Here is a 70,314-nt window from a genome sequence, read left to right on the forward strand (position 1 = left end):
GTATAATCAGGAGGAATAAATCTATTGCGCATGGCACGCTTTAGTCTAGGCCATGATTCAGGTTCTAAGCCACTAGAAACTAGACCATTCCACCAAATAATAGCATAATTCGTGAACTCACAAGTGGCTAGTCTAACTCTATGCATTTCAGGAACCATATGAGAACTATACTTTTGATCAACCGTCATTTCCCAATTCAAATAAGCATCAGCATCATATGCACCATCAAAAGGAGGCATTGAAAACTTAATCTTAGAATAAGGATCATCGCGACCGTTGCGATTAACATTATTACCTCCATTACCTTGACGACGTTGTTGTTGGCCACGACGTAATTGTTCAGCATGAGGATGTTGCTCAGCACGCGCATCTTGCCCAACAAAAACCTCACCATCTTCTTGGTCACCATTATTAGTATCATCATCATCATCATGTGAATGGTCATCATCCTGTGGTGGCTGTCGCAACTCAAGGTCGTTGACTCGCGTGACGAGGTTAGCAATGCTTGTTCTAATGTCTGTCAATAGCCTAGTATGATCCTGCAAGGCTTTGTTGAGATCTTCCTTGGACACACAATCCTTAAAATCCGACGGAGAGCCATCACCTGACATGGTTAGTAGAAAACAAAGGACAACAAATATTATCCCTATCAACTACTAGGTTGTGGAAGGTGGAATCACACACACTCAAGCGTCTTACCACGCTCTTACAAATGTTCTTATCAACGCAGCAAGGAGGAACAACCGTGGAAGCGTGGGATGATTGCAAGAGTGAACATGTTCGGATCAAAGGAGGTGGAGCTTGGAAGGCACAATATGGTAGCAAGGATTAGCAATAACTGTAATCAGATGAGCAAAGTTAAATAAGTGTCCAAAGTATGAATCACAGTTGCTGGTCTATCACGTGTCCCTAGTCCTAGCACAACAGCTGAAACAAAGCTAAAAAGGATGATCAGAGAAAGACACAGCAAATAGTACAATGATCTGGGTGTTCTCTATGTGCTCCTCTTTTTTGTCTTTTAGCACTAGTAGGAATCACGAATTTTTTTTTCGTATTTTTTTGATTTTTTTTTCTGAACTAGGAGCACACAAGTAACAACCACAGAAATTTTTAGCTCAAACGGATGCAAAATGTGGCCTATAGAAAATCAAGCACGTTCTCTGAAAAGCGTGCGGAAACTTCGCGGCTCGAATACTCAATGTTCCGAGCCGAATTTGGGAAAAAAATTTCGGCGGAACCCAGGAAAGCAGGGGAGCAACGGATGTAACTTTTTCTGTAGATGTCCGTGAAAAAAGTTTTTGCCTGATTCCGAGTCCGTATGAGAAAGTTATGGCCGTTTTACTGAACCCCTGTCGAGTTATGGTTTTTTTTTCAAGCAACTCTTGCAAAAATTGACCTCTTTAAGGTATTGCAAGCAATAGGATTGCGAGATGAACAAGGATGGCAGCGGTGGCAGGGCAATTGATACAAGGCGGCTTGCGATCTATCTAGGGTTGGCGTGGCGGAAAGTAACACAAGGCGGCTCGCGGTGGCAAATCGAGTAATGTGGTGGCTCGACTTGTTGGTGGGGATGGTGGCGATGGGATAGCGGCGTGATCAAAACAGCACAGAGTGTTGACTAAAAACCAAGAATACGACTCTAAAACCAGCAACAAGACTCGACCACGGACACAAACTCAACAACGCGCAACTGAAAACAAAAATTGCAAAGGCACAAAGGGTTCTAGGGCAGTGGAAATTGACGGAATTTTTTTGGCTTTTTCTGGACTCTAGGTAATGAAAAACAGACTAATCTAAAGGGGAAAATGAAATTACCTAACGGGCAACCTGAAAATCTGATACCAGTTGATGAGTAATGTTGGCCTGATCTTCCGATAGGTAGCGATAAGTCGGTGGGTGGAGAACTCGACGTTGATGATCCAAAGGCTTCGACCCGAACAGATCGTCTCCCTTGCAATCACTACACCACAGCTCCGATGGTTATCAACCGTGTCGCGCGGTTGACCTCGCCAAGAAGGCTCAATCCCTACAAGCGTACCGAGAACACAAGCAAGAATGTAGAAGATGCAATCTGAAATACTGCGAATTGAATTCAAGCACTCGAAGTCGGGGTTCCACAAACACTTGCGGCGGCCTAGTCGGTCCGGAACAAGAGCGAAAATCTCACAACTGTGTGTAGATCAATATCTAAGCAAAACCCAACCCTAATTAGGGCGGAGACTACTGTATATAAAAGACTAGGGTCGGCCAAGGACCCCTGGACGTGTCCCTAATAGACTCCAACACGTTACACGGCCCAACGGCCCAAAAGATGGTGGCGCAGCACCCTGACAGATTCTGGACGTCGCCTTGTTTCGACGATTCCTGTTGACTCAGAAAGAATTTGGACATGGGACCAGTTCCGTTGGAAAGCTTATCTCCTTAGCTTTCCAACCATGTGTAGAACGTTGAAAACAGAGTCCGTATGCGTCCTGGGCAATGATTTTAGTGCAGACTGGTCCTGGACTCTAAAACGGACTCGAACTGGATTGGACCTCCACCTTGGCTTGGGCGCCCTTGCTGTTCTTCTCCCGTGTTCCTAAGTAACAATACATCACAATTATTCAGTAGCATCCCATCCTCATCAAAATATAAAGGAACACTAAGGAACGAGCTCACCTCATGATTTAGTTGACGTGCACGAGCTCGTGTCAATGGACCTATTGTTGGAGGAATACTCGGTGTGTGTGTATCCGAAAGAGTGATGTCCTCATCACCTACGGTGTCCACTCAGAAGTCGCCATGTGTCCCTCTTCATAAGCAGAGTCAGCATAGCCACGTCAGCCGCCACCTCATTGCCATGTCATCATGTTTCTCGACGTATCTAGCTAGTCATTGCCTACATGTCAGCCCAGTCAACCTATGCGCAATAAAATATGCTTTGCAATATAAAAATAATTCTAAATAATCCTGATAATTGGTGATTTTGCAAATAAACCCCTAATTTTTTGTTTTTACATAAAAGCCCCTACCTTTTTACACTTTAATTCCTAAACTTTTCCATAATTACAAATAAGTCCCTTTGTTTTTACAAAAAGGTCCCTAATTTCAGAAAAACCATAATCTTGTTTTTAGTGTATCTTTTTCATCATAGCTCTGTTTTAAGCGATTCTTGCGTCGTTGGATTCATTTTTAGTGCTATATCTTTCTAGGTAGGTTTTGTCTTGTTGTCCTTTTGTTTTGTTCTTTGTTCTTAGTGTATTTTGTTTGTCCTTTACATTCCTTGAAACCTAAGTGGTAGTTGATATGAGTCTCTTGGGTAGATTTGCTTAGCTATGCTTTTGAGATGTTGGGAAGTGTCATATACATGTTTAGTGGATGTATGCAATGATGTTGATGAACTTGTTTTAGTAATATGGAATCCTAGGAATTGGGCAAGGAGTTGGTTTGATAATGGTGGTTCATGTGGTGGGCTTGTGGATACGTTCTAAGCAGTGATGTTAGGTTTGGTTGGTTATTTTTCTGTTGGATAGTCTTTGCCTAAGTATCACATATAAGGATCGGTTCGTGGAGCGACAATCCAAGAAATACCGTACCAAACATGAGATCGATATTGGTAAGGCTTAGCATATCGATTAGACACCTGGCTAGCATTCGTTGGAGTACCAGGACCTAATTGATTGACCATGCTTCGTAGTGATTCTCCTAGTGGCACACCACTGATGTGTGTTAAGTGTCTTGCAAACACGGCAACAAGGATATCATGACTTGTGGCTAAAAGTTGGACAACTTCTGTAGAGTGTAAAACTATTATAACAGATGCGCTCCCAGTTATGGGAGACTTAAATCCTCACATGATTAGTTGGTTGTGGTTATGGTCTTGGTTATGGTATAGGAGTGCTAGATGGTTATGGTTTACGAGAGGGTTAACCGCGGATGTTACTTGTTGGGTTGTTTGGGTTACATTCACTTAACAATTGTTTAATGCTTTCCAATTATATTATTGTTTCTTTACTCACATTTACACAAATATACCATATGTTAGCCTATTCTTGTCAAAAGCTTGTATGTCATTACTTTGCCACACTTGCTGAGTACTCTATGTCCTCACCCTTGCTCTGTCCCACAATACACATATTGCTCAGTGGAAGACTCTGAAGATTTCCAAGATGACGACCTGGTGTTCTAGGAGTGTGTTTTCCAACCGGTGCCTGTGGAGTTGTTTGGTAGCCGATGCTTTCTTCCCATTTCCGTCGTTTAGTTTAGTAGTCTGGTTAATAGAGTTATTTAGGTGAAGTCTTTTTCTAAGAGTTAAATGGTTGTAAGTTAAAGTGTTGTTTTTTTTAACTTCACCTATGATATCCTTATGTGTGTTAAACTTTTTGGGCACACATAAGCCGCACTTGATTTTGTCAGTTAAAACAGGATGTGACAGAGGTGGTATATCAGAGCTATACTGACTGTAGGACCACAAGCCTAGTTAGAATGGTCGTTTTAAAGTTTTCTCCTTGTTTGTTTCAACCCATAGGAGCTTTCTTAGTTCTTTTTATTGTCTCTTGCTATCTTTAAAGCTATTTCTGATATCATATCTTCTCCTTTATAGATGGTTCAAACGGTCACTGCTTGCAAGTCAAGTGGAAGTCGTTCGGCCATTCTGCAACGTGTTCCAACCGAAAAGGAGATTGATGATCCTACTTTCCGCAACATGGATTCTATTCCCGATGTCTACAAGAGTGATGGTCTTCATGCTGGACACTTTTCTCGTCTGCTGTAGAGAATACTTTCTTAACTTGGACATACAAGGAAGCCAATCTATAGGGGAGTTAAAAAGCAACGAACTAGATATGTGGAATGGAAGGTAGAAGTTGCCTACGACTACTAGTGAAGTGAAGATGAAGGATTGGATGTTCGTCGAGTTGTGGGCATTCACTCTGCAATGTCCCTAAGAGAAACCTTCACCGCCGGTGTTCGAGATATAGCACGTCAAGCCATATCTCATGTCCATGATCAGTACAATAGCAGGATAGTTGATTCTCCCTATGCATATTGTCCCTAGAGAACTCGTGGAAGTGATGAACTGTTGGTGAAGCACACCTTTGGAGAAAGTCCCAAGCTACATGAGCAAGTGGCGCTCACTATGGCCTTGGAAGATGAGCTAGACTGCGCCTTATGGGAGTTGGTAGATGTTCATCATCACCTCTCTTTTGTTACTTCACTTCTCAAGGATGAACAATGCGCCAACCAAGAAGAACATGCAGAACATGAAGAAGAAGTTTTGTCTATCCACTCACCTCCATGCAAGAGAATATGTCTCAACACCCCCGCCATAGAAGAAGAAGGATCAACTGATTTATCAGGATCCCGCACTAGAGAGGAGTACTAGTAGTAGAGTCTTTTAGTAGATCATCTTAGAATCGCTCGAGTCGAGTGTAATCGTTAAGGAAAATAATGATAGTGTGAGAATTGTTATTGTGCTAAGTGTGTGATTTGGATATTTTGTTTGAGTATCGGTGTGAGTTGTGGAATACTGTGGCACCTTGTCCATAGTCGCATCTTTAATATTTATATAATATATATAGTTGGTTTCCCTTAGTTAAATCCTTTCTAGTCTTGCTTATCTGTTCCTATCTTTCCTTCTAACCCCAATCAGATGGTTAACACAAGAAGGAGCACTAATGGTAACCAAGAGGATGGCAGCAACAACAACCAGAATCTACCCCACCCCCTCCAATGGAGATGGAACAACAAATGGCTATGCAGACTCAGATCTTACAAGCTTTAGCTCAAACTATGGTGCAGATGCAATAGCAGCTGCTGCAACCTCATGTTCTTCAACCTCACCAACCATCAAGATTTGGAGAATTCAAGAGAACTTAGCCCCCAATCTTCAGCTTATGGATGCAAATGATTGGCTAAAGGACATAGAAAGAAAGCTACAAGTTGCACAGTGTACTGATAGAGAGATGATTCTTTATGCCTCACACCAACTCGTCGGTCAAGCTTTGGACTGGTGGGAAGCATATTGTGCTACACATAAAAACCCATCAGCTATCACCTAGATGGAGTTCAAGACCAGTATTCGCACTCACCATGTGTCATCAGGAGATGTACGTCTGAAGAAGAAATAATTCATGAGCTTGAAGCAATAACCAATGACTGTAAGGGAGTATGTGACCAAGTTTACCCAGTTGTCTAGGTATACTCCAAATGAAATAGATACAGATGAGAAGAAGTAGGAACATTTTCTAGAAGGTCTGAATGATCCTATAGAATATGCCATACTTCCTCAAGAGTTTTCCAATTTCTAAGCAATGGTGAATAAAGCTTTAGTGGTCGAACACAAGCGCCGTCAGCTAGATGGGAAGAAAAGGAAGATGTCTTTCCAAGGACAAGGAAGCAACACACGTCCTCGTGTGGCAACTCAAGCTCCTCGGCATGGTCCCATGTTTCGTTCCAACAACCAGTACATGCTTCAATCTCAGGCCCCTGTTCAGCGCTCCAATTATCCGATACCTCGTTCAACTCCACCAGCCACTCCTCAAGTAAAAAATAGCCCAGCTACTCCTGCCTCGAGTAAAGAATGTTTCCACTATTGAAAGCTAGGACACTATGTGAATCGGTGCCCTAAGAAGAATCTAAATCATGCCAACACCAACACTCTGAAGCCTACTTAGTTCCAATCCCGGGCATGTAATGGAAGTCAAGCCCCAGCTCAGAACAACCTTGGACAGCAGAACTTCGTCCAAGGGAAGATCAACCATGTCACCACAGAGGAAGCTCAGGATGTGGTGTACGGTATGTACCTTGTCAACTCAGAACCTGCAACAGTTTTATTTGAATATGGAGATTCGCATTCTTTCATAACTCCTCAGTATGTTGCAAAGCATGGTTTGCCTATGGTCATGATGAAACAATCTATGCTTATTAGTTCTTCTGGAGGAGAATTAAAAGCACAATATATGTGTCATAGAATGAGTCTTAAAATAAGGGGGTTGACTTTCCAGCAAATCTTATAGTCTTGGAATCTAAGGGCATAGATGTCATCCTTGCAATGGATTGGTTAGCCAAGTTTGATGGAGTAATAGAGTGTGCCAGAAGAGCAATCCACCTAACCAATGGAGATGGAACCAAAGTTGAATTCGTAGCTACTATTCCAGCAGCAGAAGAATGTTCTCTCAATTTACTTGAAGGTACACCCATTGATCAGATCAGAGTGGTTCGTGAGTTTTCCGATGTCTTCCCCGATGAATTGACAGGTATGCCACCAGATCGAGATATTGAGTTTGTTATTGAATTGGTACCCGGTACGGCTCTATAGCTAAAAGACCATATAGAATATCCGCTAATGACCTAGCTGAGTTAAAGAAGCAAATTCAAGAGTAGTTAGATAAATATTTTATTAGACCAAGTGTATCACCTTAGGGAGCCCCAGTTTTTTTGTGGATAAGAAGGATGGTACTCAAAGAATATGTGTAGATTATAGAGCACTCAATGATGTGACTATCAAGAACAAGTACCCATTACCCTAGATTAAGGATTTGTTTGATCAGATGAGAGGAGCCCGAGTGTTCTCCAAGATTGATCTAAGGTCTAGATATTATCAGTTGAAGATTCGATCGTTAGATGTACCCAAGACCGCTTTCAGTACTCAATATGGATTATATAAATATACTATCATGTCTTTTGGTTTAACCAATGCACCATGAATCTTATGAATAAGGTGTTTATAGATTACTTGGATAAGTTTGTGGTGGTGCTCATTGATGATATTTTGGTTTTCTCCAAGAGTGAGGAAGAACATGAAGAGTATTTGAGAATAGTGTTGCAGACACTTAGAGAGCATCAGCTGTATGTCAAGCTTAGCAAGTGTGATTTTTAGTTAGATGAAGTTGCTTTTCTTGGCCATATCATTACAGCTGGAGGTGTAGCAGTAGACCCAAGTAAAGTGAAGGATGTGTTGAATTGGTTATAGCCTACAAATGTGTCAGAGATCAGGAGTTTCCTTGATTTAGCAGGATATTATTGCCGCTTCATAGAAGGATTCTCTAAGATACCATAACCTCTTACCTCTTTGCTATAGAAAGATGTGGCTTTCAAATGGAGCTCGGCTTGTCAAGCGAGTTTTGAAGAGTACAAGAAGAGATTGACTACAGCCCCAGTGCTTGTTCTATCAGACATCAACAAGAATTTTGACATCTATTGTGATGCTTCACGATAAGGACTTGGATGTGTTCTTATGCAAGAAGGTCAAGTTGTGGCCTATGCTTCAAGACAGTTAATAAAACATGAAGAGCATTACCCTACTCAGGACTTAGAGTTAGCAGCTGTGGTTCATGCATTGAAGATTTAGAGACACTATCTCATTGGAAAATGATGCAAGATATATACGGATCACAAGAGTTTGAAGTGTATATTTACCCAATCGAATTTAAACCTTCGTCAGCATCGACAGCTAGAGTTAATAAAGCATTATGATGTGGGAATCCATTATCACTTAGAAAAAGTCAACGTAGTAGCAGATGCTTTGAGTCGAAAGAGTTACTGTAACTCGATGATGGTTAAAGAAAGTCAACCTGAGTTATGGAAAGAGTTTGAAAAGCTCAACCTTGGATTTGTAGCAGATTTGGAAGCAGCTACCATGGAAGTTGATTGCACACTTGAACAAGGAATCCATTATCACCTAGAAAAAGCCAACGTAGTAGCAGATGCTTTGAGTCGAAAGAGTTACTATAACTCGATGATGGTTAAAGAAAGTCAACCTGAGTTATGGAAACAATTTGAAAAGCTCAACCTTGGATTTGTAGCAGATTCGGAAATGAAAAACTCAAGGAAATTAGGCAACTTATCAAGGATGATAAAGCATCAAGCTTTATAGAAGACAGTCGAGGAACTATGTGGTTCAAGAAAAGAATCTGTGTGCCTAATCAATAGGACATTAAGGAGTTAATTCTCAGAGAAGATCATGATTCAATATATCCATTCACCCTGGTAGTACGAAGATGTATCAAGATCTCAAGGATTGCTATTGGTGGTATGAAATGAAAAGAGATGTAGCAGAGTACATAGCTCTGTTGATATGTGCTAGAAGGTCAAAGTAGAGCACCAAAGACCAGTAGGATTGCTACAACCTTTAAAGATACCTGAATGGAAACAGGAGGAAATTGGTATGGATTTCATTGTTGGATTACCTCATACACAAGGAGGATATGATTCAATATGGGTTATAGTTGATCGCCTGACTGAAGTCGTTCACTTCATCCCGGTTAAGACTACGTATAGTGGAGCCAGACTAGTGGAGTTGTATATGCCAAGAATAGTGTGTTCGCATGGAGTGCCGAAGAAGATTGTCTCAGATAGAGGAAATCAGTTTACTTCTAAATTTTGACATAAGCTACATGAGTTTATGGATACGAAGCTGAATTTCAGTTCTGCATATCACCCTCAAACAGATGGTCAGACTGAGAGAGTAAATCAGATACTCGAGGATATGTTAAGAGCTCATGCTCTAAAGTATGACAAAACTTGGGATAAGAGTCTGTCGTATACAGAGTTCTCGTACAACAATAGTTATCAGGCAAGTCTTCAAATGTCTTCATTTGAAGATTTGTGTGGAAGGTTCTAGAATGAGAACGGAGAAAGTCAAGTTTTTTGTCCAAAAGTTCTACGAGATGTAGAAAAATAAGTTCAGATAATTCGAGAGAATCTAAGGATTGATCAGTCAAGATAGAAAAGTTATGCTAATAATAGACGAAGATAATTGACATTTGAAATTGGAGATCATGTCTATCTCAAGGTTTCACCAATAAGAGGTCTTCGTAGATTCAAGGTCAAGGGAAAGTTGTCACCAAGATTTATTGGACCTTTCAAGATACTGGGTAAAAGAGGAGAAGTAACTTATCAGTTGGGGTTACCGCCTCAACTGTCAGATGTGCATGATGTGTTCCATGTTTCTCAGTTGAAGAAGTGTTTTCGAGTGCCGAAAGATCAGTTACCAATGAAAGAATTGGATGTTCAAGAAGATCTCTCCTATACAGAGTACTCAGTGAAGATCATTGAAAGATCAAAAAGAGTGATCAGAAAAAAATTTAATACATCTGTGCAAAGTACAATGGAGTCATCACTCTGAAGATGAAGTGACATGGGAAAGAGAAAAAGATCTGAAGCGGAGTTTCCCAATCTCTTCTCCGAATCTTGAAGGCGAGATTCATTCCAAGGGGGTAGGTTTGTGACACCCTGATTTTCAATTTTTGTAAATTCCTAAAATTTTCTAGAATTTAATTAAGTTTTAAACAAATAGAGTAGGTTAAAACATATTTTATATATTAAATCCAATTTTGACATAGGTTATATTTGTTTATATGCATTCATGCTAGAATTAGTCATCTAGGGTTTCTTTGGTTTTGTTTGATTTGTTTGGTGGCTTTACTTTGAGTTTGATTTGCTTTGTTTTGATTTTCAAAAAGTTTAGAAAACAAAAAAAGAAGAAATCCTTCCTGGGCCATCCCCTCTCTCTCGGTCTGCCGAACCCAACCAGCCAGCCTAACCTCCTCTCCTCCTCCCCACTTGCCTCTCCCGCCTGGGCTGCTCCCCGAGCCTTCAGCCCAGCTAGCCAGCCAGCCCGCGCCTTGCCAACTCGCTCCCACCTTCAGCAGCATGTGCCTGAAAATGCCTCATCGGTTCCCACCTTCATGCGCCCGCCTTCATCATAGTCTCCGAGTCGACCGCCGTCGCCATGTTCGAGTGGGAAAGCCATCACCCTAGAGTCTTAGACTGCCCCGAGAGCCCCTATGCCCGCCTATATAGGACCCTGTTGGCCCTCGGTGTTTTCCCCCAAGCTAATCTGCCTGAATCAAGCCATCTCGCCGAGAGCAGCCTTGCCATCGCCATTGTTGCTGTGCTACAACTGATCTCGTCAATTTCTGTCTTTGCACCAAATTGATCCACCCGAGCCACCTCCGAGCTCCGTCGTCGACCGCTGAATCTCCTCCCACCGTCACCTTGGCTCCTCAGCCACTGGAGAACCCTCCCCGTCGAGAGTTGCTCCACCACCTCCACCATCACCAACCCTCCTCTGGTGCCGCTCCACCCTAGGTAAGTGCCAAAATGGATTCCTCGTGAGCTTCTTATGGTTGTCCATCGCTCGTTGTCACTACTGGTGAGTCGGAACGTGTTTCCAAAGAGAGCACCGCCACTTTTCCCTCCGCTCCACTGTGAACTCCCACTTCGGTCGTCCCCTTTTAGCCCAATCGTCCGATCTGTGTTGAATGGTTGCAATTAGATTGAACCCATACGCCTTCGGTGTCCACTCAAAAGCCGCCACGTGTCCCTCTTCGTAAGCACAGTTAGCACAGCCACATCAGCCGCCACCTCATTACCATGTCACCAAGTTTGCCGAGGTATCCAGCCAGTCATCGCCTATGTGTCAGCCCAGTCAGCCTCTGCACAATAAAAGATATTTTTTTAGTATAAAAATATTCCAAATAATCCTGATAATTGGTAATTTTTCAAATAAAACCCTAAATTTTTCTATTTTTACATAAAAGCCCTGTGTTTTTACACTTTCCACAATTACAAATAGCTCCCTCTATTTTTATAAAAAGGTCCCTAAAACTTACTATTTAATTCAAAATAAGTCCTTTTATTTTTCAGAATAAACCATAATCTTGTTTTAGCATGTCTTTTTCGTCGTAGCTCCATTTTAAGCGATTCTTGCGATATTGGATTTTTTTTAGTGCTCTATCTTTCTAGATAGATTTTGTCTAGTTGTTCTTTTGTTTTGTGCAACAAGGATATCATGACTTGTGGCTAAAATTTAGACAACCTCTGCAGAGTATAAAACTGTTATAATAGACGCGCTCGCGGTTATGTGAGACTTGGATCCTCACATGATTAGTTGGTTGTGGTTATGGTTTTGGTTATGGTACAGGAGTGCTAGATGGTTATTGTTTACAGGAGGGTTAACCATGGATGTTAGTTGTTGGGTTGTTTGGGTTACATTCACTTAACAACTGTTTAATGCTTTGCAATTATATTACTGTTTCTTTACTCACATTTACGCAAATATACCATGTGTTAACCTATTCTTGTCGAAAGTCTGCATGCCATTACTTTACCACACTTGCTGAGTACTCTATATGCTCACCCTTACTCTCTCCCACAATACACATGTTTCTCAGTGGAAGACTTTGAAGATTTCCATGATGATGACCTGGTGTTTTAGGAGCATGTCTTCTGGTCGGTGCTTGTGGAGTTGTTTGGTAGCCGATGCTTTCGTCCTATTGACGTCGTTTAGTTCGGTAGTTTGGTTAATAGAGTTTTTTAGGTTAAGTCTTTTTGTAAGAGTTAAACGGTTGTAGGTTAAATTATTATTTTTGTTACTTCATCTATGATGTCCTTATGCGTGTTAAACTTCTTGGGTACACATAAGCCGCACTTTGTTTTGTCCGTTAAAACTGGGTGTGACACCTGCCCTACTCACGCCCGTGTCGTGGCCTTCCCCTCTTGGATCCACGGGAGCATGCCGTGCTATGTGCCAGCATTGGGACGCAACAATTTGTGCATGGTCAGTGCCTCGGGTGGCTGTGCTCGCCAGCGTTGCTGACTCCGCCACACGGCACGGGCACGCCCACGTGACTGCGAAACTCGTGGTGGTCGTCATCCTCTCCGCGCACGGCAGCCGAACCGGGTTGTCCTCGCCGTCAAAATTTTCCACACGTGGTAAGCCCCTGCTTGATTCGTCCTGGCCATGACTTCTTCACTGCCTTGTGCCCCTCCTTGACTGATCCTCACCGTGAATCCGTAGCTGCTTGTGCCGTCGTGGCCGTTTTTGCCTCCATCGGTCACCATTGCCGCTATCAAAGCACCTTACCAACAACATGCCGCTCCACAGCTTCTCCAAGCCAACCTGCACTGTGGAGAGCTCCACCGCTAACCCCTGGATGTAGAGCGCACACCCCCTTTGCCTCGCCCTATTGCCGGTGCGGTGCTCGCCGAGAACTGAGCGCCGCCGTGCTACCATCCCCATCGCCATCCTTGTTCTGGTCGGGCTCTCGGGCCAAGAAGCCCTTGGGCTAGTTTGCCTTCACGTGCTCGATGCGCTGGTGTCCTTCTCTGATCGAACCACACCACCTCCCGCCACCAGCGATGCCTCCTACGAGCCCCACGGTTTAATAGTCCGATCTAACTTTTGTACTGTTGTGTTGTTCATCTTTTGCTCAAATTGACTAGGAACTTGTATAATTCGTAGTAAAATAAATACAATTCAGAAAGATATGAAACCAAGTTTTTTAGTTTTGTTTTGTCATCGTCTACATGTTAAAAATACATGCAATGTGAATTGCCGTTGAAACACATGTATTTAGTTAAATGTGTTGTAAATTGTTAATTGCATAATTAAATCATATGATGTGCAAACATTGTAAAACCAATTTTGTTAGTCTTCTTTTATCATGCCATGTGCTGGAAAAATACATTTCACTCATACTCCGATTAACACGATTCTTATTGCAAAATTCATCTAAAGTCATTATGGACCTTTTTATGCAGAAGACAAATATGGCTGTTGTGATTGTGGATTTGTTGGATTTCCTTATTCGCGTCTCTTGGTGTTTATCAATCGAGTATGTGGTGTGTATGTGAGTGTGATCGGCGATGAAATGAATGATATAGAGCAGAAATATCACAAAGGTGAGAGGCAAGCAATCCCTTGATCATTTTGGACCCAGTGTTCATATTTATTTTATGCATTGATTATGAAATTTTATTATGCATGCGTAGATGTTTTATAAACTGCTAATTGGGATAGTAGTCATGACCTAATTGAATCGATGTCAACTCTCCTTGAACTTGTTAACCTTACCATTGTTACCCTAGATTGTGGGTTGACATGATAATGTCACTTGGGTAGAACCGGACTAAGGTGCGATAGAAATGCTTAGCCCCGCTATCTACCGATAATTTATTTGGTTGTCACACTATCACTTGGGATATGGAAAGATTTGTTAAAATAGTCAAGTCGTTGTTATTGTGAAACTTAAGTTGTTGTTCAGACGGGGGCATGTTTATGTCAATGTGTGTCAGAATATGAGTGTCGTCTCACAGAAGAATGTATAGGCGGAGACCTACTCGTGTTGTATGAGGACCGATACCTTGTACTCGGAACTAAGGGATCAATAGAACCACATGTGTAGGTATGGATGACGACCCTAGCTTATTAACCCGGTTAGTTCTACCCTTGCTTCTTGGAGTTGGGTCTGTATGTGCGGGTAATCCACAAGGTGGGTGTATCATAAGGGACTCCCATGGCTATACGCATGGGATCAAAGTCTGCCGACCCAACTATTAATACCCTCTGGACTACTGGGACCCAACATACATGAGGGCTAGCCTCTGGGGTACTTAGTTTAAAAGGTAAAGGAGGGGATAATATTAATCGGGAGGAGCAAGGGTTAGGATTAAACGGTGTAATGGCTTTGTCATGACACCGTATGTACACCCAACGTGTAGAGTGTACAGCACCGATGGGCACCACCAAAGGGAAGTTCATGTCTTGTTAGTAAAATGTACAAACTCTGTAGAGTAATAAATCTATTCGAATAGCCGAGCTCGTGGTCATGAGCCCCTTAGGAATGGGTCCATGGTTTAGATTATTTGTTTTGGGACATTGAGATCCTCTAATAGGCACTAGTGTAAGTATTGCGTATGTCTAGATGGAGAAGCGATCTTCATGGTATGTGGTAGACTTCAAGCTATTGTTGTTCATTTATTTGCTTTGTCATTTACTTTATACTCTTTAAAATTATGTTGCGAATCTATTATTATGTGTACCTGCCAAACTGTCACCGCATTTATGCAAAACTATATATGTTGGCAATCCTTCAATTCAACCTTCATTTATTGTATCATTGCAATATATATAGCTTGCCTCCTGAAGTTGGTTATTGAAAATAATGCCAGGAAATCAAGAAAATGATGGCACCGCGTCTTTCTAGGATTCAACTCCCAGTCGGTTGCTTGTGGGCGGGCTTGAGGCACACCCGCTAGATATTTGAATCTTTTTTATTGTATTTTTATGTTGCATACTCTTTTATATTGTAGACCGGTTAGTCCTAATATTGTAAATTTAATCCAATTAAAAATATTCACCTTGTAAAATGTATGGATGTGATATTACTGTTGTAACTGTGTGTAGTTGCTACTGATCATGGGACAAGTACAGTCGAAACATGGAGTTTTGGATAATCTAATTACCCAGGGCGGTACAGTTGGCTTTGGGTTTGGACTTTGAGAGAGTTGCTTACACCAGTCCTGGCAAGACCGTCATCACTGCACCCACTACCCTTGAGTTGAAGAAAGCTAAGATCAATACCAAACAATCCATGCCAAAAAAGACTAAGCCTACACCACAATCTGCAAAGAAGAAATCCACACCACAACCTAAGATGAGGGCATCGGTGAAAGAGCCTAGAGTGACCGGCAGTCGAGTTCCCAAGAGATGCTACCACTGCACCTGTTGCCAGAGAAAGGGTTATCTTGTTGGGTTTTGCTTTCGCCGTAGGAGAGATGAGAGGCATGAGTGGGAGTGAAGCACCTGGGACATGTACCGCCCCTCTGTTGGTGCACATGAGCCCTTTCCTCGCTTCCACCCACGAGTTTCAGATGATTTTTACTCTCTTCCTAGAGGTTTTTCCCGATGTGGATTTTACCATGATTCATATGGTTCTTCTCCACGTGTAAGCGTGCTAGTGTTAATTTGCATGAACATGCTTTTACTACTTTACGACGGATGACCTAGTACTGGATTCCTAAGAAGTTTATAACTAACCCAAGTATTGAGCCATCCACCTACTATTCTTCTCGCATGTAGATGGCGGACGGGTGCCTGGAGAACAAGTGGCTCATTGACTCTGGTTGTTCATGCTATATGATCGGAGATTCATCATGGTTCTCTAGCCTCATCCCTATGAAGCAACACAAGTACATCACATTCGAAGATGATCGGAAAGGAGGGGTCAAAGACAAAGGTATGGTAAGGGTGAATAAGAGTTTCACTTTCAAGGATGTGCTTTGGTGGAACATCCGAGATACAACCTTCTCTATGTATCTCAGTTGTTGGATGAGGACTTGGAAGTGCGTTTCCAACGTAATACTTCTCGAGTTCTTGATTCTTCTAGTGCTTTGATTTGTCAAATTTCTAGAGTTGGGAGAGTTTTTGTAGATGATTTTCTGAGTCTCTTGGTTCTTCTCGTTGCTTAATTGATCCACCTTCTTCTGAACTTTGGATGTGATATAGGAGACTAGAGCACATGAGCTTTGATTGGCTTACTCGTTTGAGTGCTCTAGGCTTGATTCGAGGATTGCCTAAGCTCAAGGTTGAGAAGAACCTTGTTTGTGCTCCTTGTCGACACGACAAGATGGTTATTGCCTCTCACCCACGAGTCAATCTGGTGATGACTGAACGACTAGGAGAACTTCTCCATATGGACATTGTTGGTCCTTCTTGGGTTCATTCGGTGGGTGGGCAGTGGTATGCACTTGTCTCGCTACGCTTGGGTGTTCTTTCTTGTGAGCAAGGATGAAGTGTTCTCACACTTTTGGAGCTTGACTTTGATATTGTTTAAAGAACTTTCTAGTGCATTGAAAGAAATTTGCAGTGATAATAGCATCAAGTTCAAGAACTATTTCTTTGATGCTTTTTTGTCTTGAGCATGGTATTGAGCATCAATTTTCTGCCCCGCGTATTCCTCAGCAGAATGGCGTGGTTGAGAGGAAGAATCGCACTTTGGTGAAGATGACTAGAATGATGCTCGATGAGCATAGGACTCATATGAAGTTTTGGGCGGAGGCTATTAGCACAATGAGCTATATCTCAAATCGAATTTTCTTGCGACTGATCTTAAATTTGACATCTTATGAGTTACGTTTTGGGAGAAAGACGAAGGTTTCTCATTTGAGAGTTTTTGGTTGTCGATGCTTCATCCTAAAGCATATCAATCTTGACAAGTTAGAGTCTCGTTCTTCCGATAGTATTTTCTTGGGGTATTCGCTTCATGGTCATTTTTATAGGGTTCTTAATCTTGACACTAACACAATTATGGAGTCCTATGATGTGACCTTTGATGAATTAACCCGTTGTGCTAGCCTTGTTCTTGAGTGTGCAAGTGATCAGGAGATAAGCGAAAGTATCTTTGTAGATGGCGACCTTCCAGCTCTCGGGGATGATGAGGATGATCCACTACTTCCTACCACCACACTTGCACCCAAGCTGATTCCTGCCTCTTCTACACCGATAGATAATCCTACAGCCTCTACTTCTACTTCAGCTGATTTCGAACCTACACCAGCAGTGTTTGAGAGGGAGATCATCTCGCAGCATGAAGCTCCTACACACATTCAGTGGTGATACCCTCTACAAATGATGATCGGTGACATCAATGAAAGGGTAACATGGTCTAAATCCTCTTCTCATACTTATTTTACCAATTCTATATTCGTTGCTTTCTTTGAGCCCCATGATGTTGGATATGCTTTATCTGATTCAAATTGGGTCAATGTCATGCATGAGGAATTAGAAAACTTTGAGAGAAACCAAGTTTTGGTCCTTGTAGAGCCACCCCCTAATATTCACACCATAGGCACAAAATGGGTTTTCAAAAATAAACATGGAAGGATGTTTCTGTAGTGAGAAACAAGGCTAGACTTGTGGCTCAAGGTTTCACTCAAATCGAGGGATAGACTATGGAGAAACCTTTACAACGGTAGCTAGGCTAGAAGCTATTAGGATCCTTCTTACATTTGCGGTATCCAACGGGTTCAGGTTGTATTAAATGGATGTCAAAATTGCTTTTCTAAATGGTTTCATAGAAGAAGAGGTCTATGTCAAGCAAACCCCCAGTTTTGAGGACCCAAATACCCAAAAAGAATATACAAGCTTCGAAAAGCATTGTATGGACTTAAGCAAGCACATAGGGCTTGGTATGATAGGCTTAAGTCTTCCTTGCTAGAACATGGGTATGAGATGGGGTCAGTAGATAAACTTTATTCACTCTTAGGCATGGCAATAATTTTCTACTTGTTCAGATTTACGTGAATGATATCATTTTTTGTTGCTCTTCTCATGCACTTGTGGCAAAGTTTGCAGAAACTATGAGCATGGAATTTGAGATGTCGATGATGGGCAAACTCGACTTCTTCCTTGAGCTGCAAATCAAACAATGCAAGTAAGGTACATTCGTTCACCAGACAAAGTACGCTAAGGATTTGCTGAAGAAATTTGACATGAGCGATGCGGAGTCCTTGGTGACATCGATGACTACCTCAATCGTGCTTGATCCGAACGAAGATGGAGAGTAGGTGGACCAGGGAGAGTACATGAGCATGATTGGCTCCCTTCTGTACCCGACAGCGACAAGACCTGACATCCACTTCACTATCTACCTGTGTGCCCGCTTCTAAGCTTCACCACGGGCGTCTCACGCCAAGCAATGAAGCGCATACTCAAGTACCTCAAGCACACTCTCGAGTATGGTGTTTGGTTTTCTGCATCTTCTTCTCTCTCTTTGAGGTTTTTCAGATGCGGATTTTGCTGGTTGTAGAATTGACAGAAAGAGTACCTCAGGTACCTGCCATTTCTTGGGTACTTCTCTTGTGTGTTGGTCTTCTCGCAAGTAGTTTAGCGTTGCGTAGTCTACTGTTGAAGCTGAATATGTAACTGTTGCTAGCTGGTGCTCACAGATTTTGTAGATGGTTACTACTTTGAGGGACTATGTGTTAAAGTTTAAGAGTGTACCACTTTTGTGTGACAGCACCAGTGCCATAAGTCTTACCAATAACCTAGTCTAACACTTCAGTACCAAATATATAGATATGAGATTCTACTTCTTGAGAGATCATAATGAGAAAGGGACATTGAGTTGAGCTACATAGATACATAACACCAGCTAGCCGATATTTTCACTAAGCCTCTAGATGCAACAAGATTTTTCTATTTGAGGGGAGAGCTTAGGGTGTGTCATCCTTATGGTATTGTGTGAGGGGGAGTTGCCATTATACATACTCTATCTTACTTCTGTTGCATTTACATCGTATAGTAGTTTGTAAGATAATCATAGTAATTGAGCTTCACTTATATGTTCATTGCACTTTCTTGTATTAGTTGTGAATTTGTGCTAAGTGGAGTGGGCATATAACAATTTGTGCAAGCTTAGTCTCTTTTTGAAACATAGCATAAAATTTGTTGAGTAAGCTTGAATTTTCTAAGGATAAACTTGAAATATGAATATAATCACTTGTCACCCTTGAATATTTGCTTTAGCTTGATCAGTGCTTAAATTAGGAATAATTCTGTAAAACACTTGTGCTAGGTCGCTTTGTTCAGTTCAGCAGATTTGGGATCTTTGACCTTTGTCTATGTAAATATTTATCCCATGATTAACCCTTGGGAGAGCATATGCTCTTTTGTGTCACAAAGCACAACTTGATTTGGTTTTGTGAAAAATTGCATATCATGAATCCTATGCTGAGTTAATAAAATGAATGATCAAGTTTTGAGCTAAAATTGAATCTAATACGGTGGCTTAAGACTTCATGTAGTTTGCCAAAGAAGTGAACCCATGATTACTTAAGTTTACTTGAGGATAGTTAAATAATCAAATGATAAAGATAACTTCTGGTTTTTAATGTACTAAGAATGCTCTTCTTCATTTTGTCAAACTAAGGCTTGGATTGATATGTGAGTGTTTGCATAGCTCGTCGGGTTGAATTTGGTTGCCTATTTTGAACTTTACATAGCACTAGTTTCTCTAATCTTTTCACTAATAATGAAATTGTGGATGCTCTTGTGGTAACATCTTTTAGATAATTGAACAACATGATCAAAACTTGCTTCAGTCATGATACTTGTGATATGGAATCACTTTGAGACTCTGTACGCCTTTGAGTTATATTGCTTATTCCTCATATTTCTTTAACATCTCTAGTCCTTGCAAGTGTTTTGTGATCTATATGTGAAGCTTTGTAGGCTTGCATTTTATTTACATATTCATGCATCGCATGGTGCTTTATCTCAAAGGAGGAGAATTTTTTTGTCCTTGATGTATGCATTGCCAAAGGGGGAGAAAATATGCATTAATCCACAAAGAATAAACTTGCATAATGAAAGGGGGAGAAAATCCATATTGAAAATGGTGCATTCATCAAGGGGAGCATAGAGCATATGCATTTGAGCCTTTGAGGTTTTTGGCTTGTCTCTCGTCTTTTTGGGCTTCTGCAATCTTTTGCCAAGTGATATGCTTTTGCTCTTTCTCGGGTTCTTTGGTCACTTGGATGAGCTTCTCTTGTTTTTCTTCAACCAATTATTTGTGCTTTAATGGTTGTCAATGCACTCATCAAAGGGGAGATTGAGAAACCAAGTTGAGATGTGCTTTAGTTCATATGTGATGAGTGATTGATAAAGTGTTGATTTGGTTTGATGATTTTTGAATTGTATAAGCATGTTTATGTTTATAACTAAACCAAAAATAGAATTGGATGTTGTTGCCTCACCGGATGGTCCGATGTGTGATTTTTTTTTTACACACCAGAAGGTCCGGTGTTAAGAGAGGATGAGCACCAGAGCATTTTTTAACTTAGAGTCAAAAATGGTGTGAGCACCGAAAGGTTTGGTGTTCACAAGATTTGAATACCGGAGCATGTAACAGAGAAGCTGAAAATGGGCATCCGGGGTGGTCTACTCACCGGAAGGTTCGATGTTGAGATGCTTTGAACACTGGACCATTTAATAGAGATGTTGCAAAATGGCTTGACTGGTGTTGTACACACCGAACAGTCTGGTGATGGGCATGACTAAAACCGGAGCATTTTTCGTAGGGACTCCAGAGCCAGAAAGATAGTACACATCGAATGGTTCAGTGCTTGTACTTGTGTGAGCGTCGGGCCATCCGGTGTTCACTTTTTTGTTACGACTTGCTATTTCTGCAAGGATTTCAATGTGGGCTAACTGCATGTGGTGTTTACATGTTGTTAGAGATACATGTTTGCTTGTCTCATGATATGTAGGTAATGGATGCGACTTGGCGACCGATGGTGGGAAGATCGGGGCTAAGCGGGGTGCTTGGTACCGGACGATCGAGTAGGCTGGGTGGAGTCAAGCGTGATCTTAGCTGTGCACATGAAGATCAAGCAAAACATAGATGGAAGGATGAAGATGGTGTGTTTACAAAGTCAAGTGAAGAGGATGCCAGTGCAAATGACAATGCGACCCAAGGGATCAGGAGCAGGAGAGACTTGCCAGCGGGTAAGATCACAAAACAGAGTACAGGTGTCGACATGGGATGCTTGCTTGAGGTCAAAACAAGCAGTTGTGAGTCACGCTTTGAGAAGCATGCGAGACAGTTTCGCGGTTTGACCTCAAAACCATGGAAGGATTAGATGAGCCAGCTACATATGCTTGAGAGCTAAGGTTCTAGAGGAGATGAGAGAATATGCTTGGTCCTTATAATAGGTTAGAGCTTTTGTCAAAGAAAAATACTTTATAATTTGCTTAAAATAGGGTAGACCTCTTGTCGAAATGAAGTACAAGTTTCTTCTTGTGTTCGAGTTCATCTTCTTCTAGTTTCCTTCTATTAGCTCTGTGTTTTGTTGCGAGTTTTTTCCTTTTGGATGCGATTTTCGTTTTGGTTTTTGGACTGCAATTTTTGCTCTTTCTGAAGTCATTCTCCTTATTATTAGAGGCATAAAATTCGCACACCTATATGTATAAGTTGGTATTGAATTCTCTTGCATCTGTTCAATCAATTTGGGGGTTTTCTTATTTAGGTAGCTCTTATTGTTTCAAAATTGCAAGTTTTTTAATATAAAGACATATGTAATAGTCTTGAATGTAACCTATGTGTCATATATCATCCGTGGAGTTATATTGCCTCGGAACTTCTCTTCTTAAATATTTTCTCTTGTGTTTTTACTTCTACTGAGGTTTTAAGGTACGTTAAGTGATTAAATAGGAGAAGACCATCAGTTTTAATTTTTTTAAGACGTCTATTCATCTCTCTCTAATCACCAATCCCAATCCCTACGCTCGAGGATCTTTAGATTCCGAAGGAACGAAACCAAGAGTCTGTGACACACTATGTTTGATAATGAAACGTTCTTTCATCAGTGCTACATGAAAGTATAACAATGTATCTGAACTTGTATTAACGATTTTTTTTTATAGATTGCTAGACCGGATGAAACAATAGAGGCCATCTACTACCCACTTAATTGGTTTCATTCTTAGAATCTGCAACTCGTGCTAACCCCATTAGCAGTGGCGAGAATCGATTATAAGAAACCCTCGTTTAGTTATTCTTAGTTATATCAGTGGTGGATCCGGAGCTAATTTTTCTTTAAAAAAAGCTCAACTTCTTCTTCTTCCTCCTTCCTCTTCTCTTCTCTCTCACCTTTCTCTTTCTTCTCGTCTTCTTCTCTTCTTTTTCCTCTTTTATATCCAAAGATTATGGAGAGACTTAAGGGGGGCTCTTAAGTATTTTCAGGGCTAGAGGTTGAATCCGATCTGAGTAACACTATAGATGACCTTACTACTTTTTTTCTTTTTTTCAGGAAGATGACCTTACTACTTTACTTTACATTGTGCTGATAAAGACAAAGATAAAACATATCGTACAATACTATATTTCACCAAAAGCACAAAAAAAAAATCTACACAACAGTTTGAAAGAAAAAAAAATCATGCATTAAGGATAAGTCTACTTAACCCCTAAATTATCGACATCAAGATTTTCTAGATAACCCCATGCAGTATAAAACCAAGTATCGAATCCCTGAACTACTCAACACCGTTTAAACAACCCCTTGAGGTGATTTTGTAAGTAGTTTTGCTACAGTGGTAGTTACGTGGCTGATGACATGACACTAACTTGTCAAAGAAAAATAAAAAAATAAATCCCAAAAGAATATGAAATGTAAACTCATGGATCCTAAATTTGGATTCAGAATTATAAAATCAAGATTCAAGTATAGTGAACTTTGTGTTTACCATTTGTTCTAGACTGAAAATGCATCTTTTTCTCATAAAAGGTAGAAGGTAAACCGCTGTAACCCTATAGATTGACGACGGATAATGTAGCGGTCCAGTCTTTCTAATTCCATTTGATTGGCGAGAAGTTTCAAATGGCAAGCACACATTTGTTTGTGGCTTAACAGATCTACTCTCCTTTAATATGTTTGGATTTCAGGAGAGCTTCGTGTAAATTTTGTACCGAGGAGTTTATTTCTCGGTAAATATTGAACTTTCGTCTACTTAGACAGTGTTTGCTTAGTTGTATGAACTGTGCATATATAAGTGGTAGTGATAGCAGTCTGTGTGGCTGTTTGGTTCGCTGCATTTGTACCGTTTTATCTTAGAGGGAGTGATACAGATATCCAAAATATTTCCTCTGTACAGAGAAATTTATTTCTCAGTAAATATTGAGCTTCTATCTACTTAGATAGTATTTGGTTAGTTATATGAACCGGAACATATATATGAGTGGTAGTAACAAGAACCTATGTAACTGTTTGGTTTACTGTACTTGTACCATTTTATTTTGAATGAAATGATACAAACATTTAAAATATTCCCGCAAAATGTTGCATCGGTTAAATCAGCCACACCACTTTATCCAAGATGAAACGTACCCCACACGAGACGTTTCAATCACCTGCTGTGTCCCATTCGCGCCGCTCCCTCTCTCCACCCAAGCATTAAGCCGCTCTCCCTCTGTACTTTGATGTGGTTAATTATGAAAGGTGACTTCTGAATATTCTGCATCTTCAACGGTTTCCCTTCAGGATCTAGAATCCCTTCATAACGGGATTTTCGTTTCTTTTAACGTTCCAACGGTTTCCCTTTACGGTTCCCATCGCGAGGGGATTCTCAGAGTCATTCCCTCCAGGACGGGATTCTCTCTCCTTTCCCTTTGCAATTCCCCTCGAAGGGAAGCTGTGGAGATAAGAAGAAATAAAAGGAATGAGAACGGGGAAGGGAATCAGAAAGAAAACGAAATAAAGATAATATGATTAGAGATGGTCTAATGTGGTGTATGTAGTACTGGGTTAATGGCTCTTTGGAATCATCAATTTTATACTTCCATTGTTGCTTCAGTTATATGTGGTGCTTATATGCTTTTTCTTGCAAGAGATCATCATATTTCGCGGGATTTTATCTTTCTGATGAACCACTAAGAAAAAGATAATGTCAAATGTATCGATTTTGTTTTGGAATAGCCTATTAATTTAGGAGCAAAGTTCTTATATACAGAGGTAATCTCACCCCACTAGAGAGGAGGTTATATTCTCCAAACCAAACATAAGCTTATACGAGAGTTGTTATATTTTATATAACCAACTAAATAAAAATATATATTATCATATATAACCAACTAAACATATATATATATATATATATATATATATATCAGCGTATCTAAAATCAACTATCCAACTGAATTATTTCATACAAAATAGATCTTCTTAAGATGAACTAAACACTAGCTTAGTTTTACGCTATTCAGCCTTGCAACACGTGTTCATTACGGTACATCTAGGAATTCAAACCCATCCAATTTTGTCTCGGATTTAGATCTCAGATGGAGATCCTAATTTCAATATTACTCTAACTTTATCACCAACATATAAATTTATAAATCTAGTCCTATATATCAATAATAAATAGTGAAGCCGGAGAATCCTGTCCCTACCCCCATAGGCCCAGACCGGGCTTCGCTTCAGCTCCCCTGCTCTGTGGATAATAGAACAAGGCGTGCAAGCTTCCTAGCATCAAGATAAGAAAACCGCGCGGCTGCACGGAGGGCGAGCGAGCGGAGGCAGCTCCTCCGGCAACTGCGAGCGCCCGTCCATGGCGTCCCTCTCCCCTTCCCTCCACCTCCCTTGGTACGCCTCCCCCTCCTCCTGCGCCTCTCCTTCCTGCCAATATCCCTCGCCGCCTCGGGCATGGGCTCTCTAGGTGGGAGTGGGACACAGAAATCTTTGCGTTTTTTCTTTGCCTGCCCTCTTTGCTGAGACACGCGAAGTGCTGTGGTTCCGCCGTCGTAGGGAAAGAAATGTTCCCGTGGCCTATGCCCTGGATGGATTTGTTGCGTTTCTTGCTTCAAGGTACCTGCATTTCTTTGGTTAAGTCTTGTTGCTCTACCAACAAAAGGGGAAGGGTGGCGGTGGTACCGCACATTCTTTATTCGGATGCAGTTGGCGTAGGGAGAGTGCGAACAATCAGTCTAAATTTCTAGGCAAATTCCGTTAAATGCAGTCAGCGGCATCTTCCTGCATCTCCTTGACCGCAGGAACTCGCAGTGGAAGGCACATTTTGTTACTAGATATATAACTCTGTACGGGAGTATCTCAAATTGATTGTGCAGCAATTTGGATGAGTGTAGGAACTAGGTGGCTTTATATTAAGAAGAAATTGGCACCCAAATTCGAGTTGAAGATGACTCGAATCTAGGTGGCCCACACCTCCCGCCAACTAAGCTAGGCTCAGTTCCTTATCTTACAAAAATTTTACCTTACCTATGCCAAGACCTTAGATATAGTACTTCTTTTGCTTCCATGGGTCACTGATTGATAATCTACTGTTATATGTATTTATCTTTTTGATATCTGAAGCCTTGTAAATTCACAAAATATGGTGTTAGTGACGAACCTTTAAGTTGCCCCTCTTAGCACCGTTCTGTGATAACCTCATGACCATGTTAACATACCTCATACTTGTAGATACAATGTTCAACGTGAAGATGCGGTTTCTAGCAATCAGCTTTGGGATTTGGTAGCTTTTACCGTTTGGTCTTAAGATGTTTAGATCCCATCTTCTAGTTAGTATCAAATGTTGTGCTGAGCATTCATGTTTTAAATTCATTTTAGTTTAATAAAGTGCTTAAAACTAAATTGATACATTATTGCTTAATAGAAAGGGCTGTTTTTCCTCTGAAATCTAACATACAAAATTTAGTGGAGCTCTTACTTTGTCTGAAATAAACCAGCAATTCAAGAACTGGCTTCCTTGGAAAGACACAAGGGATCCGTCCTCCTCGTGTTATCCCTACGGACAGAGTCAGTCTTGTCAGAAAAGTAGTGGAATGCAAGGAATCTAGAATTGGAAAGAAGCCCATTGAAGTTCCATCAAATGTTACTCTCACATTAGAGGAGCAGTTTGTCAAAGCTAAGGGTCCGCTAGGGGAATTATCTTTAAGCTATCCAGGTGAAGTGAAAATTGTGAAAGAAGAATCTGGTAAGCTGAGAGTTTTCAAGACTGCGGAAACCAAAAGGGCGAACCAGATGCACGGACTTTTCAGGTAAGTGACAATTGGAACCTACAAAAATGAGTTTGCTTATTTCATGTTTCGCTGGTTCGCTGCTCATATTGTGATTCACTGTTTCACTAGTTTTATCTTTGTTTTCCATATCTTTTCCTGATATTCCTAAAGCTGCCAACTTATGAGCTCTCTGTCCTTGTCTGAACTCACATATTTGAGCTATCGCATATTTCTACGTAGTATCTATTCCTTGTGGCAATATTATACTGTGTATTTATTTTTCTCTGACCTCTTGTCTGGCCAATAACCAATATATGTGATGATCTGTCTTTGTTTTGGAGCTCAGGAACTAGGCTTTACGCTTTTAAGTGTGGACCAAAAGTCTACTAAACAATCTGCCTTGAGAAGAAACAGTCACAGTTCTAGTAGTTCTGACAGATATCTGGATAAGAATGTCTATCTTGCATTTATCACTCTATCCAGTATTCATACCAAGGAATATCATTTTTAAAGAGCAGTGTTTGGGGCACTTGGGCCATGATTTGTCCTGGTATTCTTCTAATGAATAAAAGGAATAGCAAGATATCATGGTGAAAGTAGCCACCTTGATGCATGATCAAGGATTGACCACAAAGATGTCATAGATCACCAAATTCTCTATTCTTTACTATGCATCAGCTTTTTTTTACCTTCAGGCTTCAGCCAACCCTTTCATAGTTCTCTCATCAGTATCTTCATTTTATTTGCCTTAAGCATTAAGAATCTTCTACTGAATGATCTTTGGACGTTTTCTAATCATCGATTGGTTAAAGATATCATATTATGATATTTTTTTAAAATCTTGTCTCACCTTTCCTCTACGTATTACTCTAAAAACTCAAGTTAAAATATTCAATGCAGAACCCTGACGGACAACATCATCATTGGCGTGTCAAAAGGATTCGAAAAGAAGCTTCAGTTAGTGGGTGTCGGGTATCGTGCAGCAGTGGAGGGCAACGATCTCGTGATGAACCTGGGATTCTCGCACCCTGTTCGGATGGCTGTTCCAGAAGGCCTGAAGGTTAAGGTGGAAGAGAACACCAGGATCATTGTCAGTGGCTATGACAAGAGCGAAATTGGTCAGTTCGCTGCTACTATCAAGAAGTGGAGGCCGCCTGAGCCATACAAGGGAAAGGGTATCCGATATGCCAATGAGGTTGTGAGAAGGAAGGAGGGCAAAGCTGGAAAGAAGAAATAGAAACTGGTTCTTTGTTTTTGCGGGTTTCATACTTCATTTCATTTCCACTGTAATCCATCGTTATGTACTGAAACCAAACTTAAGAATATTTTGTTCTTTTCTGTTCATGATATGTAGAGATTCAACATTTTCAGCATCCCTTTCTTTCCTGGTCTTTCAAACCCTTCAGCTACTCCATTAGAAAAACCAGAAAGACTTGGAGAACATAACCTCCATACAACCCTGATCAATGTGCAAGTGACAAGTGCTGACAAAGAAGGATAGGGATAGCCTTTCTGTAACAAGATACTTGTTTCCTTTTTTGATGGATCGAGGGAGTTTGGTGTACTGCAGTATCTATGAGGTGGTGTGCCACTGAAATTATTTGACCAGAGGCTGTTTCAGAAGTTGGGCAAGAAGGCCTAGAAGTTGAAGTGGAAGAGCACAGCAGGATCGTTGTGACAGCTTGTGAGCGTGCTCAGTGTGGTTTGTGAAGGAGGAGGGCAGAGCTGCAAAGAAGAAATCGACCAGGAGTAAGGATGATCCAACTGCAATAATTTTTGCTGAGGATAATCCCCCTGTTCTGCCAGTTGCACCCAGAAGGTGGGGTCACTCCTAGACTGTGAAAGACTGAAAGGTATTCTGAACTCTTCTGCATGAGTGTTGACTGAACAAGGGCCGTCTCCCTTATCATTCTACTAATGTCAATCACTAGAAGGTCCTGTTCATCACGCAAAGCTCCATTGATCAGGTTCCTCTGCAAAGGCTAGGATGTTATAAATAGCATGAGCTTTGAGATTTTGGACAGGTGAGGAAGTAGGAATTCAGTGTTGTCTATTTGCGGTGTTTTTGATGTTAGGCTCTACCAGGATAAAGGAGGAACCAGAGCAGTTGAGATATTAGAAGGCAACTGAAATGTACAGACTACATCAACATGTGCATTTTTTTAGATAAATAGAGTTTTATTTCATCTGACCAATGAAATTGTTCCGATCTCTACATCATAAAATGCATTCAGCCTATCATTATTACAAAAGTAAATTCCACCTAGGCAGGAAACGCCATAAGGTACTAGGAAGTTTAACAAATAGGAAATGCTCATTTTAGACATTTAATCTATTGCTAAATCTTCACCTGAACTTGGCGAAGATGTCTATCGTTGTGATCTCCAATTGATGACATTTTGGCCTCATATTCTCTTGGTCCTCCACCTTCCTTTGAAGTAGTGCCCAGAAACGGATCAAGTGTGTAGCCCTGTAGACAACTTGCATAGGAGTAAATATGTTTGTCTTGTTAAAAATCATATCATTCTGGCTAAACCAAATTACCCAACAAATAGCTATGGCTCCCACCAAAATTTGTTTCTTTAGACCTATATTTATTCTACTTAACTGTGAACCAAACATGTTGGATATACTAATAGGAGGAGTTAATCCAAAAGATACTTGAACTATTCTCCAAATGAACTTTGCAAAATTACAATTAAAGAAAAGATGTTGAATAGTCTTATTGCAACTACAAAAACAACATTTTTCATTCTCATGGCAATTTCTTCTTAATAAATTATCTTTAGTTAAAACCACCCCTGTGTACAGGAACCACATGAAAATATTGATTTTCAATGTAAGCTTCAATTTCCATAAGTATCGATTGTTGTATATTATGTTACTATCTAGCATTGCCCTATACATTGACTGTACCAAGAAATGACCATTTTGATAAAGACCATGTAAACAAGCCAGGCTCCTAAGATAAATCAATGTTAGCGATTTTGGCTACTAGATCATGCCATGTCTACGAAAAGATACATTAGGAGGATCATAATGAAGAACTTCCGAAATAGATTGTTGCTTTCTATAGGCAATGTTGTATAAAGTTGGGTGTTGCTCTTTTAAAGTGGTTGTCTCTAACCATTTATCTTTCCAAAATCTAATTTGAGTGTCACTCCTTAATTGAAAATTCCCAGAGCTTAGGAATAGATTTTTGACATTCATTAATTCCGACCAGAATTGTGAATCACCAGGTTTTTTAGCCACTTGAGCAATAGTTTTATTACCCAAAAAAAATTTCTAATCAATTTCTGCCATGTCCCATCCTCATTAATTAACTTAAAGAGTCATTTGCTTAGTAGACATTTGTTTTGGTTATCCAGGTCTTGAAGACCCAAACCACCCTAATCCTTCGGTCTACAAAGTATGATCCACTTTGCCAACCTATATTTCTTCTTATAGTCATCACATTGCCAGAAGAATCTAGATCGGTAATAATCTAATTTCTTGAGAACACCTTTTGGTATCTCGAAGAAGGATAGCATGAACATGGCGAGGCTACTCAAAACTGAGTTAATAAGAACCCGCCTTGCCCCATAAGAAAGATGTTTTCCTTTCCAACTACTCAATTTTTTCTCAAATCTATCTTCTATCATTTTTCAATCCTTATTACTTATACGTCTATGGTGCATAGGAATTCCTACATACCTAAACGGATAATCCCCTAGTTCACATCTGAAGATTTGTATATATCGATCATTATAGTCTTTGGCTTCTCCATAGCAAAAAAAAGTTTATTTTTATGAAAATTAATCTTCAAGCTTGATAATTGCTCAAAGGTATAGAGCAAGAGCTTCATATTTTTTGCATGTTCAAGATCATGATCTATGAAAAGAATCGTGTCATCCGCATATCGAAGAATTGAAAGACCATTTTCAATTAAATGAGGGACTACTCCACCAATTTGTCCATCTTCCTTTACTCTTGCAATGAAAATTGCAAGTATATCAACCACTAAATTAAACAGGATTGGAGACATAGGATCATCTTGTCTTAAACCTTTTCTAGTTTGAAAATAGTACCCCACCTCATCATTAACCTTAACACCTACATTTCCTTTGGTTACAAAATGTTATATCCAAGAACACCAATTGTTTGAGAAACCTTTCATCCTCAACACTTATTGTAAGAAGGGTTATTTGACTTTATCATAAGTCTTCTCAAAATCAAATTTTAGGATTACCCCAAAATAACCATCGTCGAAGTCATTACATACAACAGCCAGATCAAAGTTTATTGGAACCACCGGCATGTACCTCCTAAACAGATGCATGAGTTACCTCTGGGACTGTAACATCCGCGAGTTCGGAGGCACCGGCAACCTCTGCGACAATACATGGAGTTTCCTGGGTCAAATGCTCAACAGGCTCCACTTCCTAGCTACTACTGCCCGGCACATCCTGAACCGATGGCATCGAGCTTCCTCCGACACCCACATCAACTACCAACTCTGCGCAACAAACTTGAGAACCATTCACACATTCCTTGTACAGCTTCCAATCAATTTCTGACGTCAAGTCCATAACAACATAGTGAGCCCTACCACCCCTGTCGGCATCAAATCTTTCCCGTATGGTTACATTACTTACATCCGCATCAACATTCATAACTGTCCTAACCCGAGCAACAACTTCGTCGAAGCAAGGAGGGTTCCCAAATTTCAACACTTTCTCCCTCATCTTATCAAACTCTCCATTTGTATTAACCGTGCCACCACAAAACATACGAACAATCTGTTCCATCTACACAAACCATCCAAACATTACACGTGTACACAAATATCATTGCTATAACACATGCAAATCCTACACATTATACATTTCAATATGATTAAAATTCATCTCTACAATTCAAAAACACTTGTATACACACATGAACATGTATTGCTCATATAATTAAGTGTAGCTATATGTATTTCAATTTCCTACGCTCAAACAATTACATGTAACAAATTTCACACGATACATATGCATTACTATACATACATAGCACGATATATGAGCTCCGATCTAGATCGAAACATACAAATTTCATAGATCAATAAAATCATAGTCTAAACCCTAACTACCCGAGAACTAACAATGCAAACAAAAAAAATACTTTGAGGGATTAGAGGAGCTACCTTCCTAAGACTCTTTCCCCTCAAATCCCCTTCGAATCGGGCCCGAAATCGATGGAGAATGGAGGGAGGAGGGCGTCGGCGGCGCTTGGAGTCGCTGCTGCTCGCGGGTGGGTGAGGAAGAAGAAGCCCGATGAGGAGAGAAAGGCCAGGGCACAGCCTGTATGCAGTTGTGTCACGCCAAAGGGGGTGGCGTGACTCCGATCGCGCCAGCTTCCTTGGCGCGACACAGGTGGGGAGAGAAGACCCCGGGCGCCCCCTGTATGACGCTGTGTCACGCCAAAGTGGCTGACGTGATCGAAGTCGCGCCAGCCCTCCTGGCGCGACACATGTTTGCCACGTCGGCACGCCGTGTGGTACGGGGCCGGATGACCGCCAACGTGGCACCTCAGTCACGCCAGACTACTTGGCGTGATAAAAGAGGCCACTTCTTAAAATTTTAGATCCCCACATATTTTTATTAAAATATTAGTATTAAATAGGCTAAAAAAAATTCCATCCCCGGATGAGCGGCCGCGAGACACACGCAACACAGGCGAGCCAAAGGCGGCTGTGGCCTGTGGCTCAGCTCCGCCGCCCGTCCCGGGCCACTCACACGCGCGGGCCCGACCGGGGCGGCCGAACCGCCTGGCTCGGCTGCCGCCAGGTGGCCACCACCTCGTCGTCTCAGCTCCGCCTCGCCTTCCAATATCTCTCTTCCTTCGCCGCCGCCGCGCGCGCACTCTCCTTCTCCTAGGCTTCTCTACGCATCGTCGCCTTGGCCCCGATGGAGATGGCGTGCTTCAACGGCTCGCTCTCGCCGCGCCTGACCTGCGACCGGCCGCGGGGTAGGCACGCGCACTGTAGAGCGGCGCTGCGGTACCTCCCGCAGCGCGCGGCCTCCTTCCCCGGGCGGCTCGCACGCGGCGCGGCGGTGGGTCGTGGCAGGAGGCGGCTCGCGGCGGCGGCGGAGCCGCAGACCTTGCAGGAGCAGCCGGCGCGGACGGAAGGGTCGGGTGCCGCCGAGGCTTGCTCCAAGCTGATCCTTGTCGTCGGCGGGACCGGTGGCGTTGGTAGGAGAACATAATCCCTTCTCTCCATTACAGCGTTGTTAGCATTTTCTTATCGAGAATAAGATTTCGTGGCGGATTTCAGCGCCTAGACAGTAAAACTGGCGAGTTCATTTATCTGAATTTGACCTATCCTTCCAATTACTGAGTTTCACTCATGGGAGACGTTAAACATTGTAAAACGAAGGATGACGTGTTTGCGTCGCATCATACGTTTTCACCTACTTGTGTTGCTGTCCTGCAGCAGCAGTTCTTAGTGTTGTTTGCCAGATCAATTGGCAAGATATTGACTGAGTACATCCTTGCAGGGCAGTTAATTGTAGCATCTTTGCTGAGCAGGAACATCAAGTCAAGGTTGCTCCTAAGAGACCCCGAAAAGGCAGCGTCTCTATTTGGCAAGCAGGATGAGAGCGTTCTGCAGGTACATTTGGACTTCAGCAGTCTATTTTGTCCAGGTGTCCACGAAAAAAAGTACAGTGTATCGTGACTGGAGTGACTCCAGCTAATACGAGTTTAACTTTCATGGCAGGTTTACAAAGCGGACACAAGAAATACTAATGATTTGGATCCACAAATGTTTGAGGTTGGTCCCTTCCGTTTCTTTGAAGTCATACAGTTTATCTGTTTATGGGCTCTATTTCTGCAATGATTGAAAAAATCAAAATATAGGGGTTTCTTTTCATAGGGAGTTACGCACGTGATCTGTTGTACTGGGACTACAGCATTTCCGTCAAAGCGCTGGGATGGAGATAACACTCCAGAACGTGTAGGTATGTAGTGCCTGGGATTCTGCAGTTAAAGTTAAAATTTTCGCCCAAGATTATCTAGTTAATGTTCAAAAAAAGAATCTGCAGTTAAACTTCTCTTATCTTACTTAAATAATCTAGTACAATGCAAAAATTTAAGATAGACATAAAAGTTTTGGGTAAGGACAATCTTGGGGGAGCCTAGGAGACTTTCAGTTCCAGAATGAAGCAAATAAAAAACTGACATGTAGCTGTGGCAGAGGGATAGTGAGTTTTTCTTTGAAATCTCAAGTTCTCAACATCAATTTACTAGGTGCTTATTATGTAAATATTCTGTTGGTCAGATCATGCACACCTCTATGCTTAGTCATTCGAGGTCCATGTGTATTGATGATTATTGCTATATATTTATGGAAGCATATCCATCTTTGTCACATATAACAAGCTAACAGCGTCAGTGATGAATTCATGGGTGAGCAAACAATATCTTACTGCTTGTTCGCTGATCACACACACATTTTCTGTTGATAGATTGGGATGGTATCCGAAATCTGGTTAGCGCCCTGCCACAGACAATCAAGAGACTGGTTCTTGTGTCATCCATTGGTGTTACAAAATACAATGAACTGCCATGGAGGTATACCTTATAATTCCAAGGAAGAACTTCGGTATTTACAGTTGAACTTCATGACATCATAGTAACTGTGTTACACGGACACGGGTGTCGGAGTCCGACTCTGGTGCGGGTGTCCAATTCGGCAAACTATAAAGAGGATTCGTCAAGGATTCGTCGTATATATATTATTAGTTTTATTTTTTTATGTTTTAAACCTAAGTATATACATAAAATATATGTATAACATAGACATCTAACTCTTCTTTAATACATTAGAAGGGGAAATAAAATCATAGTTCTACTTTAGAATCAAATTCACTAGAGTTGTCAAAGAAAATAGAAAAGAATAAAAGTGAAATGGGCTCAATTCATCATTTGTTGGCCATTTGGCCCATCCAGCCATTGGCCTATCTAAGCTGCACGCCCTAAGCCCCAGCCGCATGGCGCACACTCGAGTCCTCCTGAGTCCTTGCTGCCGCCGCCGCCTCTCCGGCTCTCCCCTGACTGCCGCCGCCGTCGCCTCTCCCTCCCCCCCCCCCCCCGCCGCCTCTCTGGCTCTCCCCCAACTGCCGCCGCCGCCGCCTCCCCCCCCCCCCCCCCCCGCTGCCGCCGCCGCCTCCTCTCCCCCGCCTGCCCTCCACCTGCTGCCGCCACCTCTCCCCCGCCGCTGCCATTGCCTCTCCCCTGCCTGCTGCCGTCGCCTCTCCCTGCCTTGGACACGGCCACACCGCGTCGGATGCGTGTCGCACCGCGTCCAACGCGAGTCGACACGGCGATACGCGTCGACACGGCAAAAAATTGTGGACACGCGTGTCCCTGTAACACAGCATAGTAATGTTAAATGTTATGATCCATTTACAACAGTATGCAAGACATGCTTTATGTGTACCCTGAAATTATTCAAAGTTTCATAAACAGTTTATATATATTAGTTTATTATTAGCAATGACTTCCTGTCAGAAAGTCTTACCCTAATATTTGTGCGCAAGACTTAACATGTTTGTTACTTCCACCTTAGTTTACTGTGCCTTTCACCTTGATATTTCTTTCCATTGAATTTTATTCAACTTCAACAATGCCAGAATTTTAACCTTGGTCCTTACTCAATCATGCTATGTGTTTCTCAGTGTCATGAATCTCTTCGGTGTGCTCAAGTACAAGAAGATGGCAGAAGACTTTGTCCGCAATTCAGGCATACCATTCACCATTATCAGGTTTATATCGTGCACAGAAAAAAAAATTGTGGGCCCATCATGGATATATTATTCTGACATGATGCTAGCTGTTTGCAGGCCTGGAAGATTGACTGATGGGCCCTACACTTCGTATGATCTTAATACGCTTCTTAAAGCTACAGCTGGAGAGCGACGAGCAGTAGTTATAGGCCAAGGTCATTTCTTGTTTTATTCCCCTGCATTTTATGATGATTTTTTTAATAAGAGTTTTGGTTCCTCTTAACACTTTCTCATTATCCTACTTAGGTGACAAGCTTGTGGGGGAAGTTAGCAGACTGGTGGTGGCAGAAGCTTGTATCCAAGCTTTGGATATTGAATCCACTGAAGGACAAATATATGAGATTAATTCAGTGAAGGTATTCATTTTTTTAGAGCGGATTCATAATTATCTTAGGCTCATCAACCAAGAAGTAATATGATCAAATCCCAGAAAAATCACAAATAAATTCACACTTGTAGTTAGCATTTGGACTGCTATAGGATTCGAACCGTGGCTTGATCACAAGACACGGTACCAAACCGGTTAGCATTCATGCTTATGACATGGTGTTTATATTTAATCATTACCTACATTCTTCCCTTTTGAAACATAAATTTTGTTTACCTTTAAAATAAAATAGGTAATCGCTGCTTGTTGTGTCATATGGCTGGCGTGAATATGGGTACTGACACTAACTAGAATTGCTGCATACCAAACTGGACCTCATTAGATGTGCATTGTTGCTTATTTTCTGGGTAATTAAGTGCAACCTGTTTATCTTTGACTGAGATGGACAATATAATTCAGGGCGAAGGACCTGGAACGGACCCAGAGAAATGGAAGGTGCTATTCAGATCTGTTCAATCAAACTAGTGGCATTCTGTGAAGCTCTATGATACATTGTATATTGTACTGTAGTGTAATTCCATTGAAGCAGCATAATCCATTAGTCATTGTCTCATTGAACAGTAGCAATTATGTATACAGATTTAGGTTCAATCACTTGCAAGTTGCACAGATTGTTTGGTTTGTGTACATGATGTGAGCACGCAGATACGACCATTGCCTCCCAAAAGGGATTGCTGGTGTTGGAAAGTAAAGTGCAATATTCATTGGGTTTGGTACAGCTTGAGCTGCTGAAATGGCATTACTACTGTCTTTTGAGTAGGGATGGGAAATAGATACAGATTATCTGACATACTCAAGGACTGAATTCTGACAGGAGGATGTGGATATAGTAAGGATTTTTTTTTCCCTTCATCTGAGCAATGCGTTCGCTATTCAAATTTGTATTCATATTCGACTCAAATATGGATGCAAATATGGTACTGATTTTATCCATCTTTTATCAGTAGTTCAGTCTTCTATTCTTATTTGATCAATTTTGGGCCAATGTATCAATACTAAGCCCTTTCAAGGGCACTTTGATCGCTAACTCCTTTACCGACCTGCACGGCCAATCGACTACGCTGAGACGCTGACGCTAAAATAACATACAAATTACTGTGTCTGCTATACAAGTTGTATCTTTCGAACTGGTGGTTCTGTGGTCTGGTTCGACAAATGAACCAAGAGACTAACCAGTCCTACAACAGATGAACCACCAGCACGAATGTGAACATAAATGAATGGTCATGATAAACTGTTGTTAGCATAATTCACTTGAACTAGGTGATCATGATTAACCTAATCACTAGGCATCGTCAATTAGCAGCAGAATTGTGTAATTAACTTAGTCTAACCTTGATTAGGCGAAGCCATTAGCGAATTGTCTTAATGGATCGGGGTAGAGCCGCGACAGGGTTATGTACTTCGGTGAAGACGAGCTGAAGGTGTAGAGGAAGCTGGCAGATTCGTTGGTGTAGTCGCTGGCAACACACCGGTGGCGGTGACAGCCTTCAGTCACCACGAGTGCTAACCATTAAATCGAGAATATTAGGGTTTGCATGAGCCTCACAGAATTGATGATCTATGGCCGTCGGCTAACCCTTCTTCATATAGCACTAGGTGATCGGGGCCAAAACCAATTAGGTGGAGTCGCCATTGAACATGGCGCATGTGTGGGTCCACTGACCCCCTAAGGACTCGACCATGTAGTTAGTTAGCCTGACTGAGAAGATCACGACCAACAATTATGTGTGTAAGGGCACGAATGTGAACACAAATGAATTGTTCTAATAAGCCATGTGTAAGGGTAGGTCTCTACCGTAGGCATGTGTAGCCTGTGCGGCTGCATAGACCCCCATGTGACTTCATGTGCAGCATCACCTTCCTGTTCCTAGGTCGAGTTATTTCGAACAATTGGTTATCTATCTCATTTTGCTCTCTTAGCCTTCTTTGTTTCAATAATGTGCAAAGTTGGGCCTGATCTGGCCTATACGATCAAAATTGGATCGAAATACTATTTGTCCCGTCGTTAGTTAGACCTTTGAGGCTAACATTATCTTATGGGCCAGTAGCACTAGAAAATCATATGAGATGCTCCCAATAGGATGACATTTGGCAGAATTAGTAAACTACGTTGTCCAATATCTAGTTCGAAATATGAAGTCCAAAAAGGTTTGCCAAATGATCGAATAGTAGCAGGTAGTTAAAAATTCTAAGATGTGATTTCTAGCAAGTTGTAATTCTTAAAAAAATATTTGTATTACTGATATAAATAAAGAAACTTGTTTTTAGAAGTGTCTTTACTTGTACATAGGGCCTAACTTTGAAATTCGCATTGGGCCTCCAATTTCTTTAGGTACGGCCCTAAGCGCGCAAGGACCCGTGGAAATTTCGGGTTCGGATTTACACAGAAACACAGAACGTGCTCGTCCTGGGGAAGACGGGAGAAGTCGCTCTTCCGAGTCTTTGGACGAGGACAACATTCCAATATTTTTTTTCTTCCATCGTATCGGATCAAATCACGAGCCCAAGCGTGATCGTGTTTTCTAAGCCTGGTCGCGTAGCCGACTAGCCGTAACATGCAAGCGGGGCATGCCGCTGCGCTGAAACTACCGCCTGCGTTCCCACCCGCGTAGACAAGCTAGCCAGAGCTTAGCTAGGGAGCAAAGGGGCGCAGCCGGCGCGCGCGATGCTGCACATTGTGGGCCTGGGCCTCGGCGACGAGCGCGGCATCACGTTACGAGGGCTCGACGCCGTCCGCCGCTGCACCAGGGTCTACATGGAGGCGTACACCTCCCTCCTCCTCACCCTCGGTACCGACCCTTCTTCCATGCTCGCCAGCCTCGTGCGTCACCGCAACCTGTTCGTGCAAATGCCTGGCCCGAAAGCCGCCGCTCATGCCATGCATGTCCCATCGCGTCGACCTCTTGCAGGAGAAGCTATACGGGAAGGGGGTCACGGTGGCCGACCGGGAGATGGTGGAGGAGCGCGCCGACCAAGTGCTGCGCGAGGCCACCGACGCCGACGTCGCGTTCCTCGTCATCGGCCACCCCTTCGGGTAACGATTGCTTTGCTTCTTCATTCCAGGTGTTTGAGTTGGCTGCCTGATTACGGCCATGGACTTCAGTTCATCCAAGTGTGCTATAGTCATACATTCTTAGGTTGTGTTTGGTGTTGTGAGTTGACTTCTTTTTTCTCTGTATTTAGTTCTGATGAGATTTTCAGGAAAACTACACACTGATCTGGTTGTTCGAGCCAAGAAAATAGGGATAGAAGTGAAAGCGATCGACAGTGCATCCGTCATGAACGCAGTTGGAGTTTGTGGGTTGCAGCTTCGCCGCTATGGAGAGGCCATCACCATACCGTTCTTTACAGAGACTTGCAAACTAGATAATTTCTACCAGGTGATTGTGAACAACCGTTGCCATGGGCTGCACACACTTTGCCTACTAGGCTCGTGATGCTTGTTTACCTTTTCAACATTGTCTGCACTCGTCACTGGTAAGAAAAAAGGCAATTGGCCATGATATTTCTATATAGGAATAAGTCAAGTCTTAGCCCCTCAACTCTTGAGTTTGTCCGATTTTGACCCTTAACTACAAAACCGGGTAACTCTCACCCTTAGCTATCAAAACCGGCTCAATTTCTACCCCGAGCCTGTTTGAAGTGGTATTCGAGTGACGTGGCGGTGGTTTTCTGCTGACATGTTAGCCCATGTCTCCTCCCTTCCAAACAGAGCACAAATAGAGGAAGCGCGCCAACGATGGAGTGCATGGCGTCGCCGGTGATGAAGGCTCGAAGGCATCGGTAGTTGGCGTAGAGGTGGTGGCCATGTTGTCGTGGACTTGAGCATTGGCGGTGTAGCGAGGAAACGCATGGTCGTGGCGAGCGGATCGACGGAGGCCACTGATGCATGGCGACGGCGAGACATGGAGCAGGTGCACGGCGGAGGAGGGTGCGTGAGCAAGTCCACGGCGCACCGAGGTCGTGGGTGGCCTCACCCTAGCTGGAGATGGGGCGGAGAGGTGTGGCAATGATGAGATGCCGTAGGGATCAGAGTTGTTCGTTGTGGCGGTACTGGTGGCCATTCCGTGTGGGCGAGCGCGACGGGAAAGGGGTTCTGCGGCACCGCACGGCCTCGAGGAAGCCGTAACTAGTCTCGGCTTGGTCAGAGGTGCAGCGAGGAGGCGGCGCTACGATGAGGTTCAACCGCTAGAGAAGTGGCTCGCTGTGGTGGCACTGCGGTCATCCTATAGCGAAGGCAAGCTCGTGATAGAGCTGTGGTAGTCGTTGCAGTGCTCATAATGTAATAGCATGGCCTGAGGCTCACCGGAATCGGAGATAGGCGTCGGCAGCGCTCTCGTCGGAGTCCGGAAAGAAGGTAGCGGTGGTGGTGCTTTGGCAGCGGAGAGTGAGGGAGAGGGGCGGAAAGGAGTGCAGCGAGGCCGAGGGTGCCCTTTTATAGACTCAGGGAGGCGTAGAGCGGGGGTGGGGATTGAAGAGGGGATTATGGGCATCAGTGGAGTGCACGGGGACGGCACTGCGTCTAGGGGGGCGAGGCTCGGCTGGCACGTGTGGATTCTTCTAGCGAAAATCACGGCAGCGGTAGGTGAGGAGGGGGGCTCGGGATCTCCAAGCGCGGCCGCGTCGGAACGAACGCGCGTCCATATGAGAGGAAAAAAAAGGGGGACGCTGACTTGGCTCGCGCGCACGGAGATCGCGCCAGTGGTGGCGCTCCTGTGCTGGCGTCGAGCTGGGGAGGGGAAGGAAGAAGAAGGTGGGCCTAGGACGCGGACAAAAAATATAGGGTCCCACATGTCAGCCACAAGGCAAAAAAGTTATTTCCTGCTTTTGTTGAATGGGTTGGTATGTCAGCATGACATGGATGCCAACATGGCGAAAACTGCCACCATGTCACTCAAATACCACTTTAAATGGGCTCAAGGTAGAAATTGAGCTAGTTTTGATAGTTGGGGGTGAGTGTTACCTGGTTTTATAGTTGAGGGTCAAAATCGGACAAATGCAAGAGTTGAGAGGCCAAAAGTGGACTTATTCCTTCTATATATGGGTGGCATGTTTTATAACATTTCTTTAGATGATCAATATATTGACATTAGATCTTGATTATTGGGACTTGTGAGCAAGTGCATTCAATCTCAAACTATTATACTGCAACAAAATCAAGGTGTAGTTTGTTTACTCTTCTTGCCTATGTTATCTGAACCTCAAGTATCTTTCATTCTTTCTCATCATCTATGTTTCCCCTCTCTTTTTCATTGTTATGCATTAAGCCAAATCTTGGAAACCTCAAGTTGTCTTTCTTTTGAATATTAGGGCATGAATATAACTTTTCCAAATAAATAAACAAAATCCTGATTGAACAAATTATTCAACACATATATTCATGTAATGGAGCCGGCATCCGAGTCTTTGTGCAGGTAATATAGTTCAGTCTTTAGACAGGTGATTTACCGTAGTTTGTTGTCTATGATTCTCATTACACCTCTCAATGCAGAAGTACATCTCTTCTGAGCTTTCCTTAAAAAAATAAACATCTCTTCTGAGCTTGTGCACTGACAATATATTGCCTGAGCTCCCAAGACATTCTCAATCTTCTATGCGATATATGCAAGCAGCTCTCACTAGCTGTGCTTTATGTTTGTATTTAGGATAATCTATCTATTGCCATTCTATTTACTTTGGTCTTCACTTCCAGAGGAAAGAAAGTGTTCGATCCACCAAGATTCATGACCATAACACTGCAATAAGTCAACTTTTGGAGGTGTTGTAAAATCGCAGAGAACCTAGTATAACCTCTGAACTTGTTTTCTGATCCAGTTACCTTTCCTTGAAAAATGCTCTATTTTGCCTGTCATAGCCAGAACAGTATCCTTCAACACAAATATTGCCAGTTTTTTTTTTTCTTCTTCATATAATGCTCCAAATACATTCATTAGCCTTACTGTGCAATTGGCATTTTTTTCAGATCCGGCACTTGACACCGATTCGCTATGCGTAGGTGTAGCTCGCGTGATCAGAAGATTGTTGCCAGGCCTATGGGGAAACTGGATTCACATCCTCTGACTTTGCTTCGGTAAAATCAAAGGTGCTACAATAATATGCAGTTGGTATTTTCTCCTCCGTTGGAGCGTGAATGAACAGTCCAGGTTACTGTACTATTTTCAACAGTATTTTCGCAGCAGCAGGTGCTACAGTGCTTCTACTACAGTATAAACTGTATTTACTGTTTATACACTCACGATTTACTGTAACACCTCTGACTTTGCTTCGGCAAAATTAGATGATGCGAATTCGGAGAAACTGAGAGGTGTTAATTTTGGTTCACCGCTCACTGTCTCATCGTAGTGGGAAAGATGAACCCAGTGGAAAGAGATGGTAGAATTTTACATGATCAAGTAGTGATCTATGTTCTGCAACAATCCTCTACGTGAGTGCTTTCATACGGAGTTTCACTCCTTATAACATAGAACAAGAGAATATTTACACCTTTATTTTCTGTGCTGATCAGTACTAACATCATCACCTTTTTATGGGATGACGTGTAATCTCTTTCTTTACTGAATACTTTAACGCATCTCCGTGTAAAATCAGTTTGAGAGACCACTCATCAAGGAACGCTTTCAGAGCATTGTCTATCATGAGAGAAATACCATGGTCCATGTACTTGTGTTCTTCCATGTTTTTGCACATATACAGTGATCCTCATTTTTCTCCTTCCTACGTCTCCTCTGCCTCTAATCTTCAACGGAGTCTTAGCTGGTAGGGGGCTGAAGTCTCTCAGCCCCATGTAGATCTACTCCTGCACACGTGAAACTCGTTATCTAATTTATCCAAATCGCAATGTCGCATCACACGATATTGAAACATTTCTCATTCGAATAAATATCATATGGGATTCGTTTTTCCTACCTATGGTGGCACACGGTTTTACGGAGCAGGAGCGGGGCAGTGGCGCGCTCACGTGTGATCTGCATGCGCATCTCACTTCTAGGCAGAAAAAAAAAAGGTAAAATATTTCCGCAAATAGCTTTTTTTTGGGGTACAAATGTGCAAACAACAAGCACCAGCCACCGGATCCCGATCTAACGGCTCAGGCGGGCGGGCTCCTCACAGCACCTTCCATCGCCATTGGAGGAGGAGCGGAGCTCGTGCTAGGGTTTTAGCGCCGCCGTCCCTCTCATCCGCCGCGCCCAGCCAAACACTCCAGCCGCAAACTCAGGGAACCAAGCCGCCGCGCGCGATGCTCTACATCGTGGGCCTCGGCCTCGGCGACGAGCGCGACATCACGGTGCGGGGGCTCGACGCCGTCCGCCGTTGCGCCAAGGTCTACATGGAGGCCTACACCTCCCTCCTCTCCCTCGGCCTCGACCCGTCCAGCCTCTCCAATCTCGTGCGTTTCCTTCCCCGCCTCCTCCTAGCCCCTTAATTTTGTGCGTTCCTTCATGCCCGCAACCTGTTCGCGCAAATGCCTAGCTCCCTGGTTCGAAGCTGTCGTTCACACCTCGTTGCTTTCTTCTGCAGGAGAAGCTCTACGGGAAGGAGATCACGATGGCCGACCGAGAGATGGTGGAGGAGCGCGCCGACCAGGTGCTGCGCGAGGCCGCCGACGCCGACGTCGCGTTCCTCGTCGTCGGTGACCCATTCGGGTAACGATTGCTTTGCTTCGTTTTCGTGTTTGTGTTGGCTGTGCGAGGGCGTCTTTAGATGGCATACGCATGCTCATTGCGTGACTGAGCTCAGTGCGCTGTTGTTGAGTTCGTGACCATGAACACTAGGATACCGATGGCGGAGCGCACTTGTTCCTACGCGGATGTTGTTTGGGTGATTTATACGCATTTTTCTTTTTGGGCTGCATGCATGAATTTCTTCTATATTTGTTGCTTTTCTGCTTTGGTAGACCATTGGTATATGGCATAATTGTGCAATCTCACTTACATGTCGCAGGCCATGATTCAATAGATGTCCTTGGGGCTTACAATTGGTTCATCATGTCATGTCCTTGGGGCTTAAAATCTGTTCATCATGCCATATTCCATCTCTATGCATTATAAGTATATATGTGCACATATTTACGTCCCCCTTTGTTTGAGTAAAAAAAAAATGTAGACTTGCATATGTGTAGCAAGTGCTTCTTATTTTGATTATGTGCATACACATATACCCCAATATGCACGCATGGAAGTCTGATTACAGTCATTGACTTCATCCAAGTGTGATATTCAGACACTGTGTGAGTTTGTTTTTGGTTTGTGACTTCACTGTTTTTCTCTGTATTTAATTCTGATGAGATTTTCAGGGCAACTACACATACCGATTTGGTTGTTCGTGCCAAGAACATGGGGGTTGAAGTGAAGGTGATCCACAATGCATCTGTCATGAATGCAATTGGAGTTTGTGGGTTGCAACTTTACCGCTATGGAGAGACTATCTCCATACCATTCTTCACAGAGACATGGAGACCAGATAGTTTCTATGAGAAGATTCAGAACAATCGCCGGCATGGGCTGCACACACTTTGCCTACTAGGTTTGTGTTTCTTGATTTTTGCTTGACCTTTTCAACATTGTCAGCGGTTAGCATTATTAAGAATTGATCATGAATTTCTATCCATGGGTAACATGTTTGGTAGTAAACATTTATCTTGATTCTTGTAAGAAAAATAGAAAATGCAATCAATGTTGAAACTGTTAGAGTGCAAAAAAAATTGAGGTATTATTTTGTTTAGTCCCTAGCCTAAGTTATTTGAACTAATCTTTCCAATCATGTTGTTTTCCCCATCTTTAAATCTATAAGCATGAAGCAAAAGCTTGGAAACTCCATGTTATCTTTGTTTTCAATATTAATGCTTGTAGTACAATAACTTTTTCTTGCTACTACTAGTGGGCTTGGTTTGATTTTATCACTAGTAAAAAAATAGCTGATTTTATATCATTCAATGCAGATATTCGTGTAAAAGAGCCGACGTTAGAGTCTTTATGCAGGTAATTTAGCATAGTTTCCTGTCTATGATTCTAATTACCTTGCAGTGCAGAATTGCATCTTCTGAGAATTATTAGACTAAAATGTTGGTCTCTGCATTTTTTTTTCTCCCAAGACTTGCTCAATATGACGCAAGCAGCCCTCAATAGTTGAGCTTTATATTGCTGTTTATGATAGAACTATTTTTTTGCAATTGTATTTACTTTGTGTAATCACTCCCAGAGGAAAGAAAGTGTATGAGCCACCGCGGTTCATGACCGTAAACACTGCAATAAGCCAGCTTTTGGAGGTGGAGGAAGCACGTGGGGGATCTGGTAGAATCTTTGAACTTGTTTTATCTAGTTAGTTTTCTTTCAAAAATGCTCTTTGCCAAACATTATTTAATATTCCTATTAAAGTTCAGAAAAATATCATGTTGCACAAATACTGATAGTTTTCTGTATAGTGCTCTAAATTCTCCATTTATTTGATCAGAGCTCCTTACTGTGATACTAACATTTAAAGATCGCTTGTTTTCAGCATTTAGCAAGGATTCACTATGCATAGGTGTAGCTCGCCTTGGAAGCGACGATCAGAAGGTTGTTTCTGGCCCTATGGAGAAGCTACTAGATGTTGATTTTGGCCCACCCCTTCACTGCCTGATCATAGTGGGAGAGACTCATCCATTGGAAGAAGAGATGCTAGAGTTTTACATGATCAAGTAGTGATCTACACAGCCTACTTCCCTGCAAAAGTTGCTTCATGTGAGTTTCACACAGTGAATTGATTAAGGGAATATTTAGACATTTTCCCTGTCAACATTGTTGTATCAATACTCGTATTGTCATTGCATTGTTGAATCGGTAAGTTGTAGCCAGTTGGATGCAGAATCGCCCATGAATGATATTTTGACGTTTGCCGCACCCTGCAATTGGGTGTGCTAGGAGTAGTTTTCTCCTCAGATACTCGAATGTGTAAACAAATCCGGGATGGACTGTATTGTTTCGCAATGCGAAATACTTATGACACACCCGAACCATGTTTGCAATCTGCGCATGAATGTGGTTGTGTTCGTGTAAAATCGGTTGGAGATATTAGTCACCGAGGAACATTTTCAGAATAGTAGCCATTGCTGCACCCATGAGTGAATTGTCATGATTCATATAATTTGTGTTACACCATCATCTTTGCACACTTGGCACTCGTTACATAAGTATGCAGATTCATATTGCGTTGTTCATCTTCATCGCATAATTACTCATATTTGAACACTTCTGGTAAGAAAGGTGAACAAACAAAAGAATGGGAGCATCATGAACATGAAAATGTTTTCGTCACAAAGGAACCACCGATCGATGCATGGTTGATTGGTTGCTGCATTACGAACACTTCTTTTTTTACCGAACTGGGGTGCAGTGCTCCATCTGTAGCTGGTGCAGCGCCGCTTCGGAGCCGAAGCTATGGTGGCTCGGCGACCTCCGGGACCGCGACCTCGCCGGCGTCATGGGGCCCTTCACCACCCTCGGTGACCGCTGCGCGACGGGCGGCCTGGTGGACCTCGCAAAGCCGATGTCGCTGGCGATGGAAGGGATGGGCGACATGGACGGGATCGGCGACAGCATGTGGTCGGCGAACGGGAAGCAGTGCTCCGAGTACACGTCCGAAGCGCCGGAGGAGCGCTCCTTGGGCGTGCTCATGGACCGGAACTTGGCCTTCGCCGACGCCGTCGACGCCATGTACCCAGGGAACGCCGGCGAGCACGCGGTGGCGTCGTCGTAGTAGTAGTCCCCCCTCGCCAGCGTCCGCCTGGGCCGGACGAAGGACCGCCGGGCCGAGCAGCCGAGCCGGTCGTCGCCGTTGCCGGGGTGCTGCGCGCCGAGGCAGGCGAGCGGGTCGACGGCCCTGGCGCGACCCGGCGCCGGCTGGTGATTCTTGGCGGCGGCGGCGGCGGCCCTGTAGGGGGACTGGTGCGCCACGGGGATGTCCTTGTCGAAGGGCTGCGAGCCGACCCACTCCTCTAGCCAGCTCCACCGCTGGTTGAGCGTCTCCATCTCGTCTTTCGACATGGGCTGCCTCCTGATACCGATCTTCTCCTGATGGCAAGGCCATGCGACACGTCAGCTTTGATGTACAGCCACTGCCAAACGGGTCCAAATGGAACACAAATGGCTACTGAAGAAGAGAGTAGGATGCAATGGCTATGGCGGCCAGGCCAGGGCACGTACGTTTTGGATGGAGGCGTACTGCAGGGCGCGCACGCGCTTCAAGGCGGCCTCCTCCCTGCTCCTCATCATGGCGCTCATCTCTTCCTTCGAGAAGATGCTGCTGTCCCACCCCTTGCTCTGCTCCTGCTCCTGCACGCGCACAGAACACAAGAGACCGACCGAACCGTCAGGCGCGGCGACCGAATGTATGCCGCGTACTCCCCGGCGTTACATGTTCTCCTCGGCCCTCGCTACAACATACACGTACGGCCTCATGGTCTGGGTTGCAGGCCGGCTGCATGGTTGGAACTAATGGACGCATCGAAACAGACCGAGCATGGGTTGGTCCCAGCCGGCTCAACCCAACAGCAATCAAGCTCCGATCGCACTACCGCGAGACGCACTGACATGACACGCGGGGTCATGCTCATGCACACCACACCCCCCCCCCCACCTTTACTCACCACATGCACCGCATGTGCGGCGCGAATCCCGGCTTGCGTCGTGAGAAAGCGCCAGGAAAAATACTAGTAGAAATTGAACTAACGCGCGGCATGTGCAGCGGGAGTGCCTTACGTGGACCGCGGCGGCGTACAGGCACAGCTCCCGCCCTCGCCTCAGCAGCAGGGCGTCGTCGTCGTCGAGCGGCGGCTGGCCGTGGCCGGCGGCCCCGGAGCGGTGCCGGGCCTGGATCTTCATGAGGGACTCGAGCCCGCGCAGGGTGGCCGCCGTCTGCCGACGCACCGCCTGCCCGCGGATCAGCGCCTGCAGCCGCACCAGCCCCTTGAGCGCGCGCAGCGCCCTCCGACCCTGCGCGTCAGCACTTGTCACGGCAAGTTCCTTTTTTCTGCAGACTGACTTTGCCCGAAACCAAATGGACGCACCAGGTATCCGCGGTAAGCCGACTGGATCGCGACCGCGGCCTGTTCTTTCCTCGACGCCGGCTGGCCGGTGAGGCGGACCACCTCGGCGGCCGCTTGCGCGGCCGCGACAGCCGCCTCGGCGGCAGCCGCGCTGGCGAGGGCGACGGCCATGGCGCGCTTGCTCTGCTCCTCCTCCGCCTGCCTGATCTGGTCCGCGGCCACGGGCTCCGGCGGCGGCGGCGGCAGGGCGAAGGACTGCTGGGTCCTGAGCTTCCCCGGTACCCACCTCTTGCTCCTCGCCTTCTGCGCAAGAATTTCTCCGCCGTTGTCACGGATATCGATCGACAGACAAGCTTCTTTCTCGATTGCTGTGGCTAACATAAAGCGTTTGCAAACCTTGTCCGGCTTGGGTTTCTGCTTGGGCTCGGAGGTGAAGAGCCGCTTGATGCGCTCGAACCAGCTCCTCCTCTTCTTCTCCTTCTCCATGCCGCCGTGTGAGGGAGAGTGGCTACACTCTACGCTCTACTGAGTGAATATCTGAAGCAAAACACACACACACACACACATCTACATCAGTCATCAGCCATCAGCATCACCAGAAATGCAAAACAGAAAAAAAGAGAGTCAAGAACTGGTGGTTCATACGTCTCAATCGTAAGATCTACGGAAATATTGACTGAAAGTGTGGCAGGAAAGATGGCACTTTGCCGGAAACACAATCCACTGTCCGTGTCTGTGCAAATCGAGAGGAATTTGTTTTCTTAAACAAGAAAAAAAGAGGGACCGCATTGGATTTAGGATCGCCATTGCCCTCGTCAGACGTCAGTAATCTGAAGCTTAAACATCTCTATGTGTCGTAGCGATCGGACATAGATAGCACAATAAACGAACAACCAAACATGACAGCAACTTGTGCCGCATGTAAGCTGCTGCTTCTCTCTGAAACGAGAGTAGAGTAGAAGAATTAAGCAGCAAGGGGGGAAGAGAAAAAGGAAGACACTAACAGATGAAGAAATCTCCATGGGATCAAGAAGAAGCTGAAATTCATGAGTACCTTCTTTGTTGAGAAACCTGTCGCTCTCAGTTTCTTGCGGAGCTGGAGCTGATGATACGGCGAGGAGGCTCATATAGACATGTTTGTGGCGCTCATGCTCGCCATCTCAGAGAAGAAGAGAACAAAGTCCAGTGGGAAGCCAGCAGGCCGTGCTCCCCATCTGAGGGAATCCCACATGAAAGGAGAAGAGAACTCTCTCTCTCTCTCTCTCTCTCTCTCTCTCTCTCTCTCCAATTCTATTTATATGTGGATGGAACATTTGCAAAGAGACCTTGAGATTTGTCAAGCTGTGAGAGGAGACGCTCTTCACCTTCCGCCATGTTTGCTTACCTCACGATGGCCCTGACCTTCATGTGGGTTTGCCGCTTTGATGGCCGACGGTGGGGAAAGAATGTCAGAATACGTGAATTGAATACAGCTACAAGAATGAGAATTTAACGAGCACTACACATATTTTTGGGCATTCCACAAAAATCAAAACATTTTTGGGTTGGGCTACTCCTACGGAGACCCACCCACCCAGCAGGACGACTACTCAACACGAACCTGTGAGGTCACACTCTTTCTTTTGGCTGGTACAAACAAGAGCAAAGCCGGTGCCCAGTTGAGAAATAAACAAGGGAAGGGAAGGGAAGAGAAGGGAGGGCAAAAAGCAAAGCAGGCAGGAAAAAGGAGGGCTGCCTGTCCTGAGAGAGTGAGAGTCGTTGTTGGCGCACTGGCTGGCGCTGCTGCATGGAGATCTGATCAAAAGCCAGAGGAGCAACCGTCCCTTGCTTTCTTGGGACGGGACACGCCATCCTGGCAGGGCTCCCTTGCACATGTCACTCGGCAGACTATAGTGCCGCGTGAACAGTCTAGAGTGCTGGGCTCATCTAGGACGGATGATCTTTTTTATAAGGGTACCACGAGTAGCCATACAACTCACACATCATATTCAGGCTACAAGCACGCACATAGTATACACATGGGTAGGCTCGTCGCGTACCTGGCGACTTGCCATCCGAGCTAACGCTCAGTCTCGAGGATGGAGGAATTATGTACGAATTTCAGACCTTGTATGGAAGCTAGCAACAAAAATCCACGAGGAAGCATCCCCTGTCAGGTTTTCAGTGGCCACTATAAATCCCTGAAAAATAATCACCAGAGAAGGTAATCCCTTCGTTCATTTGGGAGCAATTCGAGTACTTGTTTCCTTCCTTTCGACCATGGCGATGTCCAAGAACAGTAGTACATACTGAGCTGTGAGCTCCTCGGCTTGTTCCACTCCGTCATTGCGACAGAGAGCTTCATGGCCCTGTCTTGTGGCAGCGCCTTCATCCGTGGTGTCTGCATCGACGACTCCTCCACGGAGGTCTGTCGCATATGCGTTAATTGTTAGAATATATGGGTTTAAGCCGTTATATTTGTATAATTTCAAATAAATCTTAAAGGTCCAACCATGTAAGGGAGGTATGTCTCTTTAGTCCTATATTGCTAATAGATATGGATGGAGACCAATTTAAAAGGGTTTCTCCCCTCTACCCACTTAGCATTTGTGGATGAGAGGATTAGAATAACACACGCGCGTGCGCCCGTCTCGCCGAGCCAGGCCAGGCCGTGGTCGGGGCGGAGGGCACGGGCGCACGACACTTGTGTGAATGGTCTGCCAAAATCGAGTCTAGTTGCTTGCGTAGGTCCAACTTCCTTTTGCGGTTTTATTCCTTTTTGTTGTATAGGCAAACAGATAAATATATGGAAATCGTGTCAGACAAGGCTTCGATCGTGACAACGTAACCGACTTCGATCGTGATACGTCTTAACCGCGTGACTCTCCCTCTATATATATCTGCCAGCTGCCACATAAAGGTGAGACGCGAGTTGTAAATTCGCAATTAGGCTTTTGCCAATTTCTCTCTACTGCACCGTTGCATGTAGACTACTCCATCCCGCTGCGTTGGTATGCACCAAAGAACGGGAGAGTAGGTCTCTAGAACAAAGACTATGAACTACTACTGAGTTGCGTCTGATAGGCTTGAAGGAACTCTTTCCTCTAATGAGGAGAAGAAGTTCAAGGGAGCTAACACACTCTTTATAGGATGTGTTCTTAGCAATCTTGCCGATCATCTCTGTGATGTATATATGCACATAAAAGATGCAAAGGAGTTTTGGGACATACTGAATGCAAAATTTGGTGTGTCAGATGCAGGCAGTGAACTGTATATTATGGAGCAATATCATGACTAGAGGATGGTCGATAATCGATCGGTAGTCGAGCAAGCTCATGAGAATCAGTGCATTGTAAAAGAACTCGAGCTCCTAAAATGTACCTTATCTGATAAGTTTGTGGCTGAGGGCATCATTGCCAAATTGCCTCCATCATGAAGGAATTTTGCCACTACTCTAAAACACAAGAGACAAGAGATTTCTGTTGAGAGTCTGACCGCGGCTCTTGATGTTGAGGAGAAAGCTCTAGTTAAGAATATGCATAATAAAGGAGGCAATGGACAATGTAGCGTAAATATGGTGCAACAGTCCTCTAATGACAAGTACAAAGGGAAAAATAACAAGGGCAAACAAGCCACCAACTTCAAGAAGAAGATGATGAACAAAGATGATATACCTTGCTTCATGTGCGGTGAGATTGGTCATTGGAACAAAGATGGCCGAGACCGCAAAGGAAGAAAGGTTAATCAAGGGAAGAACACCAAGTTTGTCAATGTGACGATTGACAACACTAGAGATGGAACTAGAGGTATGATAATCTATCTATTGTTCTTTCAGTGAATTAGTCTACCAGTTGGTGGATTGATACTAGTGCTAATGTACATGTGTATGCTGACAGTTCAATATTCTCTTCTTATCAAATCGCTAGAGATTCTTCCGTCTTAATAGGGAATGGGCCTCATGCTCTTGTTCATGGTGTTGGCACGGTAGATCTGAAGTTTACTTCGTGAAAGATTGTAGAGCTGAGGAACATGCAGCATGTCTCTTCAATAAATATTTAGTTAGTGGTTTCCTTCTCTGTAGAGACAGGTTTAAGGTGGTTCTCGAGTCCAATAAAGTAGTTCTATCTAACCATGGACTTTTTATTGGTAAAGGCTATGAGTGTGGAAGCTTGTTCAGCTTTTCTCTTTCTGATTTCTGCAGTAAATCTGTGAACCATATTTGTGGCAATATTAATGGAGATTATGCTAGTGTTTGGCACTCACGGTTATGTGATGTAAACTTTGGTTGTATTACTCGACTTTCTAGTTTGAATTTAATTCCAAAATTTCCCATTGTCACAAGTTCAAAGTGACAAAGTTGTGTGCAATCTAAGCAACCTCGTAAGCCTCACAAGAAAGTCGATGAGAGAAATTTGGCAACATTAGAACTCATACATTCAGATCTTTGCAAGATGAATGGTGTGTTAACGAAGGGTGGAAAAAGATATTTCATGACTTTAATCGATGATGCATCTATATTTTGTTATGTGTATTTGTTGAAATTGAAAAATGAGACTGTAGACTACTTTAAGATCTATAAGGCAGAATTCAAAAATCAATTGGAAAGGAAAATTAAAAGACTTAGGTCAAATTATGGTGGAGAGTACTTTTTGAGTGATTTCGACTTATTTTGTAAGGAACATGGAATTATTCACGAGAGGACGCCTCCTTATTCGCCCCAATCAAACAGGGGAGCCGAGAGGAAGAACCGCACCCTGACTGACCTGGTTAATACTATGTTAGACACTACGGGTTTATCTAAGATATGGTGGGGAAGGCCTTATTGACTTTGTGTCATGTTCTAAATAGAGTTCTTACTAAGAATAAGGAGAAAACCCCATATAAAGAATGAGAAGAGAGAAAATCATCACTTTCTTATTTGCGCACTTGGGGATGCTTGACGAATGTCAATGTACCAATAACTAAAATGTGCAAGTTGAGACATAAGACAGTAGATTGTGTCTTTTCTGGGATATGCTCATCGGAGAATTGCGTATAGGTTTTTAGTAGTTAAATCTGAGGTATCTGACATGCTAGTTGATACAATTATGGAGTCTAGAGATGCCACTTTCTTTGAGAGTATATTTCCTATGAAGGATATACATAACAGTTCTAGTCAAACCTCTGAGATAATTCCTGAACCTATCACACCACTCGAGTATTCTGAACAACCACTAGAGCTAGTTCTTGAGGAGGATGGTAGGGAAGCTCTGAGAAAGAGTAAGAGACAAAAGATAATAAAATCCTTTTGTGATGATTTCACTGTGTACCTTGTGGATGACACTCCTAAGTCTATTTCAGAAGCTTATGCATCTCCAGATGCATACTACTAGAAGGAGGTTGTTCGTAACAAGATGGATTCCATTCTAGCCAATGGGACTTGAGAAGTCACAGATCGACCTTATGGTTGTAAACCTGTAGGTTGTAAGTGAGTGTTCAAAAAGAAACTTAGATCTGATGGTACTATCAAAAAGTATAAGGCTCGGCTTGTGGCCAAGGGTTATACCTAAAAAGAATGCGAAGATTTCTTTGATACTTACTCACATGTCGCTAGACTGACCATGATAAGAGTACTACTCTCCTTGGCTGCCGCACATGGTCTTCTCGTTCATTAGATGGACGTTAAGAGAGCTTTCTTTAATGGAGAGTTGGATGAGGAAATCTATATGGATCAGCCTGATGGGTTTGTAGTAGAAGATTATGACGACAAGGTTTGTAAGTTGCTGAAATCTTTGTATGGCCTCAAACGAGCTCCTAAGCAACGGCATGAGAAGTTCGATAGAACGTTAATATACGTGGGCTTTGTTATTAATGAAGCTGGTAGATGTATGTATTATCGTTATGGTAGGGGTGAGGGCATTATTCTGTGCTTGTATGTTGATGACATCTTGATTTTGGGGACAAATCTTAGCGTGATTAATGAGATCAAATCATATATGTCTAGAAATTTTGATATGAAAGATTTTGGAGAGACTGATGTGATCTTAAACATTAAGTTGATCATATGTGATAATGGAATTACACTTTCGCAATCTCACTATGTAGAAAAGATCTTGAGTCGCTTTGGCTATATGGACAGCAAGATCGCTCCACACCTTATGATCCCAGCTTAATACTTTGAAAGAATAAAAAATTGCTAGAGATCAACTGAGATACTCTCAGATAATCGGATCACTCATGTACCTAGCTAGTGCTACAAGGCCTGGCATCTCATTTGTTGTGAGCAAATTGAGCCAGTTTACTTCTAACTCGGGTGATGATCATTGGTATCCACTTGATCGACTCATGCACTACTTGCTAGGTACTATGAATTTTGGACTTCACTATATTGGGTACCTATTAGTACTGGAGGGTTATAGTAATTCAAATTGGATATCCGAGATTGGTGAGATCAAGGACACAAGTGGATATGTACGAGGAAGCCAACACACTCCTTGTTGGATGTGTTCTTAGCATTTTTTCCAATCATCTCTGTGATGTATATATGCACATAAATGACACAAAGGAGTTATGGAACACACTGAATGCAAAATTTGGTGTGTCAGATACACGCAGTGAATTGTATATCATGGAGCAATATCATGACTAGAAGATGGTCGATAATTTATCTGTAGTCGAGCAGGCTCATGAGATTCAGTGCATTGTAAAAAAACTCAAGCTCCTAAAGTGTACCTTACCCGATAAGTTTGTGACTGGGGGCATCATTGCCAAATTGCCTCCATCATGGAGGAATTTTGTCACTACTCTAAAACACAAGAGACAAGATATTTCTGTTGAGAGTCTGGTCGCGACTCTTGATGTTGAAGAGAAAGCTCAAGTTAAGAATGTGTATAACAAAGGAGGCGATGTACAGTCTAGCACAAATGTGGTGCAACATTCCTCTAACGAGAAGTACAAAGGGAAAAATAACAAGAGCAAACAAACCACCAATTTCAAGAAGATGATGAACAAAGATGATAAACCTTGCTTTGTGTGCGGTGAGGTTGGCCATTGGGCTAAAGATGGCTGAGACCGCAAAGGAAGAAAGGTTAATCAAGGGAAGAATACCAAGTCTGTCAACGTGACCATTGATAAAACTAGAGATAGAACTAGTGTGTATGATAATCTATCTATTGTTCTTTCAGTGAATTAGTCTACCAGTTGGTGGATTGATACTGAGGCTAATGTACATGTGTGTGCTGACAGTTCAATATTCTCTTCTTATCAAATCGCTAGAGATTCTTCCATCTTAATGGGGAATGGGTCTCATGCTCCTGTTCATAGTATTGGCACGGTAGGTCTAAAGTTTACTTCGAGAAAGATTGTAGAGCTGAGGAACATGCAGCATGTCCCTTAAATAAATAAGAATCTAGTTAGCGGTTCCCTTCTCTATAGAGACAGATTTAAGATGGTACTCGAGTCTAATAAAGTAGTTCTATCTAAACATGGACTTTTTATTTGTAAAGGCTATGAGTGAGGAGGCTTGTTCCACTTTTCCCTTTCTGATTTCTGCAGTAAATCTTTGAACCATATTTGTGGCAATATTAATAGAGATGAGGCTAGTGTTTGGCACTCACAGTTATGTCAATAAACTTTGGTTGTATGACTCAACTTTCTATCTTGAATTGAATTCCAAAATTTTCCATTATCAAAAGTTCTAAGTGACAAAGTTGTGTGCAATCTAAGCAACCTCGTAAGGCACAAGAAAGTTGATGAGAGAAATTTGGCGATGTTAGAACTCATACATTCAGATCTTTGCAAGATGAATGGTGTGTTGACAAAGGGTGAAAAAAGATATTTCATGACTTTAATCGATGATGCATCTATATTTTTTTTATGTGTATTTGTTGAAATTGAAAAATGAGGCTCTAGACTACTTTAAGATCTATAAGGCAGAAGTTGAAAATCAATTGGAAAGGAAATCAAAAGACTTTGGTCGGATCATGGTGGAGAGTACTTCTTGAGTGATTTCGACTGATTTTGTAAGGAACATGGAATTATTCACGAGAGAACACCTTCCTATTTGCCCTATTCAAACTGGATAGTCAAGAGAAAGAACCATACCCTGACTGACCTGATTAATACCATGTTAGACACTGCATATTTATCTAAGATATGGTGGGGGAGGCCTTATTGACTTTGTTTCATGTTCTAAATAGAGTTCCTACTAAGAATGAGGAGAAAACCCCATATGAAGAATGAGAAAAGAGAAAACCATCACTTTCTTATTTGCGCACTTGGGGATGCTTGGCAAAAATCAATGTACCAATAACTAAAAACTGCAAGTTGAGACCTAAGACAGTGGATTGTGTCTTTCTAGGATATACTCATCGGAGAATTACCTATAGATTTTTAGTAGTTAAATATGAGATATCTAACATGATAGTTGATACAATTATGGAGTCTAGAGATGCCACTTTCTTTGAGAGCATATTTCCTATGAAGGATATACATAACACTTCTAGTCAAACCTCTGAGTTAATTCCTAAACCTATCACACCACTTGAGTATTATGAACAACCACTAGAGCTAGTTCCTGAGGAGGATGAGAGTGAAGCTCTGAGAAAGAGTAAAGACAAAGGATAATAAAATCCTTTGGTGATGATTTTACTGTGTACCTTGTGGATGACACTTCTAAGTCTATTTCAGAAGCTTTTGCATCTCTATATGCATACTACTGGAAGGAGGTTGTTTGTAGCGAGATGGATTCCATTCTTGCCAACGAGACTTGGGAAGTCACAAATCGACCTTATGGTTGTAAACCTGTAGGTTGTAAGTGAGTGTTCAAAAACAAGCTTAGGTCTGATGGTACTATTGAAAAGTATAAGACTCGGCTTGTGACCAAGGGTTATACCTAAAAGGAATGCGAAGATTTCTTTGATACTTACTCACATGTCGCTAGACTGACCACGATAAGAGTACTACTATTCTTGGATACCTCACATGGTCTTCTCGTTCATGAGATGGGCATTAAGATAGCTTTCCTTAATGGAGAGTTGGATAAGGAAATCTATATGGATCAGCCTGATGGGTTTGTAGTAGAAGGTTGTGACGACAAGGTATGTAAGTTGCTGAAATCTTTGTATGGCCTCAAACAAACTCCTAAGCAATGGCATGAGAAGTTCGATGGAATGTTAACATCTGTGGGCTTTGTTATTAATGAAGCTGATAGATGTATGCATTATCGCCATGGTAGGGGTGAGAGAGTTATTCTGTGCCTGTATGTTGATGATACCTTGATTTTTGGGACAAATCTTGACGTGATTAATGAGATCAAATCATATATGTTTAGAAATTTCGATGTGAAAGATTTGAGAGAGACTTATGTGATCTTAAATACCTAGTTGATCAGAGGTGAGAATAGAACTACACTTTCGCAATCCCATTGTGTAGAAAAGATCTTGAGTCACTTTGGCTATATGGACAACAAGATCGTTCCAACACCTTATGATCCTAGCTTAATACTTCGAAAGAATAAAAGAATTGCTAGGGATCAACTGAGATACTCTCAGATAATCGGATCACTCATGTAAAGAGAAGATTGAAATATGTTAGAAAAATAATAAACTTTGGAGTGATATCGTTGGATCAAACAACTAAAAATTTTACAGATCAATTTATAAAGGGACTATAACGAAATGTGATAGATAATGCATCGATGGAGATGGGTATGAGACCTATGTGAGTTATACAGTAGTGGTAACCCAACCTATGTGATTAGAGATCCCGTGAATTAGGACCTAGGAAGAACAGACTATTGATTAACTGAAGGAGAGTACAACACAACCCACTCAAGTAAAGATGCAAGACTCTCGAAATCTGTAAGGCAGGTTAGCTATTGCCCTAGTGTGTTCTGTTAGCTTTAATTAACGAAGATGCTAACCTACAGGGTATTCTTAAAAGAACACATATATATGAGCTTAACTGTTGGTCGCAGTCTATGAGACTTAGGTGATCTCTAATAAACTCATGAAGAGACCATGAAGTATGACTTATATGCTCCACCAGCGGGGTAGCCTACTATTAGCCAAGTATTAGTTATGGCTTCAAGAGAAACTTATTTGTACAAGACATGCAATTCAAGGCTTAGTCCATTATCCAAGTTGTGAATGAGTGTAGCTTGATGTTCTAGATGGATGTTCAACTTAACAGTCTCCAGCGAAACACCGGTATATCAAACAATATTGAGGAAAAGGCAAATCTTTGTGGGACATTGAGGTCTGGTGGGGATTGTTAGAATATATGGGCTTAGCTCATTATATTTGTATAATTCCAAATAAATTTCAAAGGCCCAACTATGTGAGAGAGGTGTGTTTCTTTAGTCCCACCTTACTAGTGGATGTGGGTGGAGACCAATTTAAAAGTGTTTCTCTTCTCCACCCACTTCGCATGTGTGGATGAGAGGTCTAGAAAAACACGTGCATGTGCTTGCTCACCTCGCCGGGTCAGGTCATGGCTAGGGCGAGGGCGGAGGGCGTAGACGCACAACACCTGTATGAATGGTCCACCGAAATCGAGTCCAGTTGTTTGCGTAGGTCCGGCTTCTTTTTGAGGTTTCATTCCTTTTTGCTGCGTGGACAGACGGATAAATATATAAAAATCATGTCAGACAAGACTCTGATCGTGGTGGCGTAACTGACTCCGATCGTGGTGCGTCTCAACCGCGTGACTCTCCCTCTCTATATATCTGCCTGTCGCCGTAGAAAGGTGAGACATGAGTTGCATATTCACAATTAGGGTTTGCCAATATCTCTCTGTTGCGCCATCGTATGTAGACTACTCCATCCCGCTACGCCGGCGTGCACCAACGAACGGGAGAGCAGGTCTCCGAAACCCGTCGCTCTTGAGATCCTGCACCGAATAGGGTGAATAAGGCTTTTGGTAAGTGCTCGCCACGACTGCTCACGATCCGCTTCCTCTACATCATCGTGTGCTACACTACGTAAGAAACCATTAAAGGAGACATGTCATTAGTGATGGCTTCTCAGTACGCATCACTAATGCACTATTAGTGACGGGTGCACTGCCGACCCGTCACTAATGTGTGGCCCGGGCTTGGACCCGGCCATGACCCGTCACTAATGAGGGTTTATTAGTGACGTTGAGCGAATGACCCATCACTAAAGATATTAGTGACAGGTCACATTAATGTCCATCACGAATAATTCAGTCATTAGTGGCAGGTATATGGGGGCACACGTCACTAAATGTAGCATACTCATTAGTGATGGGTCGTTATGAGACCTGTCACTAATATTAATGTAATTAATGACGTGTCGTAGTTGTTACCATCACTAATTACTGACTCATTAGTGACGGGTGTCCTTGTCACCTGTCACTAATTTCCACCACTTCTATCTGCTCGACCACTTTTATTCGCCCATCTCTCTCTCTCGACCACTCTCATCTCCGCTCATGTACGCTCGCCTCCTCCTCTACCGCCGCTGCCATTTGCACCTCGCCGCTGACGCTGCTGCCATCCTCCCCTTCCACCACAACCCAACGTACGCTGCCGCCCCCCTCTACCCGCTAGGGTTAGGGCGATGGATCAAGGTGGTGGTGGGGACTGTTGCCGTCACCGTGGCAGACTTGGATGGATCCCAACAACTCCTCCATCAGCACACGCACCAGGCGTACACTACCCTCCAGGCGTTCCCACACCGACCACAATCGAGACTGATCATAGTGACCTCTTTTCTTTTTCTCCCTCATTGTTTGGCTCGTAGTAACACTCATTAGGACACACCAATTTAATTTAGTTTATAGTACATTAGGCTCAATTCATATCATCCTATCATGTAGGTGTTGGAATCGATCCTATGGCTTAAAGAGGTAATCCCTACGATAGGTGGTACTGTACCTTTGGTGCAATCCACTCTAGATGGAAGGAATTTTGTGAAGCTATCTATCTCTTTTGACATACGATCAAGGGGAGAAAGTAGTGGGGATATCACTATTAGTGCCTATGGCAAGGCATCATCGTTTTGAAGTTGGTGTCTGTCCCTGGCCTTTGAAGGTTTTCCTCCTCCCTCTCCTTCTCCTCTTGCTCATATATGCATGGTGGATTCTAGGGTTTGAGTTGGAATCAACAATTTTGCTCCTTCTCCCAGATCTTGATATATGTAGATTGTCCCCTTTAATTTGTGTACATGCGTAACATACGTCTCCCATTTGAGAGTGTTTGATTATAAATATGACTTGGCAAGTCGTCATATTATAAGAAGATGCTCTCGAATTGTCCACGTACTTTGGACAGTTCGAGGATATGTGGCCAGAGTAGTAGGTTTCTACACTCTTGTCTGGTTCTAGAGAGAATTTTGGAGGCATTCCCTATTATTCTCTGGATATACACCCTCTTTGCTTGTTGTCAAGACGTTTGGAGAACAGCGAGGAGGTGTTACCAAAATTTTCTCCAGAACCGTACAAGAGCATGGAAACCTACTCGGGCCACATATCCTTGAATGGGATTATGACCTATTTTTGCGTATTAGAAATTAGCTAGTATCCTTCACCATAGATAACATGTATCATATTTGGATGTTAGTTGTTCTCTTGAATATCACTAGAACACACGTATTAGAACTTTTATACTTATTCTATCTTCTCTGTCGTTTCTATTTAGAATTAATATTTTTTCAATTTGTAGATGGTGGACCGAAGTTGGATGTACCTTGATTGCCGTACTTGTAACGAGTACATAAGCGGGGTGAAGTCTTTTTTTATTGTCGCGGTGGTGGATATGGAAGGTCGGGGTAAAATGGCAATTTGGTGTCCATGCTGTGAGTGCAAGAATGAGAAGAAGTTCCCAAAACCTGACAATGTGTACGATCACTTGTTAAGGTGTGGATTCTAAGAGAGATATCACGTTTGGAACAAACACGGCGAGGAAGGCCTTAACAGAGGGGAAATGGATCAGGTACTCCTGGACGGCAATACGGATCAAGGACTCCCGCCAGCCGGTGATATGGATGATTATCTCAGGGACGCAGACATATTAGGATTCAATGATGACTACGTGGATTTCGCGAAGAATGTGGACCAAATGGTGCGTAATGCTGAAGGGCACGACGGGTATAGTGATGGTGAGTTTGCCAAATTCTAGGAACTAGTGCGAGACTCGAAGACACCATTTTATCCTGGCTGTAAGGAGAAATACACGCTATTGTTTGCGGTGTTTACGCTTCTGCAATTGAAGGCAACCCATCGTTGGTTTGATGGGAGTTTCAAAGCATTGTTGCATCTTCTAAAGGACATGCTACCAAAGGAAAACAAGGTGCCCAAGACCGTCTACTAGGCGAAGAAGATAGTTTGTCCTTTGGGATTAGAGGTAGAAAAAATACGTGCATGTAAGGAGGATTGTGTCCTATTTTGTGAAGAGTATGCAGACTTGGATCAATGTCCTATTTGTGAAACCCATCAATGCAAGCGTAGAAATGAAGGTGACGACGTGGAGGAAGGAAACAAGAGAAAATGGCCTCATAGAAAGGTGATGTGGTATTTCCCTGTAATTTCCCATTTGAAGCGTTTGTTCCAGAACAAAAAGGAGTCCCAATTGTTGCAGTGGCACAAGGAGGGTCATGAGAACGACACAATGATATATCACCGCACAGATTCAGGTCAATGGTGAACCATTGATTCCACATTTGGGTGGTTCGCCGAAGAATTAAGAAATATTAGATTTGCTATGAGCACAGATGGCATGAATCCATTCGGTAACATGAGTACCTCACATAGCACCTAGCCTATTGTACTGTCTATCTAAAACCTTCCACATTGGCTTTGTAAGCGAAAGTACATTATGTTGTCGACCTTAATTCTTGGTCTGAGGCAACCTGGCAATGACATCGATGTGTACCTCAGGCCTTTGGTGGATGATCTTAAAGCACTCTGGTCTGAAGGCGTTGAGGTTTGGGGTGAGTACATGCGAGAATACTTCACCCTATATGTTGTTCGTCACCATCAATGATCTGCTAGCATTTCGTAACTTGTCAGGGCAGAGTAAAAGAAAAGGTGAAGCTTTCCCCCAATGCTTAGATGACACTGAGAGTATGTGGTTGAACAAGTCAAAGAAAACACTGTACATGTGGCATCGACGTTTCCTTCCAAGGAACCACCGGTACCAGAAAATGAAGTCTCAGTTTAACGACATAAGGGAGAAAGCGTCACCTCCAAGGCATTTTAGAGGGCAAGATGTCTATGATAAGGTTAAGGATATCAATGTTGTCCTTGGCAAGCGAAAACGATCCTCCACAAGTGATGAAAATGGAATGTAGAACAAGAAATCAATTCTCTGGGAGCTTGATTATTGGAAATACTTAGACGTCCGTCACTGTATTGACCTCATGCACGTAGAGAAGAATATCTATGATAGTCTCCTTGGTACAATGCTCAACATGAAGGGGAAAACAAAAGATCTTGAAAATGCAAGAGCTGACCTTGAAGAAATGGGCTTAAGGCCGGAGCTTCATGTCAAGGATATGGATAAAGGGAAATTCCTACCCCCATCTTGCATCACCCTATCCAAGAAGGAGAAAAAATAATTTTGTGAGTTTTTGCACGGTGTGATAGTTCTCTGTCACACCCGGTTTTAACGAACAAAACCAAGTGCGGCTTATGTGTACCCAGAAAGTTTAACACACATAAGGACGTCATAGGTGAAGTAGCAAAAGCAATACTTTAATTAAATAAACGTTCACTTCTTACAAATAAAAGACTTCACCTAAACAACCTCAAATCTTAACCTAAACGACAACATCTAAAAGACGGTAGCGGGACGAAAACATTGGCGACCAAATACTCCACAGGCACTGACTGGAAGACACGCTCCTTAGAACACCAGGTCGTCATCTTGGAAATCCTCAATGTCTTCCACTGAGCAGCATATGTTTTTGTAGGAGAGAGCAAGGGTGAGCACATAGAGTACTCAGCAAGTGTGGGAAAATAATGACATGCAGGCTTATATCAAGAATAGGCTAACACATGGTATAATTGCGTAACTGCGAGTAATGAAAACACATTTGGACTCAAAAGCATTAAGCAATTATTAAATGAATGTAATCCAAACAATCCAACATCTAGCATACAAGGTTCCCCACCCTGCATACCACAACCGTCTAGTACTCCATGTACTATAACCAAAACCACACTATCTAGTACTCCCTGTACCAGAACCATAACCATCCACCCTCTAATCATGTGAGGATCCAAGTCTCTCATATCCGTGAGCATGGCTGTTATAACAGTTTTACACTTTGCAGAGGTTGTCCAGCTTTCCCCACGAGTCAGTAAATTCCATATTGCCGTGTTTGCAAGACACTTAACACACGCTAGTGGTGTGCCGCCAAGAATCACTATATGACACTTTCCACTAACCAGAGACTAATCCAGTATGTGTCTGCCCACTAGGTTTCACCGCTAGGCTTTACGCAAGCTAACCTCCTACCCAGAAGCCCCCTTTTGTGCTGACCCAACAAACACTGGACAGACTCTAATCAGTATGTCACGTCTTACCCATATCAACCTCGTGGTTGGTACATTAATTCTTGGGCTGTCGCTCCACGAACCGGTTCTTACTTAGGTTACTTGAGCAAACACTAAACCAACATCATAACCATGACAACCATCAAAATCACTTTGCCCAAGGCCCAAGGTTCCATGTTACTAGACCATTAACACATTAACGACCATTGTTGCATATGTTCATTAGTTAAGATTATGACACTTCTCAACATTCCAAAAGCATGACTAAGCAATCTACCCATAAAAGATACCTAACCATAAACCATCTAGGTTACAAGGGATGATAAGGGAAAATCTAGGGAAAACCCTAACATAGGTGACTACCCATCATATTGACAGACACTGCATGCAATTTTGTAAAATAAAACATTTAAAAACATAGGTTCAATATGATCAAGGACACTTGCCTTCTCCTTGCTGTTGCTCAGTGTATTCTTGCTCCTGGTCTTGATGTTCCTCAAATTGATCTGGGACGTTGTCGGCTAATCGCACAATAACCGGCAAACAAACAAACAAGATACACTAAGAACAGAACACAAAACAAAAGAACATTGAGATAAAAGCTGATTAGAAAGAAAGAGCACTGAAAAACGAATCTATCGGCGCAAGAATTGCTTAAAATGGAGCTACGATGAAAAAGTTAGGGATAAAACAAATCTAGGGTTAAATCTGGAAAAGAAAAGAGCTTATTTTGAATTAAACAAAAAGTTCAGGGACCTTTTTGTAAAAACAAGGGACCTAATTGTAATTATGGAAAAGTATAGGGACTTAACTGTAAAAAGATAGGGCTCTTTTTGTTATTTAAGAAAAGTCTAGGGGTCTTTTTGCAAAATTACCAATTAAAGGAATTATCTGTAATTATTTTTCTATTGGAAAACATCTTTTATTGCGTGGCAGCAGGCCCTGACTAGGCATGACACATGGGCTGAGGAGCTGACGAGGCACACGTGGAATTAATATGAGTTCAAAATTACCAATTAAATGAATTATTTTTCTATTGGAAAACATCTTTTATTGCGTCGCACACGTGGAAGGGTGACGAGGCATGGGACGCTGACTGGTTTAAGGGTGACACGTGGTGAACTACTACTGGCCATCGAAGGGGTATAGATGCGATCTAATCTCGGCCGTGGGTTTCGGATCCGACGACTGAGGGTGGATCGGGCGGCCGGAGAGGAGCGAGACGGCGGCGACCGAGGGGTAGCGGCGGCGCTATCGCCGGAGAAAGGTGCTGACCTCGTCGCCGGCCTCGGAGCACAAGGACGAGCGGCGGATTACGACGGGAAGGAGACGGCGAACCCGTTTTGAGGCTTACCGAAAGCGGCGCGGCACAGGAGAGGCTTGGCGACGATGGTGGCCACTTCGGGCGGTCGAAGCTTCGCGGGGAGGGTGCTACGGCTTCGGGAACTCGTCGAGGAGCTGGGGAAAAGTTGTGCGGTGCTTCGAGGGAGGCATAAGGGTGCATATATATAGGCGGGGAGGCTTGGGTTGGCCGGGTGAGTCCGAGTAGGGTTCGGCGATGGTGGAGCCAAATCCGTGCTCGATTTCTTTGTTTAAACGCGGAACTTTTAGTGATATGGCCGGTTAGAGCTAGAGGAGATCTGGGGATTTGATTTGGCAACTTTCTAGAAGCTCTAGGGTTCGGGATGGGCTCAGATTTGAACGGGAGGCGGCGGCCGGCACGTGTTCGTGTCCAAGTCGGAGTCCGACCGAAGGAAGGAGAAGGGCCTGACATGTGGGGCCTGGATGATGGTGGCTCAGGTGAAGGCGGCTCGGCGCGGGCGTCTTCGGCGTGTTCGGCTGGCGCGCGGGAATGGGCCGAGGCAGGGGCACGACCCAGGCGGGAGAAAGACCGAGGCCAGCCGCTGGGCTCCGGCCGAAAAGATCTGGGCCGGGGGAAAAAGAAAACAGCCCGAGAAGATTATTCTTTTTCTCTTTTTTTCTTTCTAAATTCAAATCCAAATTTCAAATTCGAATTCAAAGCAAATCCTCTTCAAATAAATTCCATCAAAAATCAAATAAAAATCCTATTTGCCTAATTCAGCATGAATGCAAAATAATCAATTATATCCTATGTCAAATATATTTTCTTTTATATAAAATAGGATTTTACTCTTTTAAATTATTTAAACTCATATTAAATTTTAGCAAATTTTTAGGAAATTTCTAAAGGTGGAAAAATTAGGGTGTTACATTCTCTCTGGTTACTCATCCAATATTAGTGGACTTATTTCAGTGAAAGAGCTGAAAATGGTTGTTGGCATGAAAACTCATGATTGCCATGTGATGTTGACGCAGATGATTACGGTTGGAATTAGAAACATGCGGCCAATTGGTGTTCGAGAGGCTATCATGAGCCTGTGCTTTTTTTTTTCAATGCAATTGGTCAGAAGGTACTCGATCCGAAAGCGCTAGGTGAGCTAGAAAATAGACACTTCGAGACTCTATGTTTTCTTGAGATGTATTTCGTACCATCCTTTTTCAATATCATGGTCCATCTCATAGCTCACATTGTGAACAAGATTTTTTTTCTCTACCTTGTATTCCTGCATCAGATGTATCCATATAAGTGATTCATGTGCGTTCTGAAGTCGTACATAAGGAATCGAGCTTTTCCTGAGGGGTGCATCGCGTAGGGTTACTCTACAGAGGAGGTAATGGAGTGGTGCATTAATTAAACGGACTCAGATAATCCAATTGGTGTGCCTCATTCTCGCCATGAGGGTAGGCTCGTAGGGCAAGAAATTCTGGGGAAACATGCAATTACTCCTGAGCTGAAGGCATATGACCAAGCTCATTTCCTCGTGTTGCAACAAATGAGCAAAGTGTCCCCATATATCGACGAGCACAAGCAGTTGCTTCTTCAGGAGAATCCAGGGCGGACCGAAGCTTGGCTTGCGAAGCAACATATGCAAAGGTTCAACACTTGTGTCGGAGGGTGAACTCCTCAAGCGGGGATCCGGAGGGACCCCCTTTGAGATTCGGCCGGGGGGATGATTCTGAATCCGCTTCGTGGGTGAAATAAATGGGAGTAAATGAGATGCAGGTGGAATGGAATGATCGGATGCAGGAAGTAGTAAATGCTCAGGCGATTTTTAGACAGGTTCGGGCCGCACTGAGCGTAACACCCTACTCCTGTGTGTATGCTATAAATGCTCTGAGAATGTCTCTCTGAGTATCTGCTGGGTTACAAGAATATTTGTCTAAGTCTAGAGCTTCGTGCTCCTTGTTCTTCGGTGCTCGCCCAGGCTCCAAGACTTGAACCGAACTGTCTTTCTCCGGGGAGCCCGCCCTGCTTATGTACTCACCGGGGCGGTAGCGTGCCCAGAAAGGATGGCGTGAGTTCCGAGGCGCTATAAATGGAAAGCAACCATCATGGGCTGCTGCGCGAGGTGACGGGGAGGGTTGAAAACGAGCCCCCGTCCGGTCTTGTTCGTCATCATACCACTTTTCAACAGGCGTCGCAGGGAGGGCCCACCGGGCAGCCACCGAGCAGCCCAACGTGCCCGCCCGGTCAGAGCAGGTCTGACACAGCAGGGTGGCAGGCGGGGCACCTCAAGCTCTGCGATGTTATCCCGAGGCGCGATGGGACCCGTGCATTAAATGTCCCCACGCCTCCCTGCCAGGCCGTGGCAGGGACTGACAGCAAGCGTGGGGGGATCAGTTGGAAGTGACAGGCCACGTGCCCTCTTAAATGCAGCATCGGGCCTCTCACTAGTTGACACCTCACCGCTGGGCCTCTGTGGGGACCACCGGTGAAGGACTTCTCAGGCCCTCGGGGGACCGAGTGCTCGGAGGCCACTGTTCGCAGCCCCGGGCACTCTCTCCTGGATATGCCCTTTCTTTGATCCTCGGGGAACCGAGTGCTCAGGGGGGCACTATTCATGACCTCGAGCACTCTCTCACGGAACTGACTGTTTTGGGTCCTCGGGGAACCGAGTGCTCGGGGGCCACTGTTCACGGCCCCGAGCACTCTCTCCCGGAACTGGCTGATCGGGTCCTCGGGGAACCGAGTGCTCGGTGGCCATTGTTCGCGGCCCCGAGCACTCTCTCCCGGAACTTGGCTTTTCTTATCGCCGGGGAACTTGGGTGCTCGGGGGCCAATGTTCACAGCCCCGAGCACTGTCTTCCCAGTACTTGTTCTTCTCGAGCCATCGGGGAACTCGGGTACCCCCAAGCACCCTCTCCCGGAACTTGGTCTTCTCGTACCTCGGGGAGATAACCCCTGAGGGAGGGCACCACGTGGCACTCTGCTGTTCTGGCCTCGGGACTCGGGGACCCCTGGTTCCTATGTCACTGACAACTTGGTTTTGAGATCGAATCAATCAATCAAGTACTCCTACATGTGATTTGATCAAAAAATTAGCAGCAGACCCTATATACACAATTACAACATATCAAGGGCACGATATAAATGGTTACACATTTTACACGGTTGCCCAAGATCAGAAAAGCACATACCAAAACAGCGATGTCCATATAGATGCTTATGATAACAACATGCACAGGCGCACATACTATGGTCAAATAGAGGACATCTCGGAACTAGATTACATGGGATTCAAAGTATCCCTGCTTCGGTGCCGTTGGGTACACGGGACAAAGGTAGTTACGAAAGACAAGTACAGATTCACTAGCGTTAATCTCAAACTTGTCAAATATAAGGATGAACCTTTCGTACTTGCTAAATAAGTTTCCCAGGTATTTTATGTGACTGACATAGCAGATAAGAAACTTCATGTGGTTCTCACCAGGAAAAACATATCGTCAGGGTTGAAAACGTGGTTCATGAGGACGAGTACAATCAATTTGATGAAATCCCCCCTTTTGCTGCTACAATCATGCCACAAGTTACACAGAACGAGAAGACTCCATACCTACGTTCCGACCATAACAAATGGATCCATGTCAAGAAAGCACGAAAACGGTTGCCACATGCCAAATGATACATGAGTCAATGTAACCTCAAATTTGTAATATTTGTAATATTCAATTAAGTCTGAATTTCAATATAACCTCAAATTTGTAATATTCAGTTAAGTCTGAATTTCAATGTAACCTAAAATTTGTGATTTGTTTGTAGGAGAAGATGACTGCCAAATCCTTACTTTGCTTCAGGATGCAGCCAGTATATAGGTAAATCCCATATACAGGTAAATAACGGGCCCGAGAACCCTAGCCTCTGATTTACACATCCTAAGCTTCCTCCTCACCACTGCACCCACCACCCTGCTCATGTAATCTAGTGCTGTCTATGGCCACCAACGACAAGGACGTGACATCATCGTCCTCGGTGCCGGCCCTCGACGATGAATACATTGATTGGAACCTCTTGATGGTGGAGGCGGAGGAGGAGTATGAGAAGGAGAAAGCGATTGCCAATGACGAGGTGATCACTCGCGCTGTCCATGAGGCGAAACTCATCAGCGAAGCCGAGGGAAAGTCGGAGGCCGTCGTCAATGACGAGGCCATCGCACACCTCTTGGCGGAGGAGGTGGATATGGGTGGCAACTTTGACACTGATGACGGGGAGGAGGAGGAGGATGAGGAGATGGGCGGCTACTCTGACACCGATGACGATGAAGAGGAGGAGGAGGAGGAGGAGGAGGAGATGGGCGGTGACTCTGACATGACCGATGACGAGGAGGAGGAGGAGGATGAGGAGATGGGCGGCGACTCCGATATGACCAATGATGACATGAGGAGGAGGAGGATGAGGAGATGTGCGACTACGACATGACCAACGAGGAGGAGGAGGAGGAGGATGAGGAGATGTCCAGTGCCGGTGGCAACTCCTCGACAACACTGATGAATTGTAGTCCATTACTTACCTAGGTTTATGGTGGTAATCCGAATTTAGCAATTTGGATTTAGCACCCTTCTTTTGTAGTCCGGATGGGTATTTTTTTTCTATAATCCGGACCTTCTTTTGTTGTGATGAACTTACTTATCCTAAATTAATGAAAATATCAGTTAATTGGAAAAGTGTGTTAAATTGAGAATGCAAGTGAGACAGCTAATTGAGTACATTTTTCTCATCATCGGATTATCTTGCTGCCAAATCCTGACTTTGCTTTAGGATGCAGCCAATATACATGTAAATAGAGGGATGATCATATTAGTGATGGGTGATAACGTCACGTGTCACTAAAGAGGTCATTAGTGAGGGGTGAATTTACCACCCGTCAGTAATTACCAAGTCCCAGTGACGTGGTGGTAAATCCATCCGTCACTGTGACTCGATCATTAGTGACATGTGGTAAATTCACCTATCACTAATGATATATTTATAAATAATGGGCGTGAGAACCCTAGCCTCCGATTTTGCCTAAGTCCCGCCACGCCCGCCATCCATTCCTCCTCTTCTCCTTCTCCCAATCATCCCCGAGGCCCCCGCCGTCTCCCTGCCATCCCCATCCCCCTCCCCGATGCCGTCTTCCCCTGCGCCTTCATCCCCGACTACCCCGACGATGTGGAGCCCACACCGTTGTTGCCTCCTCCCCGACGCCAAGTATTCCATAGCACCGTGCTCCGTGCCACCATCGTCCTCATCCGTCGAGGTAGGCCTCCCGTCGTCCCCTCCTCGCCGACGCCTACCGCCATCATCCTCATCCACCATTGTGAGTTACTTCTGTGCATTCTGCCATACTTTGTGTGCCGAGGGTGAATGCAAATGGTATGTCGGATTATATTACTCAATGATGACAGCGAATGACAGCGACTAAGTGAGGTTGTGTGTGAAAGCGTAGTCTACTTAGGTGCAACAATATGAACTTAGCAGTTTAGCACAGATGAATTAGGCGCGCTGTTATCTTACCCATTTAACACTTACTATTGAATACTTAAACTCTACGTGTTCCTAATGTTGACCCTTGAATTGCAATTTTTATGTAGTATTTACAGTAATATAGGAGATAGAGGGTATGTGAATCAATGGTTAGCAGTTTAGCAGAACCATGTAGAATTTTTTATTTTCAATATGTATAAATATGGAGGTTGCAATGCATGCTGTTCTTGGGAATGATATGAGAATTAAGAGTGCGCATTCACACATACCGATGATATGAGATAGCCAATTGGCATTTGGATGGCGACATCAGTCGTAACCCGCTTTCTAAGAGTAAAACTTGATAACATAAACATGTTCTTGATGTTTATATGCTTGGCATATGCAATTTCCATGTTTACCAATTTTTATGCTTACTTATGTTCAATCCTGACAGCACACATTAATTCTTATTATTGTTTATCTGCTGCTGTATATTCTTGTCACTAATGTATGCATATTGCACA

General features: G+C 43.4%; 6 protein-coding genes across 9 annotated transcripts; 5 read left to right on the forward strand and 1 right to left on the reverse strand.

Annotated features, from left to right (window-relative positions):
* The first annotated feature begins 24,713 nt into the window (after nucleotides 1-24,713).
* On the forward strand, nucleotides 24,714-27,655 carry LOC133916085 (large ribosomal subunit protein uL6c-like). The gene is made up of 3 exons (XM_062359590.1): nucleotides 24,714-24,906; nucleotides 26,010-26,321; nucleotides 27,183-27,655. The coding sequence occupies exons 1-3, from the start codon at nucleotides 24,872-24,874 to the stop codon at nucleotides 27,517-27,519; spliced, it is 684 nt and encodes a 227-aa protein (XP_062215574.1). The 5' UTR covers nucleotides 24,714-24,871; the 3' UTR covers nucleotides 27,520-27,655.
* Nucleotides 27,656-32,034: 4,379 nt separating this feature from the next.
* On the forward strand, nucleotides 32,035-36,196 carry LOC133916086 (sanguinarine reductase). Its single transcript, XM_062359591.1, has 9 exons — nucleotides 32,035-32,498; nucleotides 32,804-32,916; nucleotides 33,025-33,078; nucleotides 33,181-33,265; nucleotides 33,773-33,878; nucleotides 34,985-35,071; nucleotides 35,150-35,247; nucleotides 35,339-35,448; nucleotides 35,880-36,196. Exons 1-9 carry the CDS (start codon nucleotides 32,213-32,215, stop codon nucleotides 35,943-35,945), a joined length of 1,005 nt encoding a protein of 334 aa, XP_062215575.1. The 5' UTR covers nucleotides 32,035-32,212; the 3' UTR covers nucleotides 35,946-36,196.
* Nucleotides 36,197-38,037: 1,841 nt separating this feature from the next.
* On the forward strand, nucleotides 38,038-40,022 carry LOC133914322 (probable diphthine methyl ester synthase). The gene is made up of 3 exons (XM_062357440.1): nucleotides 38,038-38,304; nucleotides 38,393-38,517; nucleotides 38,667-40,022. The coding sequence occupies exons 1-3, from the start codon at nucleotides 38,149-38,151 to the stop codon at nucleotides 38,698-38,700; spliced, it is 315 nt and encodes a 104-aa protein (XP_062213424.1). The 5' UTR covers nucleotides 38,038-38,148; the 3' UTR covers nucleotides 38,701-40,022.
* Nucleotides 40,023-42,529: 2,507 nt separating this feature from the next.
* Nucleotides 42,530-45,468, forward strand: LOC133916089 (probable diphthine methyl ester synthase). Its single transcript, XM_062359597.1, has 6 exons — nucleotides 42,530-42,870; nucleotides 43,002-43,126; nucleotides 43,777-44,006; nucleotides 44,422-44,461; nucleotides 44,682-44,773; nucleotides 44,979-45,468. The coding sequence occupies exons 1-6, from the start codon at nucleotides 42,721-42,723 to the stop codon at nucleotides 45,161-45,163; spliced, it is 822 nt and encodes a 273-aa protein (XP_062215581.1). The 5' UTR covers nucleotides 42,530-42,720; the 3' UTR covers nucleotides 45,164-45,468.
* Nucleotides 45,469-45,603: 135 nt separating this feature from the next.
* Nucleotides 45,604-49,279, reverse strand: LOC133916087 (protein IQ-DOMAIN 12-like). Of its 4 annotated transcripts, XM_062359593.1 has the most exons (7): nucleotides 48,560-49,278; nucleotides 48,151-48,444; nucleotides 47,902-48,042; nucleotides 47,527-47,808; nucleotides 47,219-47,452; nucleotides 46,664-46,792; nucleotides 45,605-46,531 (listed from the first exon to the last, which is right to left on the reverse strand). In XM_062359593.1, the coding sequence occupies exons 3-7, from the start codon at nucleotides 47,989-47,991 to the stop codon at nucleotides 45,836-45,838; spliced, it is 1,431 nt and encodes a 476-aa protein (XP_062215577.1). In that variant the 5' UTR covers nucleotides 47,992-48,042; nucleotides 48,151-48,444; nucleotides 48,560-49,278; the 3' UTR covers nucleotides 45,605-45,835. The 4 variants fall into 4 exon arrangements, with proteins under 4 accessions (XP_062215580.1, XP_062215577.1, XP_062215578.1 ...); XM_062359596.1 differs by lacking the exon at nucleotides 48,151-48,444 and having other exon boundaries at nucleotides 45,604-46,531; nucleotides 47,527-47,805; nucleotides 48,560-49,279; XM_062359594.1 differs by lacking the exon at nucleotides 48,151-48,444 and having other exon boundaries at nucleotides 48,510-49,279.
* Nucleotides 49,280-68,275: 18,996 nt separating this feature from the next.
* LOC133914722 (uncharacterized) lies at nucleotides 68,276-68,761 on the forward strand. The gene has a single exon (XM_062357764.1). It carries the CDS (start codon nucleotides 68,276-68,278, stop codon nucleotides 68,759-68,761), a length of 486 nt encoding a protein of 161 aa, XP_062213748.1.
* The last annotated feature ends 1,553 nt before the right edge of the window (nucleotides 68,762-70,314 follow it).

Source organism: Phragmites australis, chromosome 4, assembly GCF_958298935.1.
Source record: "Phragmites australis chromosome 4, lpPhrAust1.1, whole genome shotgun sequence".
Taxonomy (NCBI): Eukaryota; Viridiplantae; Streptophyta; class Magnoliopsida; order Poales; family Poaceae; genus Phragmites; species Phragmites australis.

Coding starts and splice junctions, on each gene's coding strand:
- LOC133916085 (XM_062359590.1), top strand. CDS start 24,872: ATGGCGTCCCTCTCCCCTTCCCTCCACCTCCCTTG. Junction 24,907..26,009: donor CCTTCCCTCCACCTCCCTTG/GTACGCCTCCCC, acceptor GAAATAAACCAG/CAATTCAAGAACTGGCTTCC. Junction 26,322..27,182: donor CAGATGCACGGACTTTTCAG/GTAAGTGACAAT, acceptor TATTCAATGCAG/AACCCTGACGGACAACATCA.
- LOC133916086 (XM_062359591.1), top strand. CDS start 32,213: ATGGAGATGGCGTGCTTCAACGGCTCGCTCTCGCCGCGCCTGACCTGC. Junction 33,079..33,180: donor TGGATCCACAAATGTTTGAG/GTTGGTCCCTTC, acceptor TTCTTTTCATAG/GGAGTTACGCACGTGATCTG. Junction 35,248..35,338: donor AGCAGTAGTTATAGGCCAAG/GTCATTTCTTGT, acceptor TATCCTACTTAG/GTGACAAGCTTGTGGGGGAA.
- LOC133914322 (XM_062357440.1), top strand. CDS start 38,149: ATGCTGCACATTGTGGGCCTGGGCCTCGGCGACGAGCGCGGCATCACG. Junction 38,305..38,392: donor CTTCCATGCTCGCCAGCCTC/GTGCGTCACCGC, acceptor GACCTCTTGCAG/GAGAAGCTATACGGGAAGGG. Junction 38,518..38,666: donor GTCATCGGCCACCCCTTCGG/GTAACGATTGCT, acceptor CTCTGTATTTAG/TTCTGATGAGATTTTCAGGA.
- LOC133916089 (XM_062359597.1), top strand. CDS start 42,721: ATGCTCTACATCGTGGGCCTCGGCCTCGGCGACGAGCGCGACATCACG. Junction 43,127..43,776: donor GTCGTCGGTGACCCATTCGG/GTAACGATTGCT, acceptor TGAGATTTTCAG/GGCAACTACACATACCGATT. Junction 44,007..44,421: donor GCACACACTTTGCCTACTAG/GTTTGTGTTTCT, acceptor CATTCAATGCAG/ATATTCGTGTAAAAGAGCCG.
- LOC133916087 (XM_062359594.1), bottom strand. CDS start 47,991: ATGGAGAAGGAGAAGAAGAGGAGGAGCTGGTTCGAGCGCATCAAGCGG. Junction 46,793..47,218: donor TGTACGCCGCCGCGGTCCAC/GTAAGGCACTCC, acceptor GTGCGCGTGCAG/GAGCAGGAGCAGAGCAAGGG. Junction 46,532..46,663: donor AGTACGCCTCCATCCAAAAC/GTACGTGCCCTG, acceptor CCTTGCCATCAG/GAGAAGATCGGTATCAGGAG.
- LOC133914722 (XM_062357764.1), top strand. CDS start 68,276: ATGGCCACCAACGACAAGGACGTGACATCATCGTCCTCGGTGCCGGCC.